General features: G+C 37.5%; 4 protein-coding genes across 4 annotated transcripts; 3 read left to right on the forward strand and 1 right to left on the reverse strand.

The window, feature by feature from the left end:
* Positions 1–3,992: 3,992 nt before the first annotated feature.
* Positions 3,993–10,625, forward strand: LOC117405114 (guanylyl cyclase-activating protein 1-like). The gene is made up of 4 exons (XM_034007915.3): positions 3,993–4,283; positions 6,192–6,341; positions 8,168–8,255; positions 10,146–10,625. The coding sequence occupies exons 1-4, from the start codon at positions 4,089–4,091 to the stop codon at positions 10,274–10,276; spliced, it is 564 nt and encodes a 187-aa protein (XP_033863806.3). The 5' UTR covers positions 3,993–4,088; the 3' UTR covers positions 10,277–10,625.
* A 5,112-nt stretch (positions 10,626–15,737) lies between these two features.
* LOC117406347 (guanylyl cyclase-activating protein 1-like) lies at positions 15,738–21,450 on the forward strand. The gene is made up of 4 exons (XM_034010301.3): positions 15,738–16,031; positions 17,740–17,889; positions 19,287–19,374; positions 20,105–21,450. Exons 1-4 carry the CDS (start codon positions 15,837–15,839, stop codon positions 20,233–20,235), a joined length of 564 nt encoding a protein of 187 aa, XP_033866192.1. The 5' UTR covers positions 15,738–15,836; the 3' UTR covers positions 20,236–21,450.
* Positions 21,451–23,857: 2,407 nt separating this feature from the next.
* On the forward strand, positions 23,858–48,931 carry LOC117406459 (uncharacterized). The gene is made up of 19 exons (XM_059031283.1): positions 23,858–24,243; positions 25,351–25,417; positions 25,549–25,634; positions 26,157–26,184; positions 27,039–27,106; positions 29,257–29,284; positions 29,996–30,054; positions 32,593–32,614; positions 33,610–33,668; positions 33,937–33,964; positions 35,598–35,656; positions 35,996–36,020; positions 36,714–36,772; positions 38,518–38,625; positions 39,558–39,651; positions 40,117–41,918; positions 42,976–43,015; positions 43,753–43,857; positions 46,701–48,931. Exons 1-19 carry the CDS (start codon positions 24,163–24,165, stop codon positions 46,715–46,717), a joined length of 2,835 nt encoding a protein of 944 aa, XP_058887266.1. The 5' UTR covers positions 23,858–24,162; the 3' UTR covers positions 46,718–48,931.
* A 2,637-nt stretch (positions 48,932–51,568) lies between these two features.
* On the reverse strand, positions 51,569–62,476 carry LOC117406460 (T-cell receptor-associated transmembrane adapter 1-like). The gene is made up of 6 exons (XM_034010505.3): positions 62,388–62,476; positions 59,995–60,099; positions 59,562–59,598; positions 57,352–57,416; positions 55,581–55,657; positions 51,569–52,788 (listed from the first exon to the last, which is right to left on the reverse strand). Exons 1-6 carry the CDS (start codon positions 62,392–62,394, stop codon positions 52,540–52,542), a joined length of 540 nt encoding a protein of 179 aa, XP_033866396.3. The 5' UTR covers positions 62,395–62,476; the 3' UTR covers positions 51,569–52,539.
* Positions 62,477–72,089: the final 9,613 nt, after the last annotated feature.

The raw sequence follows: 72,089 nt of genomic DNA on the forward strand, positions 1-72,089 counted from the left end.
CTAATTCATATTATCATCAGTAGCCTATGAGCCAAATGTATACTGTCAGTTTTTATTTAAATTAGCCAGGGTGCAATGCTAAATTGCGCACAATTCCAAACCTCCTGCACATTAATAGAATAGATGTGTTTACTATTCCTATACAGATGCTCAGAATGAGCTGGAGGGGTTAGCAGCACATGTGTGCAGTCTATTGTGCCCAGCACATTGGGGGAAACCAGAAATGTCATGAAAATTTGTTTTCAAGGCTTGTAAGTACACCCTGCTTTTAGAGAAAAATAGGTATTTGGGTGTTAACACAAAAATGCATTGAGCATGACTGGCAACACACAAGAAAAAGCAGACTGGGAAATGCCAGCAACAATTGTGACTGTTAAAAACTTACAAATTGATGCAATTATAAGTGTCACAATTGTCGGCAGCTTTCGTACATCTCATTATAATATTTGAGAGCCCTCATTTCCACCCCACCCCATTTTTGTGAATTTATGCAGGAACGCCCATAATTACATATTCATCTGAGGTTGAACCGCAAAAAATAAACTGCTGCCACAAAGCATTCCCTAAAAAGCCGCAAACAGCATTGCGCTTGTTAAGTACATTTTACCCTGGACTTCCAAATCGTTTACAATGGCTTTGCGACTATTGTGACAGCCGCAACACTTTAGTACACCTACCCCTGAGAATCAAAGCCATGTCTTTTACATTTGCGCTATTTTTGCTAATCAAGTGCAAAGAGAAATAAAACTACTTAATTATAACATATTTTCCTGAAATTACTGTAAATAACTGTATTGTTTTATTCCATTACTTTTGTTTTATTCCGCTCAGATAATGTTTTCTTTGCACTTCAAGGTAGAGAAAGTGGACTTACAATTGCAAATGTGCACATTATACAATGCTCAAAAATCTTATCCGAAAATCTTTTTTTTTTTTATCAAAACATGTTACACATTTTATATGTTATGTAAGACCTGTATTGGGCTCTAGTTATATCACATGCTGACGGACAAACAGGGCTATTCAAGGAAGTGTTCTTTGAGGTTCATAATTTTAAATCTTAGCTTGGCACAGGTTAAGCTTATTTCACACGACTGTTTCTTAAAGGACTGATAACCTAAGACGTTAAATCAAATTTCTTACCTCTTATTAACAACCTTATCACTGACCCTTTTCTGACTTTCAGCAAAGGACGTGATTAGGTAGCATAACTGCTTTGTATTCACACAATAATAATTCTGCATACTGTATCTGCATTAGTACACTAAAGTACTGGGAAAGAGCCAAGAGATCTTTAGCACAACTACATTAGGGAAATACGAAATGGATTTCAAAGCTTTATTAATCACTCATTCAGGTACAATTTGTACCATTGTTGTTATTTGCTATTTTAACACCATGTGTCATAACAACATGATAGATTACATAAGATTTATGTGCAGTTCTGTGTCTTGGAACACTATTTTCATATGTGAAATCACCTCTGTTGACCTTGAGAGGTCAATGACCTCACTCAGGGCTCAAATGTGCTGTCCAATTGGGAAGTTGTAATGAATGCCACACATAAACCATTTTATTATAAATGTGGTGTCTACATGTACATTAGATGTCACACAGATACTTATTAGATGCAGAGAGTTGAGGAACTGGTAGGTCTGAGTAATGATCTGAGTACTAGCTTAGTGCTAACATTCTCCAGAACAAGAGCAGGGGGCAGTACACTTGAGGATGGCCTTGACACATTTGCATTGCCCAGTGCATCCCTTCCTACACCCACAGTGAATGAGTTCATTGCACGACTGTGATGCTTCTGGAAGGGTGGTCCACAGTGGTTGCCACCCTGTGGTGTCCTTCCTCCAGCCCCAGTCTGACGGGCTTGGAGCTCAGGGTCAGGAGTTAGGGCCTGTTTCCAGTAGTTGGCTTGGTAGCTAGCCCGTCTGATGTGCTGCTTGAGTGCTGCCTGTGTTGGTGGTATGTTCTCCAGGCTCCTTGACTTCTGCATGAACAGTTGCTTCCTGGCTCCATTGACCTTCATGGTGACACTTGTGCGGTCAGAGAGCAACACCACAAACCACTCCAGTACTGACATGGTTGAGTCACTGATGTCACTTTGTATGAGTAGGAGGTCTTCGAATGCCTCGGTAGCCTCTGGGAAACCATTCCATGTGTCCCAGTCTTCTTGCCTCTCCCCCAAACGGAGAGACAGTGTCACACCCTGTGAATGCATGGAAGACAGGGAGAGTGGCACAAATCCTGGGATCCATCACAGCAGCCAGTTCATGGACAGCTATATACCGGAAATTTGATCCAGTACCAAGCGCCACCCACAGATCGTCAGGCTTGGTCTGGTTGAACGTGGCGATTGTCAGCACCACACGTCAGTATCTACTGTGTGCACATATGCTTTCCTGCACCCTTTCTGTACAGCATCTGACACATGTAGGAGGAGGCGGGTGTCCGCTTCCTCGTGGGAGCAGGGGGCCAGGTTTGTCACATCGCTTCTCCGTTCAAGTGTAAAAAGAACAAAAAAAATGTAAGGATGTTGGGATAAAAAATATTTAAGAAAAAACAGAAGTAAAGGTTTTTGCAGGATTTAGTAAGTATTTAAAACATTAAAACGACTATAGAGCAGTGTCTTTCTTTACATATAATATAAAACCATACAAGGTAAACAATATGCTGGGTTTTGTGCTTTATTTTTTTTTAGTATCACTTTATACACCAATATCATTTCCACGTAAATGGTCTTGTAGTTTAAAATTTACAATCGGAAATGCTAAGAATAAACTAAAAACAAAAGGAGGGGAGACACTGAAGTGAACATGGCATTAAAGCTAGTTAAGGGTAGGAAAGTGGATTTTAAACTTAGTTACTACCCCTCTAAGCCAGGATCACAATTTAATTAAATGGTTTCCTCGAGTATACTGCAGCTGCTTAAGCACTCGCTTGCTATCTCTCACAGTAGAGACAGAGCTTGGTCTTGTAACTCTTAACTGTAATCTCATTAGGCTCTGATGGATTTACTAAAAAGAGATTGCAGGCTTACAGCCATCAACAGTTCAATACACATAAATTGCTGTTTTAACTGCGTTTGTCTTTGTACGCTGTGTTAAACCGACTAACTGCATGTTAATTATTATTAGAATAGCTTAAAGGTAGAATTGAACAGCTTAACAAAATTTCTCATCCATGTGTCTTTCGGTTATTTGGTTTCCAGTTGTCTTTTTTCTGTTTTTCATGACATCATTTCAAGTTGCCTCAGTCCAACTGCAATCTTCAGACCGGTATTATACTCAATGTCACAATATGAATGTTTGAACTTTGCCTGTTTGGAAAATTGTCACTTACCACTTCTTCACTGGGCACACACTCTGGACTATTTTAAGTTGAGCTGATCCTTTTTGTTACATTGCTTTTTTTTGTAATGCGGTTGATCCTTTTATCCCAACTTGGCAGTAAACGTACATGTAAAATGTTTGGTCAGATACAATTTCACAATAATATACAATTTTTAGTGTGTGTATACTCTATAGTATTACTCTATCTTCATTGTACTCTTATCAGGAAGAAAATCTTCATATTGCTTTCCAATTTGGCTTATAAAAACCGTCTTATATATTTAAAATCTGTTTTAAAACTGTATGGAACACTGACGTGCCAGAAATAGAAATCCCACCAATGGATTAACAAACCAATGACGCTATGAATGCCTTTGACCACGACAGTTGTGTAAGATCAGTGTAAAATCACAGGACATATACTCCAATGTTTCTTCCCATCAAAAGTTGCATATATACTGGAATGTAACTTACCCATATAATATATTTTAAAGTATTAAAAGTGGCCACTTTTAATACTGTGCGTATGTGTTCCGTTAGATGTTATGACCTTTCCTTTTATAATCTCTACAGTTTGTTATCCCATTAAAAAGCTATTTTTATTTAGCCTCTTGCCGTATCTAACCATAAGAGGTTTAACAATCTGTACCAGTTGTTAAGTTATAGTCTAATGGGTCCAGAGCAGCTCTCAGGAGGAAGCGGTCCACATCTGATTCTTCAGTGAGAAGTTTTCAGGACACTAAGTGAGCAATGGGTGCTGATAATTCTACAACTGAAGATATGATGGCCGTGGATATCCACTACTGGTATAATAAGTTTATGCGTGAGTCTCCATCTGGTCTTATAACCTTGTATGAACTTAAAGCAATCCTCGGTCTTCAGGGACTGAATGAAGAAGCAAATGGATATATTGAACAAGTATTTGCAACATTTGACATGAATAAGGTAAGAAAGTTGTAGCACCATTTTTCTTACCAATGATTTCCAATGTTTCTGTAGTATGGGATAATACAAAAGCACAAGGGCAGCTGTAATGGTAAAGCATGAGGCATTGGTAGAATAGTCCCCTAGACTTTTACAGAGCACAGTATATTGACTCAGTAATGGTAAATACAACAATATACATTGGTATTCTGTTGCAATACTATGCCATGGTGTGTGTTGCTGTATGGAGACCACTGTAATATTTGTTCCAATTTCATTCTGTTGCCATTTGTTTAATAGTGTAATGTGTTATTGCTTCTGATTTAATTGTGATAATAGATTATAATTATTATGGTATCCCAGTGGCATTCCTCAAACTTTTCTATCAGGGAATGGTGATAAAAACACTGCTTTAGCACTAGAAATAAACATTTTTAAATGAACATTACTTATGATGTGTGATTGTACAATATGCCATATTCTCCAATGTACAGTACTGTGCACATTTATTACAACACCCCATTGCTTCTGTTGTTTTGATTGGATGTGCATATGAAATCAAACCACTGGAACTGAATCGTGGAAAATTGGCAATAGGCAATTGATGACTTTAATAGGCCACACCTGCAATTCATTTAAAATAGGAAGAGAAGAGGAACACAGGCAGGTAAGATGCATGATTGTAACCAAATACTGTATCAGTACTTCAATCACATAATGCCAACCTATATCACATCCTGTGGCAAAGATGTAAAGGTATGTTACAAAACACTATAACTTTAGAGCATTCATTCATTCAGGAGTCTGTTTACTTCCTCCCACACTATATCAGCCTTAAAGTTATCGCCCTAAAGTACTGTAGGCCATTGCCTTAACTGTATCCACCCTACCTCCCACTGCACTTTTACAATGCTCAACTCTGAGTGGAGCTTACCCATAAAACTAGGCACATTTGAGATTAAAGGCATATTAATAACAATAACAACATAAAAACACAAACACGCTGTTGTTGCTATGGACCCTTAGTAACGTGTTTATCCAAACTGTACAGTGGTGTGTTATCACAGGATAACGTGATTTTGAATGCCATGAAAGCAAATGGTAAAGCACTTGTTATATCATTCTTGATAATATTCCATTGAATGTGTTGATGACATGCAGCACCAGCTCGGCTGTGGACTGTGTACATTGCTGGTAAAAGAGTAGCACATGAGGACATCTGAATTGCGTTGCAGAAGAGTTAGGAAAGAACACTGGCCTTCTTGCCTGTTGTCACTCAAATAGGGGTTAAGTAATCCAATATTCTCAGTTAAGCCAGGACATGTTTATAGTCACAAGTAGCGAACAGAAGGCACTTAAAAAAGGTCTGTGTACAGCAGACTACATCATCCACTGAAAATAAAATAAAATAAAATGGAACTTGTAACTCGCTGCAGTGTATGAGTTTCAAAAATGGTGAAACAGAGAGAGAGAGACCCAGAGACGTGTTAGATTGGACTGCCTGTAAGTATGAAGATATCTGTTCTTTTATAAAAAATAAAAAAAACTATCCAGCTGCAAAAATGCTGCTTTATAATTATGTAAATACTGGCTTGTTGAGCATTTATGTGCAAAATAAAGGTTGAGTTTAGATTCAAAAACCTAATTTTTCTCTGCTACCTGTATGAGAAAGACACCCCTCTAATTTGACTTCAGATTGTAGCGTGCACGGGGCAGGGGTCAGGCCTGGTAGGTGACGCAATCTAAAACATTCTAATGCAAGGGAGCCGGCTCTTTTGTACAGTGGTATCGGCGCAATGCTTAAGAGTGGGAGGTCCCGGGTTTGCGTCCCATCTCTGCCTGTGGGAACCCCCTGTCTGCAGGAAACACAGTTCGCCACAATATCTTGCTCCATTTTTAAAAAAATTATATTTAGTCTTTTTGTTTTAGGATGGGTACATAGACTTTATGGAATACGTTGCTGCACTAAGCTTGATCTTAAAAGGAAAAATCGACCAGAAGTTGAAGTGGTATTTCAAATTATATGATGCTGATGGAAATGGAAAGATTGACAGAGAAGAATTGCTTAGCATATTTAAGGTAAGTTGCTAAATATTTATTTTCAATGACACTATGTCAAACTCTGAGTAAATTTTGAGCAAATCTCAATAATGTCTTCTCCACAGTTTAGAATGCCCAATTATGCCCCTCACTCCAGTAAACCCCACAACAGCTCAGGAGAACTGAACGTCAGTAGGCATCCTCCAAACCCACCACCAAGCCTCTTTACACCCAAGAGCAGATTTCAGCACGCTACTGGCCCCTGGAGGACAATGCTTTGACTTCACCAGATGCCTGGCCAGTAGGGGCCACTGTTGCATGGTGAGGAACCCCCTAACACACAGGAGCACCTGAGCCAACATGACTCTCCCAGTGGGATCCCCAGCGAAGACTGCCTGGCCAGTTTGGGCCACTGTAGCATGGTGAGAACGCGAAGCTGTGCTCCCCTGATGGTAAGAACATAAGAACATAAGAAAGTTTACAAACGAGAGGAGGCCATTCAGCCCATCTTGCTCGTTTGGTTGTTAGTAGCTTATTGATCCCAGAATCTCATCAAGCAGCTTCTTGAAGGATCCCAGGGTGTCAGCTTCAACAACATTACTGGGGAGTTGGTTCCAGACCCTCACAATTCTCTGTGTAAAAAAGTGCCTCCTATTTTCTGTTCTGAATGCCCCTTTATCTAATCTCCATTTATGACCCCTGGTCCTTTTTTCTTTTTTCAAGTCAAAGAAGTCCCCCGGGTTGACATTGTCTATACCTTTTAGGATTTTGAATGTTTGAATCAGATCGCCGCGTAGTCTTCTTTGTTCAAGACTGAATAGATTCAATTCTTTTAGCCTGTCTGCATACGACATGCCTTTTAAACCCGGGATAATTCTGGTTGCTCTCTTTGCACTCTTTCTAGAGCAGCAATATCCTTTTTGTAACGAGGTGACCAGAACTGAACACAATATTCTAGGTGAGGTCTTACTAATGCATTGTAGAGTTTTAACATTACTTCCCTTGATTTAAATTCAACACTTCTCACAATATATCCATGTCTCACCCTGTGCACCACACACCTGTACCTTTACCAGGTTAGACACTCAGGGACACGGGCCTCTAATTTTTAAAATAGTCAAGACTGCAAAACATTGTTTAGATACCATCAAACATGGGGAACAGCACATAAGACAAATTGTGTGTGAGTAATATTCTGCAAATCACCCTAGAATAGCGTCTTTCTGCTCTGCCAATGGAACCCACCTCTTTTGACATAGCATTCAACCCTCAGATACAAGTTAAATATAAAGTAAAGGATGCTGGTGTACCTTTCCAGCAGTTCTTTATGCTCAACAGGGTAATACCCTGACCCCTGGTGGTTACTGTGCTTTCAGAATTGTTGTACACTCTGTTAGCAGTCTTTCTGTATGGTGTATTATAACACTGAAGTACCTTCCCATTTTTTTAAAATGACAATTTTAATGAGAGTAAGTAAATCCAGTAGCATGCTGTTTTTTTCTGCTGGATTAAATAGAAGGAAGCAACATTATTGACTGTACTTTCTTGTTATTTTAACATCATTGTATAACATTGTATAACACAGAGGCAGATTTCAAACTATATCCCTTATTAAAGTATCCCACTGTAAAAGCATAGCAAAGTGTAATAAAGCAATGTGAAAAAATTACAAAGCATAGGTAAGCATTCCAGAGTAGTATGGTAAAGCATACTAAAAAATGCCAAAACATGGTAACTATAGTAAATGCATAGAAACCCATGGTACAACTACAAAATGACTGCAAAAATGTTGTTACATTTGTATATGCTTTTTATAAGGGATGTTACTGTTTGGGTTTCTACCATATCTATGATTTCTGTTTTAGGCAGTACAAGCTATCAATAGGCATACTGACATGTCGCCAGAAGAGATCACAGCCTTGGTATTTGATACGATAGACAAAAATGGAAATGGTAAGAAGCAGCTGTAACATTTATAATGCTATAAACACTGATTCAGTATCATATGCATGAATAGTACTCTCTTTGTATTATTAACATGTTTAGTTATACTTTTGCAATATCACTTCATTCTTTTTTTTTCTTTTCATTTACACATAAGCGCAAATACATTTAACGTGTCTTAACAAGCAGCATCTTCATATTCTGCAAAAGCAACTTGAATATACACTACTGAAGCACCTTGGTATTGTAACAATCTGTGCATTTGTGTTGTACTGTAATTCCTGTACTGTAATTGTGTTCCCTTCCTGCTCTGTATTTCCTGCAGCTTGTTTTGTTTACCTCTGTGTGTGTCTGTGTGACCCTGGCCTGCGTGTGCGCATGTTCTGTGTCTCCCCTGTGATTGGTCCTGTCTCGTTAGCCACTGTGTTTGCATGTGTTCCTTGTGTTCCCATTGGCCCGAAGTGTGCAGCTGAGGACCAATGGAATGTGCAAGCTCCGGTACCCTAAAGGGGCGGAGCTAAAGTTATAAAAACAGGCGCTGCGCTACCATTTTGTGTGTTGTAGTTGTTCGGGTTGCCCTGGTTCCTGTGTTCCTGTGTGTAAAGTTGTATGCTGTGAAGTGGACAGAGTAGTGACTCTGGCTTGGGTGCTGAGAGAGCGTCCAGAAAAGAAAATAAATAGAGTTTTTGGAACCAGGAACAAAGCGTGTTTTCTGCCTCGAGCAGGAGCAGTTAGGAGATAAGAGAGATGGAGCATTGGACACTGACTGGCGGCAGACTGAAGGACCTCATTGGCATTGAGGACCAAGGCTAGTGCCTTGCCAGCGGGGAGTTTGGGCACAAGGTGGTACGCTGCCCCTTCCAGGAGGAAGAGGAGGTACTGACTGCCCCGAAGAACCAGTGGAGCCGCTGGAATCCCTACCCGTCCCGTATCCGGTGGGATGGTGGATGGGAGGACCTCTTCAGGGAGGACCGGGGTTGGTGCCTTGTCTGCGGGTTCGGGCACGAAGTGGGGTGCTGCCCCTTCCAGGAAGAAGAGGAGGTACTTCCTGCCCGGAAATAAAACAGGAGGAGGGGCGGCCATTCCCAAAGGCAAGCAAAGGAGCCGGTCAGAGAGGGAGGTGCTGTCTGTCCGACTGCCAGAGGGAGAGGAGCCACCGCTGCTGCAAGCGCCAGCCCTTTCAAGGGCTCCTGCAAAGGGCATGAGCCCGAAGTATGCGGCTGAGGACCAATGGGATGTGTAAGCTCCAGTAACCTATTAGCATAAAAGGGTGGAGCTAAGGTTATAAAAGGCGCTGCACCACCATTTTATGTGTTTTTGTTCTGGTTGCCATGGTTCCTGTGTTTCTGAGTTTGTGTGTGTGTGAGAAAAAAGGTGTGCTGAATAAAGCACTGAAAAGAAACAAGTGTCTCTCGCGTTTTCTGCCTCCTGCGAAACAATACAGTATTCTTCCTACGGCACAATTCAGAAACGGAGGCTTCAAAACACAAACAAACTCTGAAAACCTTTTCTTCAATGTCGAGGATCTTGGATATTAAAATCTACATTTTATTGTTTACTATAAATCAGACAGCAGTCACTTTAAAGGTCACACTAATAGAAGTTGTAATGTGACCCTGTGACCTTTCAACTCTCAACTACACTTACGTCTGCTATTAAGACAACATGTGAAGTCCTCAATTGTGAGAAATTATTTCTGTTACAGTAACAAACGCCTTACAAACAACATTGACTTATGAACTACTATTAAACATAAAATGTGTTGTTTTTTAACTTTATAATGTTGAATGTTCTATGCATGGGATGTACATCTAAACACATGTACGATTGTTGACAAATCCTTAATTGTGATATGTTGATTTCCCATATGTGATTTATAATATCTGTTCTTTTCCTCAGGTGAATTGACATTAGAAGAGTTCATCAGTGGAGCGCAACAACACCAGATGATCATGGACATAATCAAAAAGACCCTCGACCTTTCAAATGTCCTGAAAGTCATCAAAAGTGGAAGAAGGAACAGTGTTTAATAAACACTCTTTGCAGACTAGCTCCATTACTTTGTTTGGGATTCTGTACTTGTAAAAAAAAAAAAAAAAAAAAAATTCTTAGACACTGTGGCGGAGTTTCCCGCCCCTATTTATTTATTTATTATTATTTGTATTTTTGTTTGTGGCGCGGATAAAAATACAAATAATAATAAATATATATATAGGGGCGGGACACTCCGCCACAGTCACTGTAGGGGAAGAAACCTCTCTAAGCTTGCACTGTTTTCCTGTATTGATTATGAATAAATAAATATGCAGGAAAGCTGTTGAAGAAAGAACTAGAACATGGGAATATTCTGTACTGCAATGATGCCACATGATAAATGGTGTGGTGTCTGGGATAAAAACCAGGTTGCCAGTGGTTTCTAATGCAGGCTAATGACTGGTGGCTTCTGCAAAATTTCAAAAGCTACTTTAATTTACAAATATAAAAGTTAATCTTGGGTCATATTGTTTGTCACAGCAGCTTATAAAAATCAATAATATTTTATGTTTTTAGGAATATTATATTTGAACTAAAGCCCAGCAAAGTGCACTGTTGCAACAAGTTTCTAGGTTTTCTTACTTCCATATTTTGAAAAAAAAACACATCACTTTGACATTTTATCTATATTGAATTCCCTGTCCACAGTTCAAAATGTAGTATTATTCATGAGTGCTGGCTTACACCTGTTTCAGCTTTTAAAAGTGGAAATCCAATGTAATTAGGTATTCATTTTTATGCTTAAAAAAAACATATCAAGACATCTCTTAAACTAGTGGGGAAAATAACAAAAGCACAACATTAAATTAGGCGACTGCGAAAATGAAATGCGAGTTAAAAGTACTGTAGGAAGGGGCTCCCCAGTGGCGCATCCAGTAAAAGCACTCGCTAGAGTGCAGGATGCGCTCTATAGCCTGGACGTCGCCGGTTCGAGTCCAGGCTATTCCACAGCCGACCGTGGACGGGAGCTCTCAGGGGGCGGCGCTCAATTGGCTGAGCGTCGTCCGGGGGGAGGGAGGGTTAGGTTGGCAAGGGTGTCCTCGGCTCACCCCGCACCAGCGACCCCTGTAGTCTGGCCGGGCGCCTGCGGGCTTGCCTGTAAGCTGCCCAGAGCTGCGTTGTCCTCTGAGGCGGCTGCATGGTGAGTCTGCAGAGTGTAAAGAAGCGGGCGGCTGACGGCACACAGCTGAGCCTAAAAATTAGCTGAGCCTAAAAATAATTGGGCATTTCAAATTGGGGAGAAAATAATAAAAACTAATTGGCAACGACTAAATTTAAAAAAAAAAAAAAAGTACTGTAGGATCGGGGATGAACAAGCTCTGTTTGAAATAAAATTAAGGGGACCAGAATTAGGCTCAGGCAAGATAGGAAGGTAAAAACAAAAATGGTTTTGTAATTAACAGTTTTTTCTGAGTTTAATTATTAAATAGAATCAGAAAACATCAAGACCTACTTGTGTGTGTGTGTGTGTGTGTGTGTGTGTGTGTGTTCACATTTACTTTTTCCAAAATACTTTTTAGCAATATGTACCTCTATTAATATGGTGCATAACACATTATTTTAAAATAAAATATAGTGCATGATGGGATACTATCGTATTGAGTCCCACAGTCCATTGTGCTGCTAGGAACTGTAACCAAACTATTTTAGTCTCATTAAGCCCGACTAAACAAGAAACAGTACTTCAGTGTGGACACATTGAGCTGGATTAATTAAAACAGTTTTGAGTATGGTTCTCGAGATCGGTTTTGTAGTGTGGACAGCGCCAAAGAGAACAATAGAAAACTTATTTTTAAGGAACTAGGAAAGAGGAAATCCATGCAAGGGCCCTGGGTTTATTTCAAGCAAGTCTGGATTTTTCATTTTATGTTTGAGTGGCTGCATGAACTAACACAAATAAACAAATCATTTGAAAAATGAGTGACTGAATCTCCAAAGAGTTGCATGGCTTACATGGTCAAGAAGACACAGATGCAGAAGTAGAAAGGTGCAATGCGATGGTGGCAATTCTGTGAAACTCTGCAGCAAAACATTATGATGTCTTGTTGTGTTTCTCCCACTTGCCCTTCAAAACGGAAGCACAGATCCGCCACCACGTACAACAATACAATTACAATTCATTTCAACAGAAGTTGCTTATATATATAAAAAGGCCCTTAACATGCAATAGTCATTGAACTGTACTGGTCACAGTCCAAAGATCAAAGTTTAAAACGTACAGAGTTCTTGTTAGGTGGCAAAACTATTTTCTTATTGCATGCCTAAGCAGCATTAGTCAAGATTACCATCATAGAAGATTTTTCCAGCAACATCCACTAATCTTATTTGCCATTATCTGACTTAAATAGGTAATCTATCAGACCAAGGTAATACCTGTCTTTAGCTGTTGTTACTGTAAGAGTGAAAAATACAATATACTGTACCTGGTGATCTTATTTGATCATATTTTTATAAAAAGAATCTTGCAATAAATATATGTTGTATTGTTAGCTTTTACACCTACAAGCCTATAACATTTCATATATACATACATATATTCTATATTATGCTATAGGAAATATTTACAGTATGTCAAACATATACAAAACTAATTGAAGCAGTCAATGTTTTAGCTAATGTCTTCATTACACTGAAAAATGAAGCTATGGATTAAGTATTTCTATATGCAAATTGTGAATGATAATTGCAATGTATTTAAATGTTATGAATTTTCAATAAAAATGTGTATATATATATAATAGCAATCATTTAATAATTTGACTTAAAGAAGAACTTGGTATGGTGTGGCAAAGTGACTTGCAGTGTGCAGGTGCAGGAGTGATGTGGTGATCAATGAAAGGCAGACAACGATAATCCAGGGGCAATGGTTTTTATTTTATAATCCAAAGTCACTTGACAACTGTAAATAATAATGAATGGTAGTATCCAGAAATGTGTACTACACAGTATAACCCAGGAGTTCTGTCCTGAAATAACAGTATAAACACACACGAAACACAACACGGTCACAAGTCCAAAGTGAGTGCTAACGTGTAAGTGGTGAAATGCAATTGACAATACATGAACAATAGTGCAGTGTTGTCCAGGTTTGTACTGGCCTTTAGCGACAGCTCCTGGTACGTGTTTAGCTGTCTAACAACAACAAACGAGCACAGAATTAAACACGACAAAACAAACAAATGCTCATGGTTTACTTTCACTGTTATTTGGGTACGTCCGTAACCATAACAGAGGAACAGATCACCTCGCTGGGTCCCCTTATGTACCGTCAATCATGCCCCCTTGGTTAACGATTGCAACCGCTCCTCCTTCCGGGTCAATGGTTTGGTGTACCGTAGCTCCGCCCCCTTTCTAGATAGCCAACTTCCACCTAAACCTGGGAATAACTTGTCTGCCATCAAGTCCAGGGCACTCTGTTCCCTTTATACAGCACCCTCACAGGCCGGGAGGGAGATTTATCACCAAGAATCATTCTGTCTCTGTCACATATCCCACCACTCACAGTAGAGCCGAACGAACACTCAGCTGAATCTGCCTTTCCCATTACTCTCCCATCCCGGGAAAATAATCCGCATTTTGGTGTTCTTTCCCTGCACGGTGGATCATATGATATATGAAGGGCTGCAATGCCAGATACCACTGAGTTATTCGGGCTTTGCTGTCCTTCATTGTGCTTAACCACTTGAGTGGGGCGTGGTCAGTGACGAGACCGAATGAATGTCCCAGCAGGTAATATCGTAAAGCTTGAATAGCCCATTTTATGGCCAAAGTAGTTGCACTCCCGGAGGTGCATCTGTTTTCTGAAATACAGGATAGGGTGTTCTACTCTGTCTATCGTTTGGGACAACGCTGCGTCCAAACCAACATCCGACGCAAGCTGGTTTTGGTGGAGACCAGGGAGTCTTCGAAGTCCTCTGCCAGTTTTATCGCCTCTTCCAGAGTGTAGCCATATCCATGCTTGCGTTTCAGCGCCGACCACGTGGCAAAACTGCTCCATGGCTATCACCCCGCCCATTTGTAATCCCGTTTTCTGGGCGGGGGTGAGCCAGTGTACCATGTGGTCGCACAAACGTTGGGCAACCATCCTGGGGCGTATGTCCTGTGGCCTCTGTACTCCCTGAATCTCACCCGGTGTGTTTCCCCCATGATGTTCAGGCGGCGGAGAATGGCTTTCTTTACCAAGTCATATTTGATGACGTCTTTGTCCGTCATGGCCTTATAGGCTGCCTGAGCCTCCCCGAGCAAACAGGATCCTAGCTGGCTTGCCCAGTATTCTGGTGGCCATGATGCCGTGGTTGCTAACTGCTCAAACGTGATGAGGTATGCTTCCAGTTCATCCTCCGCCATCATCTTCTGTGCCCTCGCCTTTGGGGCCGACGTCACGGGTCGCGTTGTTGCGCTTGGCCGCATCACAATCCCCACCCTCTTGATCAGGGTCGTGTATCTCTCCTCTCTCCTTCTCTCCTCAATCTCCCGTCTGCTTTCTAGTGCCTCCAACAGTGCTGCCAGTGTAGCGTGATCCATCCCATGTTCTGACACCACGTGTGGCAAAGTGGCTTGCAGTGTGCAGGTGCAGGAGTGATGTGGTGATCAATGAATGTTTTTTTATTTTTTGCCCTGGTTTTCTCCCCAATTTGGAATGCCCAATTATTATTTGTATCCTGGTTCACCGTTGCAACCCCCTGGTGAACACATGTCCTCCGAAACATGTTCCTGCCAATCCGTCATTTTTCGCACTGCGGATCCACAGTGAGGCCACCAGACTTATAGTGCCGGAGGACAACACAGATCTGATGGCTCCACTGCAGAACCGTAGGCACCCTATCAGCCACAGGGGTCGCTGGTGCGAGGTGAACAGTGTATTCCCCTGCCAACCTAAGCCCTCCCTACCCGGGCGGTGCTCGGCCAATTGTGTGCTGCCTCCTAGGAACCCCTGGTCACGGTTGGCAGTGACATAGCCTGGATTTGAACCTGCAATCTCCAGACTATAGGGCGCATCCTGCACTCCACATGGAGCAGCTTTACTGGATGCGCCACTCGGGTGCCCCCCAAAATAGATATTGTAACTATAGTCAATCAATATTTATTTTATATAGCGCCTTTCACAGTGGACCACCATCACAAACCACTTTACAAGATAGTGAGGATCAATGCATAATACATTGAATACAGTGAAATACAGGGCATAATACATTAAACACAAACAGTAAAAAACAATGCAAATACATTAAATACAGGCATAATACATTAAATGCAAGGCTAGGATGTGAATTCTAAACAAAACATATTACCTTATTTCAACTAGATAAACCTCTAAAAAAAAGTTGCGTAAGTGTTCAGTTAGATGTTAAGACCTTTCCTTTTATAATCTCTACAGTTTGTTATCCCATTAAAAAGCTATTTTTATTTAGCCTCTTGTCGTATCTAACCATAAGAGGTTTAACAATCTGTACCAGTTGTTAAGTTATAGTCTAATGGGTCCAGAGCAGCTCTCAGGAGGAAGCGGTCCACATCTGATTCTTCAGTGAGAAGTTGAGTCAGGAAGCTAAGTGAGCAATGGGTGCTGATAATTCTACAACTGAAGATATGATGGCCGTGGATATCCACTACTGGTATAATAAGTTTATGCGCGACTCTCCATCTGGTCTTATAACCTTGTATGAACTTAAAGCAATCCTCGGTCTTCAGGGACTGAATGAAGAAGCAAATGGATATATTGAACAAGTATTTGCAACGTTTGACATGAATAAGGTAAGAAAGTTGTAGCACCATTTTTCTTACCAATGATTTCCAATGTTTCTGTAGTATGGGATAATACAAAAGCACAAGGGCAGCTGTAATGGTAAAGCATGAGGCATTGGTAGAATAGTCCCCTAGACTTTTACAGAGCACAGTATATTGACTCAGTAATGGTAAATACAACAATATACATTGGTATTCTGTTGCAATACTATGCCATGGTGTGTGTTGCTGTATGGAGACCACTGTAATATTTGTTCCAATTTCATTCTGTTGCCATTTGTTTAATAGTGTAATGTGTTATTGCTTCTGATTTAATTGTGATAATAGATTATAATTATTATGGTATCCCAGTGGCATTCCTCAAACTTTTCTATCAGGGAATGGTGATAAAAACACTGCTTTAGCACTAGAAATAAACATTTTTAAATGAACATTACTTATGATGTGTGATTGTACAATATGCCATATTCTCCAATGTACAGTACTGTGCACATTTATTACAACACCCCATTGCTTCTGTTGTTTTGATTGGATGTGCATATGAAATCAAACCACTGGAACTGAATCGTGGAAAATTGGCAATAGGCAATTGATGACTTTAATAGGCCACACCTGCAATTCATTTAAAATAGGAAGAGAAGAGGAACACAGGCAGGTAAGATGCATGATTGTAACCAAATACTGTATCAGTACTTCAATCACATAATGCCAACCTATATCACATCCTGTGGCAAAGATGTAAAGGTATGTTACAAAACACTATAACTTTAGAGCATTCATTCATTCAGGAGTCTGTTTACTTCCTCCCACACTATATCAGCCTTAAAGTTATCGCCCTAAAGTACTGTAGGCCATTGCCTTAACTGTATCCACCCTACCTCCCACTGCACTTTTACAATGCTCAACTCTGAGTGGAGCTTACCCATAAAACTAGGCACATTTGAGATTAAAGGCATATTAATAACAATAACAACATAAAAACACAAACACGCTGTTGTTGCTATGGACCCTTAGTAACGTGTTTATCCAAACTGTACAGTGGTGTGTTATCACAGGATAACGTGATTTTGAATGCCATGAAAGCAAATGGTAAAGCACTTGTTATATCATTCTTGATAATATTCCATTGAATGTGTTGATGACATGCAGCACCAGCTCGGCTGTGGACTGTGTACATTGCTGGTAAAAGAGTAGCACATGAGGACATCTGAATTGCGTCGCTGAAGTGTTAGGAAAGAACACTGGCCTTCTTGCCTGTTGTCACTCAAATAGGGGTTAAGTAATCCAATATTCTCAGTTAAGCCAGGACATGTTTATAGTCACAAGTAACAAACAGCAGGCAGTTTAGCTAAAATGTTGTCTAAAAAAGGTACAAGTACTGCAGAGTACATCACCCACAAATTAAAAAAAATAAAGATAAAATTGAACTTTTAACTCGTTGCAGTGTATGAGTTTCAAAAATGGTGAACCAGAGATAGACCCAGAGACTGTAATTGTTAGATTTTTGTTATTTTATAAAAACAATCCAGCTACACAAATGCTGCTTTATAATTATGTAAATGCTGGCCTGTTGTGTATTTCTGTGCAAAATAATGGTCGAGTTTAGATTCAAAACCCTATTTTTAATCTGCTATCTGTATGAGAAAGACAACATGCTAATTTGACTTTATATCTAGCTCCATTTAAAAAAAAATAATATTTAGTCTTTTTGTTTTAGGATGGGTACATAGACTTTATGGAATACGTTGCTGCACTAAGCTTGATCTTAAAAGGAAAAATTGACCAGAAGTTGAAGTGGTACTTCAAATTATATGATGCTGATGGAAATGGAAAGATTGACAGAGAAGAATTGCTTAGCATATTTAAGGTAAGTTGCTAAATATTTATTTTCAATGACACTATGCCAAACTCAATTTTGAGCAAATCTCAATAATGTCTACATACTCCTCACTCTTCCACAGAAAATGCGTGACTTTTTAAACGTGGACGTTTTTTTTTTTAAACACGAAAAATTCGTTACTGTGATTGCTTTATTTATTTTTCTTGGGGCTCTATTTTATTGATTTAATTACTTTATTCCCATTTTCTCCACATTTTAGAATGCACAATTATGTCCCGCAATACAGTAAACCCCACAACAGCTCAGGAGAACTGAACGTCAGTAGGCATCCTCCAAACCCACCACCAAGCCTCTTTACACCCAAGAGCAGATTTCAGCGCGCTACCGGCCTCTGGAGGACAAGGCTTTGACTTCACCAGATGCCTGGCCAGTAGGGGCCACTGTTGCATGGTGAGAAACCCCCTAACACACAGGAGCACCTGAGCCAACATGACTCTCCCAGTGGGATCCCCAGCGAAGACTGCCTGGCCAGTTTGGGCCACTGTAGCATGGTGAGAACGCGAAGCTGTGCTCCCCTGACGGTACGTCTCACCCTGAGCACCACACACCTGTACCTTTACCAGGTTAGACACTCAGGGACACGGGGCTCTAATTTTTAAAATATTCAAGACGGCAAAACATTGTTTAGATACCATCAAACATGGGGAACAGCACATAAGACAAATTGTGTGTGAGTAATATTCTGCAATCACCCTAGAATAGTGTCTTTCTGCTCTGCCAATGGAACCCACCTCTTTTGACATAGCATTCAACCCTCAGATACAAGTTAAATATAAAGTAAAGGATGCTGGTGTACCTTTCCAGCAGTTCTTTAGAGTGATGCTCAATATAGTAATACCCTGACCCCTGGTGGTTACTGTGCTTTCAGAATTGTTGTACACTCTGCTGGCAGTCTTTCTGTATGGTGTATTATAACACTGAAGTACCTTCCCATTTTTTGAAAATGACACTTTTAATGAGAGTAAGTAAATCCAGTTGCATGCTGTTTTTTTCTGCTGGATTAAATAGAAGGAAGCAACATTATTGACTGTACTTTCTTGTTATTTTAACATCATTGTATAACATTGTATAACACAGAGGCAGATTTCAAACTATATCCCTTATTAAAGTATCCCACTGTAAAAGCATAGCAAAGTGTAATAAAGCAACGTGAAAGCAAGGCAAAGCATAGGTAAGCATTGCAGAGTAGTATGGTAAAGCATATTAATAAAAATGACAAAACATGGTAAGTATAGTAAATGCATAGAAAAGCATGGAACAACTATAAAATGACTGTGCAAAAATATTTTTACATTTTATATGCTTTTTTATAAGGGATGTTATTTCCTAATGGGGTTCTACCATAACTATGATTTCTGTTTTAGGCAGTACAAGCAATCAATAAGCATACTGACATGTCACCAGAAGAGATCACAGCCTTGGTATTTGATATGATAGACAAAAATGGAGATGGTAAGAAGCAGTTGTAACATTTATAATGTTATAAGCACTGATCCAGTATCCTGTGCTGGAATATTACACTCTTTGTATTATTAACATGTTTAGTTATATTTTTGCAATATCACTTCATTCTTTTTTGTGCTTTTCATTTACACATAAGAACAAATAAATCTCACGTGACTTAACAAGCGGCATCTTCATATTCTGCAAAAGCAACTTGAATATACACTACTGAAGCACCTTGGTATTCTTCCTACAACTCAATTCAGAAGTCAGACTGAAACAGAGGCTTCAAAACACAAACAAACTCTGAAAATCCTTTCTTCAATGTCGAGGATCTTGGATATTAAAATCTACATTTTATTGTTTACTATAAATCAGACAGCAGTCACTTTAAAGGTCACACTAATAGAAGTTGTAATGTGACCCTGTGACCTTTCAACTCTCAACTACACTTACGTCTGCTATTAAGACAACATGTGAAGTCCTCAATTGTGAGAAATTATTTCTGTTACAGTAACAGATGCCTTACACACAACGCACTGACTTCGCCACAAATCATAAAGTTAACGACTGTTCTTATCAACTACTATTAAACATAAAATGTGTTTTTTAACTTTGTAATGCTGTATGTTCTATGCATGGGATGTACATCTAAACACATGTACGATTGTTGACAAATCCTTAATTGTGATATGTTGATTTCCCATATGTGATTTATAATATCTGTTCTTTTCCTCAGGTGAATTGACATTAGAAGAGTTCATCAGTGGAACGCAAGAACACCAGATGATCATGGACATAATCAAAAAGACCCTCGACCTTTCAAATGTCCTGAAAGTCATCAAAAGCGGCAGAAGGAACAGTGTTTAATGAACACTCTTTGCAGACCAGGTTACAGGACCGGGCTGAAGAGCTAGGAAAGCTCCATTACTTTGTTTGGGATTTGGGGATTGTTAAACACTGTAGGGGAAGAAACCTCTCTAAGCTTGCACTGTTTTCCTATATTGATTATGACTAAATAAATATACAGGAAAGCTACTGAAGAAAGAACTAGAACATGGAAATATTCTGTACTCTTCTGATGCCACATGATAAATGGTGTGGTGTCTGGAATAAAAACAAACCAGGTTTCCAGTGGTTTCTAATGCAAGCTAATGACTGGTGGCTTCTGCAAAATTTCAGAAGCTACTTTCATTTACAAATATAAATGTTAATCTTGGGTCATATTGTTTGTCACAGCAGCTTATAAAAATCAATAATCTTTTATGTTTTTAGGAATATTACATTTGCAATTTTCTAGGTATTCTTACTTTGAAGACACACATCACATCGACATTGCATCTATATTTAATTCTCTGTCCACAGTCCAAAATGGACTATTATTCATGAGTGCTGGCTTACACCGGTTTTAGCTTTTAAAAGTGTGCAAATCTAATTAAGTTTATTATTGTAACAGAATTGTACAGCAAATTTTACTAGAGAAAAATAATTTGCTTCACTAACCGACTCCATTAGAAAGTGGTTTCAACTACAGTACACAGTGGCTTATTACTACATTATTATTAGTCAATTGTCAAAACACTGGCTAAAAAATGCCCTTGCCTGCCTGGAACCTCATAATACTGTATCTGTATTATCACTGTGCACTACAACGAGAACAATGGAAAATGTATTTTTAAGGAACTATGCAAGAGCCCTAGGTTTATTTCAAGCAAGTCTGGCTGAGATATTTCATTTTATGTTTGAGTGGCTGCATGAACTAATACAAATAAACAAATCATTTGAAAAATGAGTGAGAAAAAGAGTTGCATGGCTTTCATGGTCAAGAAGACACAGATGCAGAAGTAGAACGGTGCAATGTGATGGTGGCAATTCTGTGAAACTACTGCAGAAAAACATTATTATGTCTTGTTGTGTTCCTCCCACTTGCCCTTCAAAAGGGAAACACAGATCCGCCACCAAGTACAACAATACAATTACAATCCATTTCAATGGAAGTTGTTTGTATAAAAAGGCCCTTAACATGCAATAGTCATTATTGAACTGTGCTGGTCACAGTCCAAATATCAATGTTTAAAATGTAAAGAGTTCTTGTTAGGTGGCAAAACTATTTTCTTATTGCATGCCTAAACAGCATTAGTCAAGATCCCCATCACAGAAAAGATATCCTGCTTTTTCCAACCAAATCTACTAATCTTATTAGCCATTATCTGACTTAAAGGGTACATAAGGACCTTTTTTATTTTACAGTGTTACATGTTCCCATGTGTTGCTACAACTGTTTATGTAAGGTGTGTGTATTGTTTGAATTTTTTTTCAAATATTTTTTACATTTTGACCACTTTTTTAAACTTTTAAATTGCATTCCCTTTCTCAAGATAGCTTCACATGTACCCGCATGGACCTCTCAGAACTACATTTCCCATCAGGGAATGCGATTTTAAAAAGTGGTCAAAATGTAAAAAATGAATAAAATAAAACAATACACACGCCTTACGCAAACAGTTATAGCAACACATGGGAACATGCAACACAGTAAAATAAAAAAGGTCCTTATGTAACCTTTAAACAGGTAGTCTATCAGGCCAAGGTAATACCTGACTTAAGATGTTGTTAGTGTAAGAGGAAAATACAATATACTGTACCTGATTTTATCATATTTTGTTAAAATTATTGTGCAATAAATATATGTACAGGCTGTATAGTTAGCTTTTACCTATGTAACATTTCATATATACATACATATAACTATATTATGCTATAGGAAATATTTACAATATGTCAAACGTATACAAAACTAATTGAAGCAGTCAAATGTTTTAGGTAATGTCTTCATTACACTGATATATGAAGATATGAATTAAGTATTTCTATACTTAAATTGTGAACGATAATTGCAATGCATTTAAATGTTATGAATTTTCAATAATATATATATGAATGCACGGAGCTGGGTTAATTACAGAGAGAAAGCGGGCCTGCAAGAGTGTGTGCGACCGAAGCCTGGGAATGGCTTAGAGCGGGAAACAACATATTCTCACATGATATGAAGCAACTTTGAGAAAAGGCATACTTTCTGTAAACTATGCAGGACTGATTGTAACGGTGGGACATGTGAGCAAGAATGATGTTTGTGGTATGCACGAGAGATCTCAAAAACACTAAAAAGCCAATGACGCTCAGAAAACCAGCGCTTCAATAACATCTTTCGTTGCTAAATTAAAACGGAGCTCAAGTTACATATGCAGAGACCTTTACATGTTGTGCTAATTCTGCGACTACAGATAGACAAGTAGACAAGTACCAAGACTCATAAGCTCATAAGCTGCAAAGTATTCTGCAGGAAAGTCTAAAAGCCACACAAAGAGTGAAAGGTGTTTCTGTGTGGTCCAGCGGTTAAAGAAACAGGCTTGTAACCAGGAGGTCTCCGGTTCAAATCCCACCTCAGCCACTGGCTCATTGTGTGACCCTGAGCAAGTCACTTGACCTTCTTGTGCTCCGTCTTTCGGGCGAGACGTAGTTGTAAGTGACTCTGCAGCTGATGCACAGTTCACACACCCTAGTCTCTGTAAGTCGCCTTGGATAAAGGCGTCTGCTAAATAAACAAATAATAATAATATTACAATTTCAGCATCAACATTGCTTTGGAAATTCAGATTGATTGATAACATGTGTTTATATACAGCAGTAGTGTATTCGTTTAAAAAACAAGTAGAAGCTAGTTGACAATGAAATGTTGCTGAAAGTGGTATTATTGATCCGCCACATATGTGAATTGTTATGTGATGAAAGTAACAACGCCAAATGTGTATGATTAGCTCTCATACAAAGTATTGGATGCTGCCAAATGAGCCACCTATAACTACAGTACAATAAGAACCACGGGGGCCAAGAGACTGACTGTGAAGCATGTCATGGTTGCTTTTCTGTTTTGATATTTTTCCTTTTTAAAAGCTATTAGGGGCACCTTACCCTACCAAGTAATAAAGTGGAACAGTATATGCCTTTGTCTTATGTATGTATTCACTGTAATTCAGGCCACTAAGACTTCAGTTTACAAAAGCTCCCTTATTTTGAAAACTCAACGTTGACAGGGATGCTGATAACCATTGTACAGAACATACAAACCCTGGTTAATTCAAACCGAACACAAAAAGCGAGTGAAGTTTAATTAAACCGTAATTAAGAAAAAAAAAATCTGCTAAACCGCTTACAACAATTTTGCAACGAGTCATTAAGATTTTATAAATCGGGAAACTAAAATCTAACACCACTCGCTTGTGTTCAGTTTTAATTACATTGTTTTACAATGTTATCAACAAAATAGAATCACTAAAAAACTAAAATACTCAGTTTAAAATGGCAATTGTACCTGGGCTTAAAGAATTTACATTCTTTGTTTACTTTCTTCCTCGTTTATTAATTCTAACGTGATCAGACTCTTACGCCCCTTATGTTGAAGCTGCAGGCGAGAGACGACCGAGGGCTCCGATCTGTACACGGGTTTTCAGGAAGTTAGCAGATTATCTGGCAGCCCTGCACGAATCTGCATAAAATTACTTCCTATCTGCTGTACTGCAGCTTGCAGTTACTCCGTTTCAGACCAAACCCGGCCTAAACTAATGAACCATGTGACAGAGGAACTAACGCGCGATCATGCGATGGCCAATCATGCTTCTGCTTTGTTTCGGGATTTATTTTTGAATCAGATGAGTAAAAAACCTGACATTGTTGCAGCAGCGCTGTGGAGTAATATTCCCTGTTTTTGTTTTATTTTCTAACGCTTACAATATAAACATGGATTTAGATTACTTTTTCCGTGGAATTAGAGGAAACGAAGATCGTTATCTTCAGTCACTGGAGCAGATTTGTAGAAAGGTGAGATGGTATAATGACTATCTGTGCATGGTTCACTGTGACTGAACACGGCAGTGTTTACTTTTTTTTTTTTAAATGTATTGTATAGTCCCACGAAAGAACTTCATTACAGACAGTATTGGTTGTCAGTAACTCAGTTTTGCAAAAAAAATTGCATAGGTTTTTTGTTAAACCGTAGTGCAAAAAAGCTTCCACAAAATTGTCTCTAATTTATATTCACTAGTTTGCAGATAAGTCTGAACCACACAGAAAATGAATTAATAAACAGCCTACTACCGTACATTTTTATGAGAATAATCAGACAATTCTAATTACTATTAATAACAACATGGCCAATCAATTCTAAAGCATATACATTTTCTAAAGTAAATGGACAAATATAGTCAGAATTGTAAAATGTGCATACATCTTATTTGTCATACTTTCTTCCGTCTGGAAATTACAACGGTGTCTGGTGTCGACGCATTTTCTAGGCTCAGTCACAGCAGTCGTTTTAAAGATTTGTATTCATGTTGCCTGTTAGTGTAACTTGTATGTTTGAAGACGGTGCCTCCCTGGACTCTCGTTTAATGATTTCTTTTTTTCACATGAATTGATCTCATTAAAGCTACCAAAACAAAAAACTTGCTGCCAACCAACAGCCATGTTGTAAACTAGTGTAGACTCTGAAAGAGCCAATTACGATTTCAGACTAACTGAAAATTAAAAGCTGACTTTATTGCAAAGATGTTGAATGAAATACTTTATTGTTTTTGCAGCGCATGTTACTTTTGGACTTTTAACCTCTTGGCAATTAATTTAATACACTTTCAATATCATCTGCTAGACCTGCTATACATTCTGCATAAGCATTTTGCCCTACAGAGAGACGTATCAATTTGTGATTAAGTTTGGTGACAACAAAGTTATTGAGTATCAGAATTTAGGGAATATACACTGAGGTACTGAGTACACATGTACCTTGCTTACAATTGTATATTTACATATGATACTGTGAATGTAGGTCAAAGTGGTATTGTTTTTTACAAAGATAACTCTGTGTAATTGTAGCATGCGAAATAAAGTATACCCTGCTGTGTGTTGATATATTTGTTTGTGTTTTGGCAGTATTCCGCTGAAAGAGAGGATTCAATCATTGTTGACTTGGAAACTATGACCTGCCAGACACCAGATGGTAAGGCAGCATTTTACTTTTGGTCTTAGTGGGTCATACTGGACCTTTGAGTCTGTTTAAATGGTGTGATGTACAGACCAATGATACCCTTTTAAACTGAAGTAGAATAACCCCTGTTTTTGTATGAATAGGTATACTGCCTTGGGACGGTGAAGTAGTATACAGCAAAGAGTTGAAGAGAAAGAAGAAATTAATTGACAGGCAAAAGAAATGCAAGGTTGGGATATTTAGTTCCGTTTATTGTTTCATGAGAAATAAAACAGACAAAACATTGTTTAGTTAACATGACAAGGGAGCACAGGTTTGCGGGCTTGGCTGTGGGATCGGAGGAAACCCACGAACTTGCTGTTGTGGGGAGCTGTATAAGCGTAGCGCAGCCAATCTAAACAATAATGCCGACTCTTTCTGCTTTAGTAAACACAAGCTGTTAACCAGTATCATAAACACACCAATACGCAGTGCACGTCAATCTTTTTTTGGGTGCTATTTTGTTCCAATACGTATTCCATCTTTTCCAAACCCACACTGTTTTCAGTAGGCACTGTAACATGCTGCTTGGGTTGCAGGAAAACCCTGGATGTGACACTATAGTGAGGGCACTAGTGGAGCAGACACAAATTCAATTTAATAATACCTGTTCCCTCATCCTGTTCATCTTTTATTTTGACATTTCAAAAAGGTATTCCAGAAATCCATATATTTGTTTGCTGTAATTTAAGTATTTTCTTTTTTTGGATAGGATTTTCCTCCTGGGGAGACCAAGGAAGGTAGGATAAAATATTCATGACATTGACATGCAGTGAATACTCAGTATTCAGAATAAGTATTAGTCATGTAAACGGCATATTCAGAATAATAATAATTATAATAAGGTAAGCAGTATTCAGAATAAGATATGGGGAGCTGTCTTGCATGTAAACACTATTTGAAATACTTGCCTTTTTCTTTCCCGCGCATGCATTGCCTCTGTAGTCGGGGATTTAGAAAACTTGTGATGTCACGGCAAGCAGCTTTTGTGTTAATGTTGGCAGGAAGAATGCATTAGGTACATAAATACATACCCAGAAATATGGAGTTTAAAACTTTGGTATAGACTGTAAGTTAATTAACTGAAGCTTGTTTGTAGCAGCCACTGGATACTGTATTTTATCCATGTTTGGTTATAGTGTACAGTTTAAAACAAACATTTGTTGGGCTTAAATTTTGTATACAACGTGTGTAGTCTGGATCTGCCAGGTTGATGCTGCAGTTCAAAACAGATTATTTGGAAGGAATACATTTGCAGCTATAAATCAAATTGCTCCTTTTAAACCAGTCATTGCATATGCGCAGTGTGTGTTCAGTATTCATATTCCTGTCTGCATGTAAATGGGGAATAATAGTGGAATATTAAATTCCACTTGCATGTAAACAGATTACCCAGAATACTCCTACCCAGAATACTGTGTTCTGAATCTGTTCATGTAAACATACTGATTGTTATATATACAGGATTGTCACTAAAGTGGTTAAGCATGAAAGTAAGAACGTTACAATACTTGTATGGTAGTAAAGCTGCTGATTTTGGTTTACTACAGAGATAAAAATAAGCAGACATGTAATTTATTATTTTAATATGCAGGGAGTGTGGATGGTTCCTGTCAGTCTGCGAGTACCTCTGGAAAACATGTCACAGAAAAGCTGAAGAAGGTAACAAATGTGTATATGTAGGTTGTAGTGACCTGTTACATAGAACCATGTCTCCCAGGGTCACGTTCTGATAGGTAAAACCATGAAACTGCACGTCCTGGTGAAACCAAGCTCCCTCTAACAGTATGGCATTATTGTTACTTGATCCATGGAAACATCCACACAGTGAGCAAAATGTAACTGAGAAAGTGTGTATTTACACATACATTGGCTTGGCAGAATTCAATTTTTATTTAAGAATTTCGATGGATAATATCGATGTTTACTTTTAAGCATTCATTTAGATTTTTATCGTTCACATTTTCAAGATTGCGTGAAATTTAGATGGGGGGGGGGGGGGGGGTATTTTTTATGTGAGGTGAAATCGACGTTTACAAATCAAAATCGAATCCTGCCAAGCCTACATACAGTAACAGGTAAACATTTGAAATAGAAACAGTATTTGTTTACAATAACAGTGAGCTGGTTTTCATGTTTATTTTTCAAGGGACCGTACTATTAATACATTTATAAATGCACTGACCTTAATTAATGATCTTGCCTGTTGTATCCGGAATGATCCGGAATGAAATGTACATACAGTAAGATGTATAGTGAAGGCACCCTTTTATGGGAGGAGCTATAATACATCAGATAATACAAACGTACGTGCAGTTCATACAGGGAGGCAGGGTTCTTTGGAACACCTGTTGCAACAGAAATTGTTATTTGTATCAATTGTCAAATCAGTTACCGCAATATTACAGGCTAGTCAATATTAACGCTATATAGTACATGCATATGCTGCACACATTTAATCCTCCTTAAAAGGTAGGCCTTAGTTACATAAAAATAAAAATAAACTACATGCATTAAGTTTAGAATTTTAAAACATGCAAGTCGCCTTGATGTAATTTACCTATGTAGCGAGAAGTTTGATTCCCCCCAGAAAACTCTAGGTTTATTTTACCGTTGTGATGACAGTAAATTAATTTGGGTTTTGGATGGGAGTGTAGGTAACTACTAGAAAGCGGTCCTGTAAGCTTACACCATTCAAAATGATGCATATAAAAAATGAATGAATAAATAAATAAACACAAATGAAGTGCATACGAAGCTGCGTTTAGAGGCCTCAGGTGTTTTAATGTAACAGTACTATATAAAATGGGTGCAGGGCTAGTGCTGTTGTCTAACCCTGCTTTAATGAGTTTTTAAATTATTAAGTGTGTGTGTGTATATATATATATATATATATATATATATATATAACATTTTATGTGAGCGCATAATCCTGGGAAAAAATACCATATAGTTGAGTTGAGTGGGGGACGGAGGGGGGTGATGCTGGGACGCCAGAATCACCGTCGAGCCCTCTTGAGGTGTCGTGGGCTAGTCGACTAAACACTGAGGATGGAAGGTGCCCACTTGAAGACCCCAGAGATGTACCCTACTTAGCTCAATCCAGACGTCATGCTGATGCGCTGGGGAGGCCGCACTATGGTTGATCCCCGGAGCCAGCATCGCAGCCGTTGTGTGTGCTGATGCACCAGGGAGGCAAAATAAGCTGATCCCTGGAGCCAGCATTACACTTCAGCCATTAACACCAGACAGAAGGATATCTACATCATCATATGGAAGGAAACGTAAATGGATGGAGACACAAATGGATCACATTAGTTTACTGTAAAGCTACTTCTTAGTTTGTGCTTATCTTGGCGAGAGCCGAGTTCAAATCAGCATGAAGTTTTAACATCTACTCTCGTGTAATGGAAATCATTTTTTATATATGTATATATATATATATAATATATATATATATATATATATAATCAATGTTTATCATCATTCTGCATTGAGAGAAATATTTAATCTATAAAATAAAATCTGACTAATAAAATAAAGAATGTGTCTTGGCAATATTGTACATGCTTTTTTGATTAAAAAAAAATCAAATTAGAGAAATAAAAGCTAAATTAGAAACAGTAGCGTAGTTTTTTTATTTTGTAAACATAGCACCGCATGGCAGATCCCTTCTATTCTTGCAGTTCTTGCATGCAAAAATGTTTTTGTTCAGATATACTTTACATTAAAAACCAATAACAATGCTGCTACAGCCTTAAATGCAAAACAATCTGAATAATGTGTTTGTTTTCCCTTTCTTTCACATTCAGGATGCTGTTAATGATGAAGAGATGATGGGTAAGATACACATTTATAGAGCTAAGAAATGTTTGGGGGGGTACAAACCTCTCATATTGATTGCACATGGAAGGTTTTAGATCAGGACATTTCTGTAAAAGGGTTTTACAGTTGATGTTTTGGGATTTATATGATGAGGAGACTACAGGTAAGGTACTATATAAGCATTACAGCCCCCACAAGAGAAAATAATCTTGATGTGAGGTTGATTTTAAATTGCTTTTTTTAAAATGTGGGTGTATTGTTTTGTTGCAGACTAGATAAGCAGCAGTTTTGTAGTGGGGGAGGAGGATGAGCTTGAGTGATAATGCATTTGTTTTGAGGTGATCAGTGACTCCAGTTGACAGCGTAGATGGCATAAGGGAAGGGGGGTTGATCAACCTATACCTTGTCAGGGATTACCCACAGCTGGATTTTATTGATGCATTTTACAAGAATGCATTGTAAAGCCACCCATTTTTTGGGGGTAATCTTGGTATAACCCCTAAAAGTAGGTGATTGATGCAATCCAGGTGGGTTCTGCAGTGCTGTAAAATGCTCTAAAGAAATTGACTTCATGATAGGAAACAAAGGTACATAGTCCTGTTAAACATGTTGATTTTTAGTATTGCTACCTAAGAAAGCAAACAACAAAAGAAGCATTGGATGCCTTGCACACCTTTCTCTCTGGTGGTGTTAACTCACCAATGGTGTGTCTTTCTATCATGTTAGGCAATGACAGCAGGTATTCAGAGACTGGACAAGATTCTGCTGATGGACTCTCTATCCAGGTAAATAGAAGTTTGGCGAGAACCTGATTTAAAAATGATATTTAATCTTATTTGGTGGAAACCAATACATAAATGAATGCAACCCAAGGTACAGTAAGATAGACTGTCCGTCTTTAAGCAGATAATCAGTCACAGTACTTGCAAACAAACATGAAGACAGTAAAGGCAAAACAGGAATCGGGTGTGGGATTTTTATTGTATTGTGAAATCAGCCTTATTGGAAACTTAATATTTTCATGCATAGTGGTAAAATTAACGTATTTACTCTAATTTAAGTTACCCCTGAATTCAAGTCGCACGCCCCAAAATACGAAGACCAAAAAAAAAAAAAACATGAATAAAAAGTCGCACTGAATGAAAAAAACCCACAATAATTAAGTTAAATTACTTTAATTTCCAGGTGCCAACATGTAACACTGTATTACCGTACATTCAATTATCAGAGTAAGCCACCTACTATATTGCAAATGCAAGTGTGTGTGTGTGTGTGTGTGTGGGGTGGGGGGGGGATTATGTACAGTAACATAACATTGTAACAGATTACTTAATCTTTATAAAGCAACCAGGTGCAGCAATACAGAAAACATTTAAATTCGGTAAACGCCAGTGACACTTTATTTGCTTCCTACTAGAATAATCACCCAAAATGTAATTAAATACCCTCTATTTATTTAAATTGTTTCACCAGTACTCATTAGATAGATAAATATAACTAAACAAAACATCACTGTGTAATATAGTAGAAGGCTGATTCCCCAAAGTAACCGACCAATTTTAACTATCGTATACAAAAACACACTATAGTAATATGCCATACTGAGAAAGAAGTCAGTGATTTTAAATAATCTCTAACTACTCAAATAGTATTTCAATTGACCCAATGAAATAACTACTTGTATCTTTAAATTGTACTATTAAAACTAGCAGCAGAATTAACATCATTAACGTACAGCATCACACAGCGGTGAAATAAACAAACATAAAAATCAACAATGCAGTTCTGTAAAACATGTTGAAAAATAACGCAAAAAAACCCTCACAAGTTCAAAATTAATATTTAAGTCCCGAGTATCCTCACAAAAAAAAAAATACCTCCTGAAACAACCAAAACTTAATGTCCATTCAACACAAATGTGTAATCCAGCAGCAGATTGGAAAAGAAACAATTACATAGATCTCACCCAGGTCTGTAAACTGGCAGTTATGTGGTTGATCCTTTGATGGAGAAAACTGCTGTAATCCGCCGTTGAAGAAAAGAAAAAACATTCCAAAAATCGTAACAAGGAATACAAAGTATCAAAAGAAAAAAGAACAAACTGATCCAGAACTGGTAAAGAAAGTAGCAAAATAAACAGTAAACTTATTAACCAAAAACAAAGCTTAAGTTAGTGCAAGCTGCGTTGGTGTCTAAAATCAAACCAAATTGAATTAAAGAAAAAGGAAATACGTTTGACTACTAAATTAGACCTGACAACTAACCACAGACTAACGAAAATTAAGCTGTATAAAATAAATGGGTAAACTAAACCATGATTCTAAAAGATAGAACGCAAAGCCCCCATTATCACACGAGTACGAAAGAAAGTCGGATCTCCTTACCGAATCTTCTCTGTCCTTTTAAACTACCCGGCACTAAGCAAAGACCAAATAACTGCAAACTAAGGAAAGCTGGAAAGAACCTGCGCAAAACACGTTTGAAAAAGGATAGAGAAACCTTTGAAATTCAGCAAAACAAAAAACACAGAATGAAGCCAAATGGATTTCTTTTATCTATACATATATGTATATATACAACATTAATACACCAGCAGGGGGAATTATTTTCACAGAGAGTTTTATTTTTTTTTATTATTAGAACAGGTATCGAATATATTAAGAACATACGAATATAGCCTGGCCAGGCATACTACCACTCAATTAAGAGTAGTAGACAGCAAACTTATTATGCTGCATGCTACAACCTCCCATCTAGGCCTGGATTAACCCCCTATACTGCAGCCCTTAACACAGTCTCTGTCCTTCCAACGACGTGTCGACTGAGTCCGGGCTTCTATGTCTTTGATTCTGAATTAATGAGCTGGTGATCCACTGGACGGGTCTACGCAACAGGCTGGCTGTGCAGTGCGGTGTTCACCTAATCAGGGAGCGCTGCTGCTGAACTCTGTGGAAGCTCCGTGGAGTCGATTGAATCATCACCCAGCAATAACACAGTCCTGAAGCACGCTATACTTTAACAGTCTTGGTTCTAATTAGCTTGCTCCTCGCGCACTGCACCCTCCTTGTTCTCACAACCAACCAACCAACCGTTACAACATGCGCAAATGTAAACAGGTACCCTAGCTGAAAAACCTTGAATTCAAGTCGCACCCCCAAAATTTGAACTTCTGTTTTGATTAAAGGGTATCATAAATTTGAGTTAATGCAGTATTTACCCAAAGATCCACCAAAAATCTCGAGATTCACCTTATGGAATACATTTCTATCGGTTCCCTGTTTATTAAATGTGTTTTTTTTTTTGTTTTTTTTTAAATCTCTTAGGATTTACATGATGAGACTACAGGTAAGGTAGTATATTAGCATTGCACAAGAGATTGTTCATATAGATTGGTGGTGATGTATATACAGCACTCCAGATAATGTTTTGGGTCATCGAGTAATTTACTCTACAATTTAGACACTATGTAAAATGCAACATCGCCTTAGTCGTGTACTTTCAGTAAATACTGAATTCCTTCATTGCTAACTTATAGGGCATGCAATTACAACATTACATTTTAACTGTCATTTTACTTTGAAATAACTTGGTCTTACTATAAAAAGAAAAAATAACAATTCTGCTTATTTGCTTTATATCAACGGTGCAGATGGAATATACAGTATTTAACAAAAGGCTTGAATACACATACTATATATTTCTTTTTTTTATTTATTTAGTCGTTGCCAATTATTATTATTATTTTCTCCCAATTCGGAATGGCCAATTTATTTTTAGGCTCAGCTCACCGCTACCACCCCTGTGCTGACTCCGGAGGGCGAAGACGAACACACGCTGTCCTCCGAAGCGTGTGCCATCAGCCGACTGCTTTTTTTCACACTGCGGACTCACCATGCAGCCACCCAAGAGCTACAGCGTCGGAGGACAACGCAGCTCTCGGGCAGCTTACAGGCAAGCCCGCAGGCGCCCGGCCAGGCTGGTGTGTGGTGAGCCGAGGACACCCTGGCCGACCTAAACCCCTCCCCACTCTCTAGCTACATCATGCAGTATATTTACAATTGTTCATTGAGACGCTGTGAACCAACGACTTACAAGAAGCTTGATAACATACAAACTCAAGCTGTGCAGCAAAATTGCTATGCGTATTTATGCATTACATTTAAATGTCATGCGTAAAACACCTAGTACACAGCTTATCTGGAGTGCTGGATATATATTTAAATTGATTTGAAAAACAGTCTACTGCGTTATACTTGCCCAACTCAACAAGTACTATTTTGTGTATTTGCAAAGCCCTCACCAAGTGTATTTATTGATTTATTTATTGATTTATTTTAAAGTTTATGACTGTGACATCAGGATATCAGAGGACACCATGGACAACAGCAACTTTCTTCAGGTAAAAAAACCAAAAAACGCACACACAAAGCAGATAATATAAAGGGCATTTGTTTAGGTTTATTTAGCCAAAATATTTAGTTCAACAGTTGCATATGTCCCTTTCTTTCAAGTTTATTCATTTATTATTTAGTTATTTCCTGATCATTTCACTGCTATATTTGTAATGTCTTTAATGCAAACCAAAGGAATGCAAGAGATACAAGTAACATGAATACACCCTCAATGCATTCTAATCTTGCTTGTTTTAATGTCTTTCATTTTTACAGGATCTGCACAGTGATGAAGAGAAAACTGGTAATGATATATTTGTTAGCTTGTCCTGATCTGCTCTACTAAAATTTCCACATGTGAGAATTTGGACGTTTGGGAAGCTCACATTGGTGCCACTTTTATTATTATTATTATTTGTTTATTTAGCAGACGCCTTTATCCAAGGCGACTTACAGAGAGTAGGGTGTGTGAGCTATGCATCAGCTGCAGAGTCACTTACAATTACGTCTCACCCGAAAGACGGAGCACAAGGAGGTGAAGTGACTTGCTCAGGGTCACATAATGAGTCAGTGGCTGAGGTGGGATTTGAACCGGGGACCTCCTGGTTACAAGCCCTTTTCTTTAACCACTGGACCACACTTGTGTTCTATGCTGAGGACAAATATTCCTTTTACAAGCATCAACAGAGCTCTTAAAAGACGAGGAAGATTTGAAATGCAAATGTTTAGCTCTTTAAATTGTATTTATTAAACTTGGCGTTTTCCTGCAATTTTGACAGGGATACAATCAAGGTACCATTAAAGTTCATTTGTTTTTTTAGAGATGTATGCCTATAGACAGGGGTTCACATAACTGGTGCTCATGCGAACCAATAAAGAAATGCGGACTTCCATATTGTTGTTTAAGATGCAAAGGCGTACCATCAGTACATTTAACAGGAAAGCATTTTTCAGAAAGGCAGCGAGTGTGCTCACGCTTGCAAGGTGAGCCATATCTGCCTAGCCTCTGGTTTGTCAACGATCTCTGGGAGGGTTCCAATTTATCTACAGTCCCTCCAATTCATAAGATCAATAATTCTCTTTAATGGATACTTGAAACAACCAATGATAGCAGGGATCTCTGTTAAGCCGTCCATTCAGAGAAGAGAGATGCAGTTACGGGGAGTGGCGTTAAGAAAGATCACTGATACTTCGCTTCCCAAACTGAGAGGAAGTGTCGATTTGTTTAAAAGCTGTTTACATTTAAATGTGAGTTTAAAAAAATACATTTACTTAACCATTTTACTTAAAATATATTTTTCGCCCTCGGTTATATCCTTATATAAATTGTGCCATCAAGCTGACGTGTTCAGCATCACTAATAAAGTGATGAAGTGTTTGGGTTTTTGCTTTTGAATCCCCAGAGTGACAATGTGATAGTATGGAGAATGCGTGATTTGTTAAAAATCTGAATAACCAGCAATCCAGGCTCCTACTTCAACATTCAGAAACTATTGTTGTGGTCTCTGACACTGCCGTCCCAATTGTTTGAACTGTCTGAGGAGGAGGAGGTGGAGCTAGACAGCAACTTGGATGATGACCCCTAATTTTGGTGCTTACCAAACCATTTCTGCTGGTAATCACGTGAGAACCTAATGTTAAGTTATGTGAACACCTGCCTGTAGAGCCTCTTGATCAATCGTGGGGTTACTTGAAAAAGACAAAGTTAAGATATAGGAAATGTAAATACATAAATGTAAAAACCACATCTCTCTCTAGGGCTGTCTTGTTTGTTTCGTACTTGCAGTCTTGTTTTCTCTTTCCTTACTGTTGTTGTTACAATATTAGTTTAGTTTAAAAAAAAGACACCAGACTACTGTTTGAAAGTATCTAGGCTGGTTGGGATGTATGTTTTGCTATTGCAAAAGTGTTTTACGTTTTGTTTTTTTCTTTTAAAGTTAATGAAGATGACAGCATGTCTTCTGAAACTGCACACGACTGTGTTGCTAGTAACCAGGTACTGTACTTCAGATACTGAATTTGCAAACCACAGCAATGTGCACCTCAAATGATTATGCATATAGATTTCTTCATAGTCATTGATCTCTCTATCAATTTCAGATCAACCCAACAAGGTATTTATAAGCTATTAAGGGTGACAAGCTTTCAGAAGAACTTCAAAACAAGGACACGTATTAAATCATGTGCGCTGCAGGTCCCTCGCATAATTAAGAGCCTAAAATTAAAGGATAGGTCTTAGTAATGACCTTATATAGAGCTATGATGATGTAATTCTTTTAGAATTGAGTGCACTATCCATACTGAAGGTTTCTTTAATTTTATTTTTTCTTCCTAGGAACCATGCAGTGTTGAGACATCAGGTAAGATATATATATATTTTTTATCTAATTCTGTATGCTTATATTTATTCTACTCCCTAGTCTCTCTACAGCACAATAAATGATTGAAGAGAAGACATTGACGACTATACTACTTCAAGGGTCGCTGGCTTGAGGCATGCTTGTGTCCTGTTGCAATGTGGGGTTAGCTGACACATCCACTGCTTGTACTACCCATGCTTTGGATAAATGGGCAGAACTTCCATTCTGCCCAAGGCTGTGCCTTTCATGAACGACACATATTCAGAAAATTAAATAATTTGTCAGGATGATCTGTGAACTTTCTATCCTTTTTTTTTTTTTTTTTTTTTTTTTTTTTAACTTTAAAAACTTCAAAACATTTATCGAAATTTGATGTAAAAGTGGTAATTGAATATTGATCAGAGTTTATTTAAGTCAAGAAACTGGAGTCTGTTGTGGTGGTTTGTGTTTTTGCTGCTTTTCACTGTTTTAATTTAAGGTATTATTCTCAATGGAACACTTCCTCTTAGTATCAGTATTAAGACTAGCTCAATTTTTTGTTGGATTACTCCCCAGTGTGTGAAAAACCCTTTACAAATTCTTAATTTGAGTGAACGGAGCAACCTGATTGTCAAGGGAACCATTCTAATGCTGCCAGAAGTTATTGTGAGTTTGCAAGCGTAGAAATGTGAAGGTTTCTTCTGTTTCTTTTAGGTGATGACTACTTAATGTTGGAAGCTAGTCAAAACCAAGCTGAGGATGAAACTCTTGAGGTAAAAAAAAAAAAAAAAATATATATATATATATATATATATATATATATATATATATATATATATATATATATATATATATATATATAAAAATAATAATATTACAGTGCCTATAGAAAGTCTACACCCCCTTTCAAAATTGTCACCTTTTGTTGCCTTATATCCTGGAATTAAAATGCATTAAAATAGTGGTTTTTTTTTTCATTTATCTACACATCCTACCCCACAACTTCCAAGTGAAAAAAATATTCTAGAAATTTGTAGAAAATTAATTAAAAATAAAAACTGAAATAGCTTGGTTGGATAAGTGTCCACCCCCCTTGTAATAGCAATCCTAAATTAGCTCAGGTGTAACCAATTGCCTTCAAAATCATACACCAAGTTAAGTGGCCTCCACCCGTGTTAAATTGTAGTGATTCACATGATTTCAGGATAAATTCAGCATTCCTGTAGGTTCTCTCTGCTGGGTAGTGCATTTCAAAGCAAAGACTCAACCATGAGCACCAAGGTGCTTTCAAAAGTACTCTGGGACAAAGTTGTTGAAAGGCACAGATCGAGATGGGTATAAAAAAATATCAAAGGCCTTGAATATCCCTTGGAGCACGGTCAAGACGATTATTAAGAAGTGGAAGGTGTATGGCACCACCAAGACCCTGTCTAGATCAGGCCGTCCCTCCAAACTGGATGACCAAGCAAGAAGACCGATCAGAGAGGCTACCAAGAGGCCAATGGCAGCTTTGCAAGAGCTACAGGCTTTTATGGCCAAGACTGGTCAAAGTGTGCATGTGACAACAATATCCCAAGCACTCCACAAATCTGGCCTGTATAGTAGGGTGGCAAGAAGGAAGCCATTACTCAAGAAAGCCCACCTTGAATCCCGTTTGAAGTATGCAAAAAAAACAGATTCTGTAGCCATGTGGCAAAGTTTTTGTGGTCTGACGAAACTAAAATGGAACTTTTTGGTCTAAATGCAAAGCATTATGTTTGGCGCAAACCCAACAATGACCCAAAGCACACAGCCAAAGCTACACTGGAGTGGCTAAGGAACAAAAAGGTAAATGTTCTTGAGTGGCCCAGTCAGAGCCCCGACCTAAATCCAATTGAAAATTTGTGGCATGACTTGAAGATTGGTGTCCATCAACGCTCCCCAATGAAATTGACAGAGCTTGAACAGTTTTGTAAAGAAGAATGGTCAAATATTGCCAAATCTAGGCGTGCAAAGTTGGTAGAGACCTATCCCAACAGACTTGCAGCTGTAATTGCTGCCAAAAGTGCTTCCACCAAGTATTAACTCAGGGGGGTGGAGACTTATCCAATTATGATCTTTCAGTTTTGTATTTAATATATAATTTTTTTCTCCATAAAAACTTTTTTCCCCTTAACAGCGTGGAGTATGGTGTGTAGATAAGTGGGAAAAAAATCCTCATTTAAATGCATGAAACTGAGGCACTGACACAACAAAATGTGAAAAAAGTTCAAGGGGGTGTAGACTTTCTATAGGCACTGTATATATTAAAAATAAAAAAGTATATAATTTTAACCCCAAAGAGTATGTTCTTACTTCGTTGAAGAATAAGCTGTAGAACAACCGAAATACTGTGTGAAAATATTGTAGTCGCTCTAGATTTCAGTTGGGAAGATTGCACTTTTGCCATGTATGCTGTCATAGAAAAGCTGCATCAAGTATTTTGGAGCACATAACAAGCACCCTTGTGTTTTTTTTCCCCAATTTGTGATTCTGAAAGGGTCCAAGTGAAATTGGTGGTGTCCTTTCAATGGATGTCGGGAAGCAATACCGAGTCGATGTTGACATTTTGATGCAAGATGAGGAGGACCTGCCCGGCTATGTTTTGGTAAAATGAAATTACATTTTTAAATCTCACAAATCAAATAAGGTAGTTCAAAAGGCCAAAAACCATATGCGGCTATATACCGTAGTTTAGTTTCATTGTCACATTATTTTAACTTTTGGCCATATCCATGATTAATGGTCTTCAAATTTGGTGCTCAGCTGAACATTGTCAATACAAAAATAAGCAATAAATCAGGCAAAATGTGTATGGGATTATAGGAAACCTTCATTTTTATCTCTGCTATACTAGTCTATACAACTGGCTTTGAGAAATGGACTTCAGATTTGGTCATCCGTTGTTCCATGATTTTGTCAATCACCTAGATGCCTTGTGCAGCATAGTTCAGGGCAACAGTATGGATGATGGCCTAAAAAACTGATCTGTTTACCATCTGTAAAATAACACTATTCGCTCTACCTAGTTTGTGCGATACAAGTTTTCATAAATTTACATTTGCTGCATATGTCTGAAATATGCATTAAACAAAAAATCACACATACATGCATTTACATTTTAAAATATGATATATGGTACTACTTCAGTTTAAAGGCAACTCTAGGTTAAAGGTTTCTATGCCGTTTTTCTAAAGGTTATCTGTTTGCACTTGTGCTTCCTAGGTCACCTTCGCACTGTCTTCTGGGTCAACGCATGTCACTGGCTGAAAGCATGTTAGTCAGTTGGGAAAGCAGCTGATTGGTTATTGACATAAAAGAAACCAGTACAGGGGTGAAATGAGCCAGGGAGACATGGTTTCTTTTACCTAGTATAGTACCAGATATCATGTTTTGAAATTTAAAATAAAGGTTTGGTATAATAAACTGTTAGACCTATAAAATGAAGTGCTTAGGGAGAAATTGCATTGAGCTATTTTGTTAGATTCTTTCTTTAACCTCTAATGTGAATATTTTGTTTACTGTTCTCTTGCATGTTAGGTTGACTGGGTGCAGAAATCTCAACAAAGTCCAAACAATTTTGAAAATTCAATGGGATACCATGGGGAAAGAAACAAAGAACATGCCTCTTTCGGTAAGCATTATAAACATTTTAAAGTTATAACATGTTGCCTACTGATATAAGTATAATATTTATGACTTGGATAAGGAATCTGAACTATTGTAATGCTAAATGTTAAAATGATGCTATTAAATGCAGCTGTTTACTTTGTGTCCCTACCTCCCTCACTATCCACATGAGAAGTGCCTCACTATCCACATGAGAAGTGCTTACCAACTGTCATTTAGATTAATGCTGTGGTTTAAAAACTTAAAGCTTCAGTATATGAACAGTCTAGAATAACCAATCTTTGATTCAGTAGATTTGACTGTACCTTGAAAATACTATGAATGTTTTGAAACAGAATATGTCAGCAATTATTCAAAATGCAAGATATTTGTATGGCCACTGACAGTTGCTTGAAGTTATTTAATTACTATAACTTTATTCTTTACATATTTGGTTTGTGTTTTTAATATAACATTCTCTGTTTTTCAGTTGTCACACCTGTTAAAGCACCCAATCGATTGAAACCTTTGGAGGAAACATTTGATGTAACTAATGTGTCTGGATTGGAGAGCAGTAACAGTTCCTCTGATTCTTTCCTGGCTGACCTGTATCCAGGAATGGTGGCTAAAATGCAGAACGTAATAAAGAGAGAGTTAACAGCACATGCTGCAACTAACGTGTTAAAACATTATCGTAAAAACTCCTGGTATAGCAATTCAAAGTCTTCCTTTTCCAAGGGTCTAATTCGGAGAAAGAAGTCTAAAAGTAAGCACAGCGAGACTGTAATTCTACAAAAAGCTGATCATGCGTCGTCCTCTGAAGGCATTGATATAGTTCAGTCCCCAAACCAGCTGGATAAAGGGTCACCCGATAGAACCATGATTGTATCTTCAAATGGCACTGTAAGTTCTCTTGGGGGACATTTCTGTCCTAGGGATTCCTGTCTAACCAGTTCTTCAGCAGTTTTTGAAACCAGTCCCCATGTAGACTTCACAGGTTCTCTTGGACATAAATCCCTGAGTGAAACTAAGATTGCATCCACTCATCATACACCTTTAAGAGAATCCATTAAAGCCTGTCCAACTTCTCTGGGACATGAACCCCTCAATGAAACCTTGAATGTTTCCTCTTTCCAAACATTACCCAGAGGGAGTCCATATGTAACCAATCCATTTTCTTGTAAGTCGCCAAGTTCTTTGTCCAGTAAACCATCAAGAGGGGACTCCTCTGAGGCTACAGCAAGTCCATTTAGACATGAAATGGCCAGGAGATCTCTTCTGTCAGCCATGTCTAGTTCAGTCGCAGTTACACCAACAAGAGGCAAATCCTATGAAGCTTTTAGAGTTGAATCACCAAGAAGGGAGCTGCTTTCTGCCATGGAAAGTTCTATGACTATTACACCAATAAGGAGGAGATTATGTGAACCCATTCATAGCTCTCTTGGGCCAGGGTCACTCAATGAAACCATGATTCTTTCCCCAAAAAAGAAAATGTGCAATGCCAGTGAAAGTTCTGTTCAACTTGAATCACCAAGAAGGTGTGTTTCTGCTATGCCAAGTTCTTTGATGGTTACACCAACAAGAGCAAGATCTTTTGAAACCACATCAAGATGGGCACTTCTTTCTGCTAAACCAAGTTCTCCTGCAATTTCACCAAGCCGAGGAAGAGCCTTTGTAGCGATGCAGTATTCTGTTGGTAATGAATCGCTAGGAAGTGAACCTTTGTCTGTTGCAGCTAATCCAGCAAGAGAGAGATCTTGTGTGGCTTCACAAACAACAAACTCTGCTGCTCTGGAAAATGTGGTGCTAAGACCAAAAGGCGCTTGCCGTTTACTTAGAAGGAGTCATTCATATTCGGGATTAAGCCAGAAAACCAGTGGAGTGAACGAAGAATTTGAAAGCCTTTATGAAAGGCTGTGTTCCCCAAAAGAAGGCAGTGGTTTGCTAAAGGCAGCTGGTAGAAATGAGCGAACATTCTCTCCCAGTTTTAGAGCTGTGAAAAGACCAAGTTCCTGTTCTCCATGTGAAGCCTTCACTCGAGTGAAAAGAGTCTGTGGTGAATTTGAAGCAGTCAGTTCTATGAAGATTTTGCCTCAAAATGGCAATTATCGCATGCAGCAAAAAAACTCGCCAAAGTCATCCCCCATTAGGAGCAATGTAGGGACTCTTCTGAGACATCGCGTGGCAAGTGCTTGGGATGCAATGAAATACACATCCTCATTAAGAAAAACCCACTCCTTTTCAAGCTTACAGCATGCTGAACTCCAAACAAACCCATTGGAGATTGCTCAGGTAAGAACTTGCATTGGTGTTAAGTTTTGCATCACCTAGAATTTTAGGATTTAGACATTAATTTGAAAAATAAAAAATAAACTTAACAATTTAGACATCTCCTCTTTTGACTTCTACCATATTTACACTGATGATGCTCAGATCAATTCAAGACCCTTGTTCTTGCCTACCGCTCTTCACCTCTGTGTCCCTTCCTACCTCCAGTCATGTCTCCCTACACTCACATCACCTTCCCTCTGCTCTCCATCCTCCCATGCCTGCTCCTTCTCTTCCCTAGCCCCTCTGTGGTGGTACCTGCTACTGGAGAACTACAGGACTGCTCTACCTTTCAGCGCCTCCTCAAAACCCACCTGTTTAGACTGCACTTATAGATCTCTTGATCTGCCCCTCCTACTAGCCTGACCTACGCACCACGTTACTGGAGGATCCACAGCTGATACGCTAATGATCCTTGCACTATTGCACTACTAATATGTCATTAGTAGTTAATTCTAACTTGTTGCATTCTGTTTCATATTGTATTTTACTAGCATTATTTGCACTTGCTGTAAACCGTACTGATTTTAAATCTCAGTCTTGCATTGTAACCCTGTACTGACCTGTAACACCTGTAAGTCACCTTGGATAAAGACGTCTGCCAAATGAATAATAATAATCATGTAATCAAAGAACCTACACCATTATATCGCAGAAGTCTACCGGAAGCCATAGTAGCAATGTAGTATTTAACATTTTTCAGTTTGTCAGTTTGTCACTCAGTATATTGAAAACTACAAAGTGGTATGTAATTCAGTATGTTAACGTAACATTATTCAGCAGGTTTCATTTTAGCTTTATGAAACAAAATGTGTTAATTCTATATGATGCAAAACTTTTGACCATAGCTGTATATGCAAATATAAGTACAGTACAGTTTTTCTTAATTTCTAAAAGCCATATCAACTTATCTAATGGTCAATGAATGAAATATTCATTTCCAATCAAATTTCAAATGACAAGTTAAACTTAGTTGTAGGTCTTTCTTGGAAGTTACTTTTATTTTGTATTTTGTTTTCAGATACCTAAGAATTATACTTGTCTAGTTGGCGGTGGACATAGTAAGTATACAACTGATTTATCTTCCTTTTCTTGACAAACTTGTTTCTAATTTAATCTTTTCTGCTGTGTTTCTGTTTACATTGGATAAATATGCTTACAACTGGGCCTGTCTTTCCAATCTGTACAACTGATGGAGGCATTAGTCTAAATGTGTGCCTGCTTGACTTCTTACTGCTGGTTTTAAGTTGTTGGTCATTACACAAAACCACTCCGATGATTTGACTTCCTTTCATGAATTGGAAAAACCTAATGTATGCTGCTGGATTGTATGTATATTCTCTTTTTTTTAAACTCTGGTCATATTGGTTTGTGTAATACAGTAGACTCTCGCTAAACCTGTTGGGACTAGACCCTGTTCAGATTAGTGGTTTATTCCGAGTACTGATCGTAATCTGTACCATACTAAACATTCTTTGTCTAGGCTTTGCTTAATGACTTTGGTAGTTCAGTTTCATCAAAAATAAGTAATAGCCCTTAAAATAAAAATAAAACGCAGAACGCTGTACAAATGTCCCGTATGTCATAGAATTGAGGGTTTCTGCTGTTGCTGCTGATATGCATTGTGATGGTTATAAATCATTTTGGAATACCAGGGTTCAGATCGGCAAGAGGCTGTTGTATACGGACACCAAGCAGAATCTTCTGGCTTCCTGCTGTATTTAGTAGTTCAAGCCATTTCAGGATTTAATAAGTCTGCTGATTTGTTGTTTTAATGTATTGTTCTCATTTGTAACAGAGCAGTCTCCTTTGAAAGTGATACAAGGTAAAGATGGTATAATCTTTGTAAAGATGCAGAACCCTGTATCACCAACGGTTCCCTCTTCTAAACTCTTCTCAAGAGGTACGTTATATCTGTATGCAATGCAAAGGTCAGCAGAAAAGGTATAGCAACTTGTCATGATAAAGGTGTAAAATCATGCATTACATTTAATTTAATTGCCTTTTGGACTTGAATTTATAGCCTATCTAGAGAACCATTCATGTCTTGAAACTTCATCAATGTCAGAATAATGGATGGAGAAAATCTACTCCAATACAAGACCAAACATTTTGGTAAATATAAAGTTTTGTTACAGTTATTCCAATGTTGGAATACAAATATTCTGAACAGATATATCCATTTAGATTACATGTATTTTCATGATTTAAAGCCAAAGATAACCTACAGTTACTGATATTTTAAAATCCTAGTATATACATAAAGAAACCAGCAAACTGTCAATAATAGTAAATGCACCAAATATTTGTATGAATAAATAAAAATCATCAATGTGACCTTCTCTGCCTTTTTTGAAAATTGCCCTGAAAAAAATATTCTCCTCAACTGATAACTAATCAGTGTTATGGATCTGGTGCTGCATGCTTGTGATATTTGCATAGGTTATAGTGATTTTACAGCATGTCCGTATCCCATGAAGTCTGTTACATCATGGGATTTCTTTAATCACAAAATTCTTACATAAAAGACTAATTTGGGGGTTATTTTTGTGAATAAGCAAAACATACAAAGATGTATGTAATGCTGTTCTACATGGTTCTAGGATTGCAATTGTGTTTTCACTTGTGTAACCTTATTCACTGGTAGAAACTGCATACAGACTCCAGGTATTTAGAAATGCTAGAATACAGTTGAAGACACTCAAAAAAAAATATATATATATATATATATATATTTTTTTTTTTCAAAACATGCTATTGAATTTATTATGTTTTAGTTTAGTATTTCTAAATGTAACGCTACTTAGGTATTTAAAAGTTGTGGTTGAGGCACAGGGTAGCACATTTCATAAGGAACTTGCAGTGCTCAAGAGCAGTGTTCCTCATTGTATGTCCCCACGGGCCAAGTGTCCCTCAGAGACCCAGCTGCCACCTGTACATCTTTATTATTTATATTGCTTGTGTCTTTATATATAATATATATAATAAAAAAATATATATATAAATGTATTCCCTTTTAACCAGCTCCACTGTCACGTTAATTTGTTAACCCGCCTACTTTAGTTATTCAGCCTATCAAAAAATCTAAATCATGAGCCTACTTTTCTTACTGGTTGTTGCTGAACAGTTCCCGCATTACAGCACAGTGGTGATAGTTGGATCTACTGTAGTTTTGAAATGAGGATGCTATTGCCGTATAAAATTTAGCTTTTTTTAATTTATAAAAAACGAGCCATAGATGAAACCGAGGCGGATGCTCTGCTTTCGACTGAAGCCACCAAGACTACTCCCAGTCAATGTACAACAAGCGAGTCCCCAGTGCTTTCTGAAGGTTTGTGCGAGGACACAAGTCCTCTTCAGATTCAACCAACACAAGTAAGCGAGCGTGTGATGACTAAAACAGATGCTCTTAAAGACTACAGAAAATGTAACTCTCTGGGAAGATAAGTTTTTTTTCTTACGGAGTTAACAAATAAAGCCATCTGTCTGTTTTTTTCAGTCATGAAACTGAGCAATCTGGACATTTTACTAACGTGCACAACGATTATTCAGTCCGTTTTCCGATGTGATCTATAATTAGAAAAGAACAAGTAAAGAAACTGAAAGCTTCCCTGAATCACCAGGAGCAGTTGTTAACTCAAGCAACTGAGCAGGAATCTGTAGTTACTTAAGCGTCTTTTCAAATTTATATGGATTTTTACTTAAACATAAAAATGAGTGACGTGGGAATTTGGCACTCCTGAGCAGCGATACAACACCCATTTCGTATCCAATCATTGAAGGTGCTCCATCTGTACAAACTGAAACAAGCTTCTCGCACTGTACATTATGACGATCAGAAAAAGCTGTCAGCTTCTCACAAGTGTGACCTTGAAGAGGTATAAACGGAGCATCTCCTCTCAACACAGTTTTTTGGAAAACGCACCCATACAAGTAGCTGTGCAAGACCTGAGCTGAAGGATCACTACAGACCTGATATATCTGTGACCTACATGACTCAACTGAGGGAGAGGTTTGAGGCCCAATTTAGTTACTTTTGCAGTAGGAAGGTGTTCCATTTTTTGAAAATTCCTTTTGTCATAGCTGTCAGAGCCACCTCTACTGAACTCCCACAAATGGGGGCGGAAGCTGCCAAGTTAGACTGAACTTTTGGAACTTCAAGTTGACATTGACATGCAAGCAATACATTAGACATGCTCTGTGTCTGAATTCTGGTTTAAAGTACCCGAAGAAAAATATCCCACGTTGATATCCTGTGCTATTTAAGGGACTGTCTGTGTTTGGTAGCATATGTGTGTGTGAAGCCAGCTTTTTGGCAATGAACTCAATAAAGAACAAGCAGAGTAAAATACTGTGACACGACCGCCTGCAGCATTGCCTGCATGCCGCAACCACATCCTATGAGCCACGTTATCAGAACATTACAAGCAAGTTCACTTGTTTCTGAAGTCCCAACGAATAGTCCCAAAAATGTATTCCATATTATTTACATGTGGCCCGCCAACGATCACAGAGCTACTTATGTGGCCCTCCACAATATTTAAGTCGAGAACACTGCTCTAGAGTCTAAATCATCATGTGCTATTATCAATAAAAAAATGTCTGCTTCAGCCTTAAGGAAACTCAAAATACAAGTCAATTGAAAGGCTTTTTTTTTTTTTTTTTTTTTTTTTTTTACACAAATGTTTGTCAGATGTGTTACAGAAATACTTTTTGCACTAACAGGACATTCTGAAACTCTTTCAGGGCATCCAGACTGCTGACCTATCTCTTGTCCTGTGTGGAAATGTGGAATATGCCCTCCCAACTGATGTGGAAAGTTTGTTTTAAATCTGTGTTTTAAATGTTTGTACAGTACCAACATAAATTCTGGAAACAGCAAACGATTAATAGCAAGTTTAGCTGTATTGCCAATTTTTCCTAACTCAGCTCAGACCGCTTGTTCCTAAATGCTTTGGATCTCTGAATAAATAATCATCTTCTCTTTAAAAAAATATGGAGAAGATTTTAATGAGCCTTCTCAAGTATAATAGTACCCCAAAATGTTCTCCTTTTTGGGGAGTTTGTTGTCGGATAACTTCACAGACTATTTGCTCACTAAATATCTTGGTATCCCTGAAAAGAAAATTGTCTAGTTTTAGATCCCACAAGTGTTGTGGTACCCTGAGACTGATTGCGTGTTTTTAGTGGAGACAAGGAACTATTTAGGGATACCAATATATTAAGTGAGGAAGTAGCCTGAGTGAGGGAGGTTATCTGGTAACAACTCCCCATTCTCATTGGGATTCCATTCTACTTGAGATGCTTTGAGCATTCAAATATTTTGCATATTTTTAAAGGAGATGGTTATCTATTCAGGGTGACCAATATGTTTTAGTAAGTGTGAGTTAGGGGGGAAATGAGCAATAAAGTCATCACTCCCCGCTGTTCTAGATGTTAATTTTGTTGTTTCCATAATTTTGTGCCAGTACAAAGTCATAGTTGTCCAGGTCAACTGGAAACACTTTGTCATTCACTGACCTGTTTGTTTAGTTAGGTTTGGTAATGACTAGTTTGTTTCTATATGTTTAAACGGATTATTGAAAAAAAAAAAAGTTGAACCATTTATATGTGAGTGGTAACCACAGTGTTAAAGGTAGAATGGAAAGGGTTTTTATTATTGTTAATGTATTTCTCACTGAGACTTGCTTTTAAAAAGTGTAGGCTCATTATCTGTGTGTTTCAAATACAGTGGTATATATTCCTGGTACCAAACTGCTTCCGGTAAATCTGGTCTAAAACACAGGAAGTCATCAGGAACTTAATATAGTGTGTTTAAAAAAATAAATAAAAATACAACTGTATTAAAGAGACAAACAATCTGAGAGATTCACCTGAAAATAGGAAATCTATTGGATAGAGTTAAGTGTTCACGTATGATCTCCACTACACCCCATCACTGTGGATAATAAAGATGTGGATTTTAATTAATTGGTTATTAGTTGCAAACCTTGTAAATTAGTAGTTTTTATTTTAATTTCACACCAAAAGATTAAAAGAATATAACGGTTTTCAAAATGTTGTATTTCAAAAGTTGCCTTTTTATATTATATAAAAAAAAAAAAAAAAAACTTCTTGTTTTTAATGTTTTTGTAGCATGTTATTATGTGGAAATAAAATTGTTTCCCTAAAGCTGTTAAATCTGTTGGGTTCATCAAGGTCTGAGAAGATGCCAAGTTTTATTATAAGTCTTATTTTTATTAAATACATTTTAATAAGACTGGCACGTGTGTATCAATTGCTTTAATACCTGTACAAATTCTAGTATTATACAAATTTAGTTCTCATCTGCAAAAAAAACAAAACATATTATAGCCGTCCTGGTGGTACAACCTCTGTAATGCAAGCAGTTGAAGTAGTGGGATGGGTTTTGGAACATGTGCTGCATCTGCACAAAGGGAAATAGGTCTTTCGCCCCTGTGGTTTAAGTTTGTTGCCTTCATAAATGTTCCCTGTTGTGAGATGTTTTGGATTAGTTTGTTAGTTTACAGGACTGTAAAATTGCTTGTACTGTATATTGTGTGCCAGGTATATGCATATTTTCTCATTATTATTATTATTATTATTTTATTTTATTTTTTGGGAGGGTGGTAATTGTGATCATTCAAAATAAAAAATAAAATAATAAAAATAAAAAATAAACTACAAACTGCAGAAATCATGAATTAATTGAATACATTAGGGTGTGCCAGAAGATAATCTGCAACATTACTTACCCAGGCAAGTCCAATCATAATTAGTTTCATGGGCAGCAGTGTGGAGTAGTGGTTAGGGCTCTGGACTCTTGACCGGAGGGTCGTGGGTTCAATCCCCGGTCGGGGACACTGCTGTTGTACCCTTGAGCAAGGTACTTTACCTAGATTACTCCAGTAAAAACCAAACTGTATAAATGGGTAATTGTATGTAAAAATAATGTGATATCTTGTAACAATTGTAAGTCGCCCTGTATAAGAGCGTCTGCTAAAAAATAAATAATAATAATAATGCCAGCAGACTCCAATTCTGTTTAATGAAATATGAAGCAATACCGCTGGTAGAATATTTGGACCCAGCTAGCATTAATAAGTCAGATACCATGACCCTTTTTAAGTTTTTTACCGTTCTGTTTTTATTTTACCAGGAAAATGTAATTGAAACATAACTTCTCAGTTACAAGGGTATCCTGGGTGCATCACAGTATGCAACAACAGCAAACAGTTATTATACAATCATTTTATACAATCGGACATGATGGAAATAAATGAAAATAGCAGTTCAATAAAAAAAAAAAGTTTCAACCTATCATTAGATGATGCTTGCATCAAGTCACTAATCTTGACTCCAAACAAGTGCTAAATTAGCCTATGTGGGCTTGTGGAAGAAAACTGGTAGGGTATAGTTGATCTCCATTGTGTTTTGGTGACCCCTACTGGTCAGACTAGTCCCTGTTTCTTAAGTAGGTGAAATTAGACCATTGGCTTGATTGGGGTGGCTGTGGTGAGGCAACATTTTCAATTGTTCAGTAATAATTGTGGTTGACCAATACTCCAGGTGACTTGAGTGATACCTTTAAAAAAATGTTTTTAACTACATTATATTTTTAGGGCTATTTCTTGCTCCAAATTTAGGCTGAGCAAACCGTATTGAAATAATAGTAGAAATAGGTTTGTAATGTTTCAAGTGAAAAGAACACACAGTACACTGACATTGGAATGAGAACTTCCAAGTTAGCAGCTCCATGAGCCTTAGATGGGAACCAATTGAGGCCTTTTCCCAAAGGTGTCATAAATGTCATCAATGTAACAAAAAAAACATTTAATGTCCTTGTTTGACTGGTTCAGCAGAAGCCTCCCCGTCTAGTTCACAAGAATTTTAAAATTGACTGCACAGAAAGAAGTTTGTGTGCCTTCAGCTGAAAATGCTTTTAACAAACAAACTAGAAAGCCAGCTAGCTCTGGTTTCTTAGAAGTACAGTACACAAAACAGTGAACAGGAAGAATGTACTGGTTATGTTAATGATGTCATGCCAACAATGGGTAAAGATAATTGTCAAATCAACCATTAAAAATGTAGACTAGCTAGGCACCAAACTCAACTAGAACCAAATAACTCATGCTGTGCAGAAAATGGGCATCCAGTGTAGTGCACAGTTCCCTTGTATTGCATCAAAATTAGGGGAGGAATCAACACTGCAATAAAACTTCAAAGCATTTACATGTTTAAATGCCATTTTGCAGTGATACAATATTATTACGGTTGCAATCTAGATAAAATATAAAAACAATGTAAAAAAAAAAAATTGCCATAACCAATAATGTTACAATCTAGTAAGCAGAAAAGTACTAGCAGAGTATCTTAATGTTTGGTCATGGATCACCTCAGCCTCACAATGGTCGTTCCTCGTTAATAAATGCCCTTTCAATGCTAATCGAACCAAGCTGAAACTCACACTGTAACCGAACCTTTCGTACAGCAATTGTTTGTCAACCAGTACAAAATAAAAACCTAAAATCATACTTTTTTATGCATATTGTCATTGCTATCTGAAAAAGACACTGCTTGATAAACAATGTGTGTCTTTTGTTAATTACCCTTGCGTTTGGTGAATTATTTGTTAATTATTTAGCAAGTAAAGCCAGTACTGTTAGATATTAATACATACCTAATTTGATCACCTTTCCCTATTGTAGGAGTCGTCAAGACTCATTTTGCAAAGCACCTGCTATGAATACAGCCAACCAAACTAGAATGCGATCACACTAAATGGGAAGCAACCACAGTAAGTGCACAATAGAAGTTATATTTCACAAAGCTATATATATATATATATGTGTGTGTGTGTGTATATATGTATATATATATAATATATACTTACATATACAGTATATATAATGTGTGTGTATATATACATACTATGATACATAAAGCTCTTATTTTTCCATCTTTACTTTTCCGAGGCATTACCCTCTGACATGTTTTCAGGGTTAAAACATGTTAAATAACATGCCTCAAATTTTTCTTCACATTGTAACATCGTGACAATTTTTTGCTTATAACTTTAAAGTCTGTTTCAAAGCTCTTTTTAAAAAGTCCACTCTAGTGCACTGATAGTGTAAGGATTATTGACCACACTGTCAAACGGGTAACACAGCAATAACGATCCAGGATGTGGTATGGAACAGAAACGCCAGAACACGTATGTTTTTATTTTTTAGTGTTCTTTAAAATCGCTCTTCCTGCAGTCATTCAGAGCAGTGTGGGAGGGGGAGCGTGACTATAACTAAAGGGGCAGTTCTGCAAAAAATAAAAAAAATTCAAGTAGTCTAGCTAAGTACTAGAGTCCAAGTTCTTACCTTTCAAATGCGCTGTTGACGATCCTCTATGACTCGTAGAACCGGAGAAATCTTTGAAGTGGCTAGAGTCAGTAAAACTGCAGTGAACAGAGCAGAAATGGCGGCTTCCACATATGGGGAGCCAAGTGTGTGTGTGTGTGTGTATATATATATATATATATATATATATATATATATATATATATAATATAAGGCAGTAATATTTTTTGACCGATTTATTTGTTAGAAATGTTAGCTAAATGTTGACTCGCCAAGTGTAAAAAAAAAAAAAAAAATTCACGGATTTGTTTGTCAGAAACTATGATTTATAGACCGATTTTAAATGTTGAATTTGCCATACACGTTTTCAATATTTATAAATTATATCTGAAAGTACACATTTCAAAACTTGTGTTTAATTAACATTTATGTATTTAGCTAAATCTGGACTTTGTAGTTAAATCTAGGAAAACTACGCAATTTAGATTAAATCCGGAAAACACAAACAAACAAAAAAAAAAAAAAACACCTGTTAAAATATAGTTAAGTAACGTTTTAATGTGTGCCAGCGGGGGAAGGGGGCTGTGCAACAAAACGTATGCTAAGAAAAGGGGACGGCATGCCAAACGTTTGCACACCGCTGATCGAAGACAGATCTCAAACCTCAGTGCACTACAGTGGCCTTTTAAAAAAACAGCTTTGAAATAAAGTTAGAAGTGTAAAAGGTTGTGAGGATGTTAACAATGAAAAGAAAATGACAGGTACACTATTTAAACAGTTGCAGCAACATGTGGGGACGTGTAACGCTATATTTTTTGGAACCTCGCTACTTACTCTTTAATTTTGGTATAGCTAACATATTAATTTAAAAAAAACCTTTTAAATTAATTAAAAAAAACTTCCATTCGCTAGGTCACACGTGTAGCAAGCACGTATTTTTTTTTTTTAAAAGAAGATAAGCACAATACAAGTTAAAGAAAGCTCTGTGTGCATTTCACCGGGAGAGTGACCTTGTCCTCACCCATTTAACATTGTATTATCTTTTTACCAACCAGCTGATTCACTCAAAACTAAACAGTTGTAGCAGCACGTGGGGATGTGTAACACTATGTTTTTTGGAACCCTGCTACTGTTTAAGTGCAATATAATTCTAAAATTGTAGCGAAAGTACAGTACATCTTAAATTTGATAAAAGTATGAAAGCTGTGAGGAGTTAGAAAGCAGTCTTCTGTTGCCTAGTACCTATTTGTATTAATCATACTCAAAAGCAAAGAGGGATCCTCGTGAATGGCTTCATCCCCATTTCCAGCTGCCAGCTGCTGGCTGTTCAGGTACATGCTGTTTGTTCTAGAAGGCATTTTCCCCTCCTCCATGTCTGTATCCAAAAACTCCACTGAGTTGTTCTTCTTTTTTCTGTGCTTTCTGTGCTGCTTCTGTGCTGATAACTCAAGAGATGCATAGCACATACTGTGTTCATCTGCTGCCTGCAGACACAAGCAATTGATATCATTAGTACTGGAGGGCTACAATGACCAGCTAAAAACTTCATGTAATGCCAATCCACTAAAACAAACTTCCTGTGTCCAGACTAATACCAAAATTAGATTGGTTCTGTCAAGAGCAATCTCACATTTATTGAGTTTATGCACTTTTTATTTAATCTAAGGAGTTTGTGGCAAAAACAATATTATTATTATTATTATTATTATTATTATTATTATTAATAAGCATTATCAACTTTTTTTTATATATTTAACATTAGTATATTTCTTTTATAGGGTTATCACAGGATATACGGGTGATAGACCATTATAGAATCAATTTGTCTGTCCAGACTTCGCTCGCTCTCACTCACTCACACACTGTGCTGAAGAGTTTGATCATCGTGTTTACACGACGGCTGTCAAATCTATTTTTAAAACCATCTGGCACTCCACTGCGCATATATACACATTTAGACCTTTGTGGTTTGTGGTTACAAGTCCAGGCCTGTCAGATCAAGCATTTCAAAAACTAGCTTTAGTGACCATGATTATGAGGTGCTAATACCTTTGTAACATGTTTGTGTTTGGTAGTCTTATCAAGATTGTGACGTAGCACACACACATTCCTCATGATATAGGAAGTGAGGGGCCAAAACATAATACGACTAAAAAGGATGGGTAAATCGCTTTCTTATGCTTAAAAGCTGCAGAAATGTAATAAAAACCAAGTTGTTTTTGCATGGCAATAAGGCTGAAAGCTGTACCATATGTTCATGAGACTTCAGCAGTAAAGATAATGTGTGTGACGTAGCCTTGCACAACTTTCCTACTATAACTAAAGAACGTATCGAACAATTCTTTATTATCAATTAAGACTTGCTGAAAGTAGCCCTGGCAAGATTTTTTGACCAAATTGAAATAATAATAATAATACAGTAATCCGTCGTGTATCCGACTTACTCTTTTTTTGCATATGCAAAGAGTCAGATAAATGAATCCTGTTTTAAATACCATTATACACTTTGAGATCTACAATCTCTGAACTGAAATTGTCTGTTCATTAATAAACTAACGTTGCTGAAGAGCTTGATCATGGTGGATAAACGGTTAGCGGAAAGGTGATGTGTGGATGCACGACAGATTGCTGTAATACAAAGGGTTTAGAGATCTCTTCATTCAGTAGATTTGTTTTTTATGTGATTTATTCACGTTTCAATTATTGCAATTTGCAGGTGACTTTAAATGACAGTGCTTTATAATTGAGCTGTTTTATAAAAATACTGAAGCTACTACAAAGTAATAAAAAAAACTTAACCCTTTGAAAAATAATAAGAATGAAGCCTTTTGCAAAGCACATTTGGTGATCGGATAGCTGATTGCTTTAAGCTTAGACTTTTCATTCCCTTAGCAGTAAGGTAAGATGCAATGAATGTTATACATATTAGTCTTAAGTAGCATCTGTCATGGGTATGTACGAAGAACAAAACAAAAGGCAAGTTTGTACCCCAAAATGGGAATTTGTGCCAGTGGTCTTCTACATTATAGCTGCGGGCTACTGATCTCAACAGCAGACTTTAGCGACCGTGTACAAGAGCTGAAGTAAGATCACTTCAACAAGAATGAAAACTGAAAAAAGCCCTGTTGGTTCCACAAATTTATTCAAAAAGAAAAATATGGGGCTTATGTAGTGAGAAATGTGGGTGAGTAGGGTAGCCTACTGCAGATTTACTACCAGTGTTTTGAAAGTGTATGTACTGTACTAAAATATATAAAATTTTTAGCTGTTCGTAGACCACCATAAGGATCAGAATTGCTAAAGCTACCCTTTTGTAGGTAACCGTATGTATGTATGTATGTATGTATGTATGTGCAGTCAAATGTTTAGCAAATAATGCATGGCTAGTAAGCGCTCTCTTATGGAACATTGGTATTGTTGTATGCTTTTTTTTTTTTTTTTTTGGTCACCTAATGAGGCAGGCTGCACTTGCGGTTCTTCACCACAAGCTAAACACTTCTCATAAACCCTGTTTAAGAAAGCTGCACGGTATCAGGAGTCGCACAAGGCCAAATTGGATTGCTGATGGGCACATTTTAAATATACCCTCCCGTATTTTATTATTAATGGGTAATTTGCATTTGGAAGGAGAATTTCTTTCCTTAAAAGAAAACTACAGTAAACCCAAATTGCTGGAAAGGTACTACCAAACTAGCGCGCCAAGGATGTGACTCATTTTTATTGCATGTAAACCACGTCAAAGAGGCAAAGGATTGGACAGACAGAGACACCCTTATATGGTGGTCTTCTAAGCAGGTAATGTTAAGGCATCTTTGGTGAGGCCTGTGCTGTTCTTTTTATCCTCTGAACTATTGTCTCCAGCGCCATCAATCTAGCATGTTTCACTGCACTAAACACATTTTAAATGAGCCTTGTAATGGCCAAGTATTTTTGTATGAAGAAAACCTACCACACCCGTTCATTGTACCAAACACAAAGTTCAAGATCTGGTCAGCAACACTTTGTGTTGTATGTACAATCATTTATGCATTAAATTAGGATAAAGACAATGATATGGTGTGCAATGGCCTTTAGGAAAGGAAATCCCCACCAATTTGTAAATAGAATGATAAAAGATAAATAAACTTAATTTGCTTGTGTAGTGTGGGCCCCTGGACATTCATGACAATTCTATGCAGCACTTGCAGTTATATATTTGTTTAGTGTCCCCTTTATAATTGTTGTGGTACTAATTGAAGATTATTCATTTTAAATTTTATATACAAATAAAAGGTACCTTTCGTTCTCTTTGAACTCGCACTGGAGCCTTTATGTTCATTTGTTCGTAACAAACTTCGGGAACTTCTTCAACTTCTTAAATGAGAAATGCAAACACACATTACCATTTTCAAAAACTTGAATTCAAAATGCATAATGTGTCTAAGAAATGAAGACATATAGCAAACCTGTTGTGGTTGTTCATGAGCCAGGGGCTCGTTTCTATATACCGTACCAATTCAATGTCAAGTATGACGTTGGGAGCAAGTAGAGTTTCTACATAAAGTGGATCACGCTGCTTGCTCATATTACTTCTCGTATTACCTGTCCTATAAATACCACAGGTAGATCACTCTGCTCTAAATCATTCTATGTGTTTAGATATATGCAGAGGCTGTTACTGTGGCTGATACAGTGTTGTCCTTATTAATTTCTGCTTCTTCTAGCAGTATCTGAAAGATGATGTAATGCTTTTTTTGCTGTTTGGGTAGATTCCATTGCTATTTTCATGTCCACTTTGTATCCTAACACAATCCACGATTTCTGTTTATAATTAAGTCTCATTATACATTGCTTTTAAATATCTCATATGTTCTAAATATTAAATTAGCCTTGCTCAACAAATTGAACACAATACTGTTTACGGTGCAGTTAGTTCCAAACATGTGAATTACATGGGAAGTTGTAATTACACATACAGTAGCCTACATGGTAGTTAGAAACTGGGATGTCTCTTGCACGATTACACGGAAGTGATTTCCAAGACCATTCTAAGTACACATTTTCCTTGTGTTGCGTGGTTAATGCTTTTTCAGATATATGGCATGTACAATGGGATTGCTTTAGCTAGCCTACCTGACACAAATTACGATTTGACTGAAATCTAGGAGCAGGCGATAATTGATTCATAATCCCTGGTGGTAGAAAGAGCTATCGTATTTGCACTTCTGATCTCACTATATGGAATAGAGCACCAGAGCTGTCCAAAAAATTGGCAGAAGAGCCATACCATTAACCTGCCAGTTCTAAACAAAATGTCAGTAACGGGGGGAAAAAACAGTCATCTAAAATACGTTTAGTTTACTTAAATGAAAAATCTGAATACAGTTAATAGTAGCAATACATTTGAATACAAAGATGTTTGCATTCATTAAACCTGTCTATTTGTGCTGTTTTCTGTCTGTTTTTACTTCTACCAAAAAAGACAAATTGTCCTTGAACTTTGTTAAAACCTATTACCAGCCTTGATGTGTCACTTCTAAATCAAGACCCATGGTGTGGAACCAATTGAACAGTAAAACCTGTCCAATCTGGCATCATTTGGGACTGTGCTGGATTACTGTAAAAAAAATACAGTACCTAAAAAATAAACTGACAAAACTATTTCAATGTTTATTACTGCTCATACACAGTATAATAAACACATTAATACCTGTTATTAGCACAAGCCTGTGTTTATACCATTCCCATAGAAAGATGTTCTAGTTTGTACTGTGCATGCATGCAGGATTCAGGCACTTTCCACTGGCATTCAGGTTTTCCCCTGTTGCTATAAGGAGGCCTATTCAATTTTCAGAATGTCTGAAATGGTTTGCCTTGCGATTTTTTTTGAATTTTTCACTTACAGTATTTTTTGTTTGTATTTTGGTAAACTCAGCTTTAAACAGTCCTGCACTATGTTATCAAAAGTAACTAATATTTAAGCGTTAAAATGATATATATATATATATATATATATATATATATATATATATATATATATATATATACATATATATTAGTACTCTTACCTACAACTTCAGGATTAATATTCCCATAAATGGGATTTTCATCAATATACTCTGGCTCCGAAAAGCTGCAAAAAATATTGACATTTGTTAGATTGAGACATCATTTTTTTTACCAAATCAAATATTGTTGTTCATAAAACAGCAATTTTCATTACACAATATAGTTTCACCCCCTCTGAAACCCACTTTCTGCTTTGTCACTTTGAGTACATGCTCTGCTGAACTTGCGGCAGTGATGTACTGTATTCAAGCCCTGTTAGAACTCACAAAGCAAAACAGAATAGCTTATGTCTATACTTCTATCACAAAGAAACACCAACAGAGCATATCAACAATGCCTTATAAGGTAACAGACTTCTTTGTAGTATTTTAAAAACATGTATGTAAAACTGTATGAGACACAACTACACACAAATGCATTTAGAACCTTCACTAACTAGTCGAATAGCCTCCAAAATGTAACCATTTTTAAAACATTTTGTAACCCTTTTGCATTTAAGGTGGACCATTATTTGATTGTACATTAAATTTGAATATTTCATCTTTGTCCTTTATGGATAATCAAGGGAATGACATAAAAATAATAAAAGAAAGTCAGTTCTTAATATCTAGCCTCATACAACATTAAGAGTTTTAGCATTTAATATGCATTCAACCCTACAGAGTGATTTTTTGTTCATTTTGGAAATTATCTAACTTTTCCAAAGTAGGCCGCATTTCTAAGCAGATGCAGAGCTTGCTCTAGAAATGTAATTTCAAATGCCAAAGTGTTATATTAAACAAAGAATGTTTGAATACATAATACTCCTGTTGTATAAACAATACTCTCATAGGGGCGTCTCAGTTACCTGTCCTTCCTCATTCGTGGAGTAATCTCAGGACTTCATGAACGTGCTTGGAGTATCCATTATTTATTCTTATGCATTCTTAAAGCATATATTTTGTGACTAAAAAGCAAAGTGTAACATTTCACAAAGCGTGAAAATAAAACAAGGTACCTCGTCCATTTCTTAAAGACCATCATTGAGGCAATACATGCCCTTTGTTTTCATGTTGTCAATACTGAATTTGATTCAATCAATTGTAATTCAACACCATTTGTTTAAATAAATAAATGATTTGCAATGAAAATCACAGGCAAGCTTCTCAGTTAGTCTTCCCTGGATCCAGCTCACGTTAAAGATGGTTTTGTGTGTCAGCTTGATACTTGTGCGCCCTGGTTAAGGTGTTCGCTATGGGAACAAGGTTACTTGTTCTCTCCAAACCTCTGCGTGAGCATTGGCACACCCTGCCTATGCTCAACTGAAGAAAGCATTTCACAGCATATGCAGGGCAGAGCCACTCTAATAGGGCAGAGCCAAATGTGGTTTTCAAGTTATTCTTGTAAATATAAAAAAGCTCTGTCAGCCAACTTAAATACACTAAATTATTATTATTTATTTATTTATTTATTTCTTAGCAGACACCTTTATCCAGGGCGACTTACAGTCGTAAACAAAAATACATTTCAAGAATCACAGTACAAGTATTAATACAATTAAGAGCAAGATAAAATACAAAATGGAAACTACTGTAAGATTAACCCATTAAATAAAAGGTTACATATTGTAGTGGCTATTCCTGAATATGACAATAGAACACAGCTTTAAATGACTGGCAACAGGTTTTCTTTTATAGAGTTAGCATGGAATGCTGCAAACCTTATCTTGTTCCTATTCTATCAGAGGGCTGACTGTACAAAAAGAGCAGAAAAAGCAATGGCCTTTCTGAATGACCTAGTAGTGATAACTAATAATAATACTAATAATAATAATGATGATTTTAGGGTTAAACCTTGATTTCTACGACTTGAATGGAATTTTTAATATAGGGCTAAATTGGATTTTAAAAAAATTATTGAGAAATATAAAAGGTATTTGGGAGGAGACGTAAAACCAAGGTCCTATTGTAAGTGACTCTGCAGCAACAGTTGTGATGCATAGTGCACCCCCTCGTCTCTGTAAGACGCTTTGGATAAAAGAGTCTGCTAAATGATTAATAATAATAATAATAATAATAATAATAATAATAATAATAATAATAATAATAATGAAGTATTTTCAAATGTGAAGCATGTGATTTTTGTATTATAAATTCCCACACGTGAATGTGCAGAATTAAATAAAATAATGATGAACTCATTTATGTTGAAAGTATATAACATGCCATACCTTGGTTCACAATCTCTGTATGTTATTGGCTGTTTTTCTGCAATGTTAAGAAAAAAGGATAAGTTACTGTAAAAAAAAATGGCACAGTAGGGTTGTATGACGTAAACCAATATTATTGAAAATTATGATTTTAACAGTGTTTTTTGTCACTTGTTGACATAGGTACCAAAATAAAATAAATACATTTTAATAGTACACTACACTTGTCATATATCCGGTAACAGTAATAACATTTCTGAAAATTGTACTAAATGTCATGTTCGCTTTTTTATTTTGCGATTTAACAAATGGATACTTTCTTATTTTAAGATTTCCTTTTTATTTAGTTTCATGAGGTAAAAAATACATTATAGTGACATCTCATCACTACATTTATTTTTATACTGTACATTAATAAAATGCTGTATTTTTCAGCTATACAAAAAGTCCTCACCTTTTTTCCGTCTTGCATTGTAGGTAAGGAGATGAATACATATGGATATGATCAAAGCTATAACCGTGAGAGACACAATTACCCAAGGAATGTTACAGCTGCTAGCTTAAAAAAAAAAAGTTAAAATTAATATATTTAATGAAATTATTCTAGTAGCTTTTAAGTTCTCAAACTGGACCCCTGGGTGTCTCCTGAAGGGTGCAAAATAAATTCTAGAAACTTCTCTTTCATAAAACAACAACATATACAGCAGATATTGTGGACTTTGGGATCTAGAGCAATTGCAGACAAAACCGCTACAATGCAGTACAGATTTTCTTTCTTTCTTTCTTGTTTGCGAATGTACTTTTCCTGTTTTCAGTTGAGGGTCACTATAAAAAAAAAAAAATAAAATAAAAAAAATCTTTGAGAGCCTCGGTTTTAAGTTTGCAATAATTTAACCAACTGAACAGCATCAGCAAATTGCTTTGTCTGTAGTGCTTGTTGTGACTCCCCAGGTTCAGGATCACACCTAGCCTTTAGAATTCCCTACCACCTTAAAAATCACACTTAAATTATTATTATTTTTTATGCATTGTTTATATATTGCCCAAAGGCAGGGTATTAGGCTTTTATCTAGCTGGTTAACAATTTGTATTGTTTTTAGAAATGTAATGCTAATATTTATATAAAACATTTCTGTTAAGCGTTTTGATAGGACCGCTGCACGTCTACTGAAATGCGCTACATAAGGGCAACGCTGATGTTGTTGTAGATGTAAGATTGGCTTGTAGAAGTAAAATATGAGCATGCGTTGCATAACAATGTAACTACATATTAACTAGTTATTCATTAGTACATTGGAATTAGTATAAACATCATTACATGATATATCACACTACCACAAAGCTAACATGAATTCATAATGAACAGACCAGGGTGGTTGAAAGCAACAGGGCTCCATTTTTGAATGTCATTAACTGATGTTGATTTCTAATGGATCAATGGTACATAACTGGGGATGAAATGTCATTAAGAAGTGGCATTTTGGAGAGTATGACCAAGTTTGGTATATCTAAAAATAACTTGGCCGTATTCTTCAGAGCACTTTGACAATTAAATAAAAGTGAAAATAAAATGTTACATGGGTATTGTGACCTGCCACAGCAGTGAAAGGTTCAATGCAAAAGTTACCAACATTTGCAAACAAACAGCATCCATTACTAGTTTTAATAATCTTTAAGAAATCAAAGAAATATGTATCTTGTCAGCTACTTAAAGAATTATGTTCAAAGCTAAAATATACATTGAAATGAAGATATGGTACACAGTTCATGCTATGCAAAATTCATGTGGTAACCCCCATCCCAGAGAAATACAAAATAAATCCAGGCCTTTTTAGTCAAGTTTAACTTAAAATAAACCCATGTTTTTTTCAAACGATCTAAACAAAATGTATGTTTAAGTCTTTCTGTATTTCGGTTGAAAAAATCATGGCTTACAACAAATGTGCAATTCACTTTTGCTTTTTAAAGGTTAAAGGCCTTATCAAGATTGAGATTGTTGAAACGCACATTTTCCATTTCATGGACTAGGGTTTGCACTGTACAAAATCTGCCTACTTTATGAAAAAGTGTTACGCTTATATTTATATCATCCTACAATAATTCATATAATGTGTTTCATTAAATTACATTTTTTGACAGCGATATTACATGCAGTGATAGTAAAGAAAATTTGAATTTGGGAAAATTGGCCAGCCTTAATGTCCAGTGTGCATTGTGGCATATACATGGAAAGAAAATGGAATTGGGTCACCCCCAAAGAAGCACTTTTGTATTTGGGTGCTGTTGGAAACCTTCCCCCAAAAAGGCCATGTACAGCTGTAATGTGAGTCCTATTCATTAAATGTTATTGGTAAAGTCCCAGTAGGCCTATTCTTAATTGCAGAAACTCTTTAAAATACATTTGAGGAGCCCTTTTAAAACAATCACTATTTTATTAAAAGTGCAAGTCAAAGTTGTTGGGCTGTATAACAATACACTAGAGTACCCATTTCTTCATAAATAACAAATCCCTACCTTAAGTAAAAATATGTTATTTCTGTACTCCTGCTAGTTTGACGTACTGTATTTTAAACATAAGCTGCCAACATAATTACATTAGCTTTATTTCTATTATTTACAAATGTACACCTATAAACTTAATGTATAGAAGATAAAGAGCATTATTGGAACCCAATTACAAACGACAACCAAAATAAAGTAATACAAACTTGATGAACAATCAAAGGTTTACATCGGCTGAACGGCAGAACATCTGAATCGTAAATTTCTGTTACCCCAAAAGTAAAAACAGTTGAAATTATACATTTTATAACAAAAAACTGCAACATACAAATGAATTATATTTACCTGTCATTGTAGATAGCAAAAAGAAAATGCCTTTTTATCAGAACTAAAAATGTGTGTTCTCCATCAATACCTGTTCTGTTCTATTTGTATTCCTTCACTGCCTTTTTTTTTCTGTTACAAACAGGAAATGTGGTGAGATGTCAGGGTCTGTCTCTCTTTGCAGTCTTCTGTGCAGTATGTATTGAACTGTGTTGCACATCTGAAAAAAGCTAAACAACCAACTATTTTAGTTTTTATCAAACACAAAGCTGAAGAAGCTTGTTTGTGTTGTTTATAGCGCAGCGAATGTATAAATATGTATACTAATCTACTGCAATTCAGTACATTGGTGTACAGCTACTGACAAAAGTGTTGCACCGCCCTATAGCATTAATTCATTTTGCTTCATAAAGTCGAATGAAACTTGCAGAATAATGTTACTTTAACATATTGAATTACCCGCTTTGTAGTTTTCCATATACTTAACGGAAAACTGATAAATGAAAAATGTAACATTTCGAAATCTAACACGAAATACTGCATTACTATTGCGGCTTCCGGTAGACTTTTGCAATATCATTTTGTAGTTTCTTTGATTACGTTATATCAAATAAAAGATCTAAATTATGTTCAATCCTAAAATTCTAGGTTATACAAAGCTTTTGGCCACAGCTGTAAATTAATACAATTTACCAAGGTTATAAAAACCCCTATAACCACACCCTTAACAATACCTGTTTTAAGTGTATTTGTTTGTTTGTAAAGGTGCATACAATTACAACCCCATTTAAATGATTTACAAAGCAGCATTTACATCCACCTCCGTTTTAGATCGATGAAATAGGACCCAGTTGTTCTTTGTTCACAAATTAAGATTATGCAACATAAAAAAGAACATGGCCCTTCTCTTTAAGGTGTCAGTTATCTTTAATTCGAGAACGTATTTCCTCAAACTACAATTGAAAGAATAAAATAGACTGCTTACAGAAATATAAACGAAGGGTTATGTGCAAGTTAATGCCAAAAAATAACATAAGCTCTGTATCTTCTGCATGGATTTGTATATCCAGTTTAAGTAATTGTTTATTTTCTCATTAACTGTGTCACGGTTACTTTTAATAGTTAAGGATTGTGGCTAAAAAGAAGATATTGCAGCAGTTACATACAGGTAGGTTTTTTAAAACATGTCTATTATGTTGCCAGGTAATGAAACTGATTTCTTCCCCCGGTTTTCTAAACAGTTACACAGTTAATTGAGCTTTAAAGCAATTCAAGCTGGGCAATGATTAAACAAAGTAACTTTCCTTGTATTGCTATAAGAAATATTGATCATATTTCTTGAGTAAAATGTTTGTACCTTATATATAATAGTGTGGAGAGATTAGAGAACGAGAGAGGAGAAAACGAGAGAAAGCGTGAATTGAAAAGAAACTGTGTTTTGGTTGGGGTAAACAAGCTTAGTCTGTCTCCATTTAGACATGGACTGTATTCTGTTTAGTTTAGGACTTTGGTAAGAGTTTTTTTTTTTTTTGTTTGTATTGTTTTGTGTTCATGACAAATAAACACACGCAACAGCGTTTTCATTTATCCATGGTGTACTGTATTTATTATTTACCAGAGAAGTGTTTGTGAGGGCTGCCACCTTGATAATAAAGAATAAGGAACGGCTTCATCACTAACATATATATATATATATATTAGTGTAACACAGCAGGGAGGGGGTTAATCCTCCCTGCCTGAAAAAAAAAAAAACATGTGCGAATGCACATGTGGTTTAGTTTAATTGTTTTATTGTTTAATTATCCCCTGCACCTGGGTAGTATTGTTAAATTAGAACCAGGTGCAGGGTTTTTAAAGAGGGCAGTCAATTTGCTCAAGGCTGCTGAATAGAAGGAGGCAGAAGAGGTGCTCTGCTTCCGAGCAGTCGGAAGGAAAGTGTGTGAAGTGTAAACCTGTGTGGTTGTGTTAAAGCTTTTTGTTTTGTTACAGGTAAACGGCTTAGCCGTCCTGTTATAGGTTAGGTTTCTGTGTGTCTAGTTAGTGCTCGTATAGAGCTAGGTGTTTATTTTTGTTTTTGTGTGATTTCTGTGTCTTGGGTCGGTGTTTTAAAGGGGCAACGAACCCGAGTGAGTTGCAGCTCGGTTACAATATATATATATATATATATACAATTATACTTATGCACAAAAGAAACGCAACACTCAAGTCTAATGGATTTATTCAAATATTTTAAACATACAGTAGATAGCAAACAAAATCACAGAAAATGGGGAAAATGAAATGCAGGTCAAAGAAGTTTTTAGTATGAAGTTTTTAGTATGAAATGTGAAACACTGTCAAAAAGAAAACATTACAAAGTTAGTATCTGGCATGCTGTCCCTGAGCATTACCACAATCCTGGCAGCGTTGATGCATAGACCTGATCAGCCTTTGGATAGACTGTTGTGGGATATTCCACCATTCTTCCTGTGTAGCTGCAGCCCGCTGGCTGGTCGTGGTTGTCTCATGTGGATGGCACTGGCGATTTGGTCCCAGAGATGTTCTATTGGACTCGGATCAGGAGAAAAAGCTGGCCATGGCAAGACCTTGACATTGTTATCTTGAAGTCGTACAATTGTAATCCTAGCACTGTGTGGTCTTGCATTGTCCTGCTGGAAAATCGACACTTCCAGATTGGCTTGCAGGAACGGAAAAACTGTTGCCTCAAGGACTTTGTCAATGTATCGCTGAGCAGTAAGGTTTCCCTCAATCTGCACCAAAGGCGTTCTTGTGTTATAGGAGATTCCTCCCCACATCATCACACTTACATCGACCCACCGGTTGGTTTGAACAAAGCAACAGTCAGCATAATGGTTCTGGGCCGATGTGATGTCCCTCTGCCTTCCAGGACGTGGCCTGTCCTTTACAGAACCGGTTTCCTGGTTTGTCTGGACTAGTCTGCTAATTGTTGAAGCAGAACATCTCATTCTCCGGGCAACTTCTCTCTCAGACAGGCTGCCTTCAATCATGTCGATATCAACCAGGCGCTCTTCATTACTCAAGCGGGGTGTGGTCGTATCTTTCACTGTTCTTGCGTTAATTAAAATCATGTCTTTTCGAATGCCTATTTATACAGATTCTTAATCAACTCATTTTGGCAATTTTATCTCCACTCAAATACCAAACACTGAGCACCTGTCGTTTTTATGAGCTCTGTCTTTTGTTATCCCAAGAAACAATACTACTCAACAATCAACAAACCTATCTGCTCACTATTTAAAATGTAAATAACATTATATATGTGCCCAATGATCTATTGCTGTAAAACTTATATTGTTGCGTTTTCATTGTGCATCAGTATATGTATGTATCTATCTATCTATCGGATGAATTGAACCAAAAAAATGACCGAACACAAAACAGAAGAATTTTTTTTTATTACTCAAATATTATTTAATTGTAACCTTGCATGTGATTCAGAGGACAGGAGCTGGGGCTCCTCCCCCGTTCTGTCCCGCCAGTTATATCTGTCAATCTCTATTTAAACCCTAAGTCATGCCTTTATTCTGTGTCTTGCTTTTTTCATTTGCTTATCTCTGTTCATGTATCGCTACACAGCTGACAAATCTACCCTCGACACCACTGGACCCACAGCCCTGCAGACTCCAACTCAATCTAAGATTATCAATTTTAGATTTTAAAAAATTTGCTACTCACTCGCCGCACTTTCTTTCTCTTCAGAATCCGAATTCTCAAATGCGCTTACTAAAGCTTAGACAACAAATACTTAGTTATACATATTTTCATTACATCTTTGGCCTTCGGTCTACCCTTTGAGGTACATCTGCCTATAATTTAGGCACAGTTTGCTGTTAGTGGAGAGGCTGACTGTAGGGAAGCCATGGGCAGGGTAGCTGCCCTCCCCTTAAATGAAGCAGAAAGTGATGAGATTAGTTTTTAATTTCCCCATCAAAATATATGAATTACATATGATATTTAAATTTAAAGAGTTTGCATGTTATCAAGCTTCCTGTATTTCGTTGGTTCCCGGCGTCTCAATGGTCACTTGTGAATAATAACAACCGATCACCCGAACAGAGCTGAGTGGGTTGTTCACGTCCATCCTCATGAGTGAAATAAACACAGCACTTCTTCTTTTTTTTTTTTTTATTTATATAAATTTAGTCGTTGCCAATTATTTTTTATTATTTTCTCCCAATTTGGAATGGCCAATTATTTTATTACGCTCAGTTCACCGCTACCACCCCTGCGCTGACTCAGGAGGGCAAAGATGAACACACGCTGTCCACTGAAGCGTGTGCCGTCAGCCGACCGCTTTTTTTCACACTGCGGACTCACCATGCAGCCACCCAAGAGCTACAGCGTCGGAGGACAACGCAGCTCTCGGACAGCTTACAAGCAAATCCGCAGGCGCCCGGCCAGACTACAGGGGTCGCTGGTGCACGGTGAGCCGAGGACACCCTGGCCGACCTAACCCTCCCACCCCCCGGGCGGTGCTCGGCCAATTGAGCGCCGTCCCCTGGGAGCTCCCGTCCTCGGTCAGCAAAGGAATAGCCTGGACTCGAACTCGCAATGTCCAGACTATAGGGCGCATCCTGCACTCCACGCAAGCGCTTTTACTGGATGCGCCACTCGGGAGCCCCTACACAGCACTTCTTTAACATTCATAGAATATTCTGTTTATATAACAAATGCAATGCATAGAAAAGAGCGTATGTTTAAACCTAAATTTAAAAGCTGAAACGGCCTAATTTGGCCATGCAATTCGCCCCGGTCATTCTGCCGTTGGATTTGAATTAATGGAAAGAATGTTTTAATACTGGATGGACTCCTCAGAATTTCAGGTTCCATAGCGCAGTCATACCTCCAGTTCTGTGAAGTCAGGGGATAATGAGAATTGAGACACACACGGTCAGGTATACTTCAACAATTGGGGGTTCCCAAAAGAACTCCATGAACTAACCCAAGGAACTCCGTACACATTTATTACCTGTAACGTGCCACAATTACGTTACCATCCCCATTCATTTACCTAGTTAAGTAGTAGCATGGTCAGTCAGCTAAATGATTTATTCATTATCTGAAATTACAGCTTGAAAATACTTTCAAAGGAGGAAACTTTTTTTTTAAATGAAGCAAGACTTTTGCTACAGCTAGACCAGAAACCTATTTTAACCTATGGTTGAAATGGAAAACAGGCATGCTACAGCTACAGCTGTCCTTCTTTCACTTCTAAATCAGAAGAACCATATTGTGGAGCTCAGTGTGCTACAATATAGCCCAAGATACATCATTAAACAGTCCTGTTTATTATGAGAGCCTCTTGAATTCTTACAGTATTTATACACATGCAAATTGTATCACTTCCATACATGTCTTACTTTAACAAGAGGGACCAAATCTGATACAAATATTATTTTTTGTAGGCACAGTAGTTAAAATAATGAAACATGCAAATGTAAAGCACTCCAGCTTTCACATTTAAGTAGTCTTGGTGGCTGTTTTCGTTGTTGTCAGTTACTGTCGCTTCACAGTGACATGCGTACTTAGATAGCCGTAATAGTTTCCATTGATGTGCGGTTAATTATATCCTCTGATATGTATCACCATCGCTCACATCTATCACTGGTAAGCTTTAATAAAGAATACAGGCCTGTATTTTGAGCCACACAAATGAAAATTAAACAGGTTTATGATTTGTTTTTATTGTAATTTTATTTAAACTGCCTAAAAGGAATTGTCTATGGTGGCAATTAAGTACAGTCGTAAATCTATACTGTAGTATGGGCCATGTCATGTTTATGCAGTAGGGAGCTTTACATGAAATGTAGGCCACAACGTGAACATTTCTGAATTACACTTTTAAAAGTATACCACAAAAAATGTGCTCAGTAATTCTGCAGTTTCACAATGCATTTACCATAGTTTAACATAGTTTGCCATGTTTTTTTAATATGCTTTACCATACCTCTCTGCGCCCAACCTACTTTACTATACTTTTAATATAGTAAATTTGAATAAGGATAGTAATGCCATAATTAGATAACTACCATCATAACACTTAACTCTTTTACTAAATGGAAAAAAGCCTTATCTCCACTTATTTTTATTGGAAAATGATCTTTATTTTAAAAAGGAAAACCAAAGAAAATATCTTTCCATTTTTGCTATGTTTCTTCTCTGGACCAGAAAAGCAGTCCAGGTTAGAACTTTAATAAATTAATTTCCTAAAATGATCATATCTGTAAAACATAATAGTTTTGCTTTATCTTTCAAACTAATTAACAATATGGCTCGGGGTATCTTTGTAACCATTAGGGGGTCTACAAAACTACCCAGTAAGTACAGTTCAGAGGGGTGTGACGGGGAGTGCCCTGTCGCTGGTTTGTGAGTGCATGTGTCCCTTTGTGGAAGCAGCTGGGACGTGCAATATGAGACGCGTTGCTAAGCGACCAATTGAGCAGATCGGGAGATCCGGATAGGCTGGGGGGCTCAAAAAGCATCTTCACTACTGCTTGAGACGACTTCACTGCCATGCAACACAGATGAGCGCTGTTTGGAGCTGAAGCTACCAAGCCAGCACTACGACCTGGAGCACCTGCACTGCCAGCACAACCACCTGTTCCAGGACTGAGCGCGTCCGCTCCGCAGGAACTACTACTACGGAAACAGTATGCCTCCATGAGCACCAAGATGGTGCTCATGGAGGCATGACCCAGCCAAGGCAGTCCGGAAGAGGCCAGGACTTCACTAGGTCAGTTTAGGGGATATTGATCCCAAAAAATACAGAGAGGTTTCATAGGGCAGTAGGTTCCTGGAGCGGGACATTCCTTTTAGTGGGACTAGCGCTCGCATTGTGAGGCACCCTTTTATTTGTAGCTTTGTTTTGTTTTCTTTATTAAATCCGGCGCTGGGATTACCATTGTTGGTACCCTAGTGTCAGGCCTGTGTTGTATTAAATCTGCATTCCTGTGCGGCGTGTCGACACCCACTGCTCTGTGTCTGATTCAGTGTTATTCAGTGACGACCCACAAGTGTAACACATCACCCTGTTACACTTGGTGTCAAGCGTGGGATGTCAGTGGTCCTGCTGAGTCAAGGCAGGATCGGCACAGAGGAGTTGGCTGCCAGGATGTGCAGTCAGAAGGACCAGCCTGCGCTCCGGTTGCCCTGTCCACGCCGTTTCTCTGGTCCTTTGAGATGTCGCCAGAGACGACCGCGGACCCCACCCCCAGACAGCAGAGGAACCAGGCGGTGGTATCGAACGGACCGGTGGTGCTGTTCTGAGGGGCAGGATATGTGACCAGGAGTGCCCTGTCGCTGGTTCGTGAGTGCATGTGCGCCTTTACGGGAGCAGCTCGGACGTGCAACAGGAGATGCGTTGCTTAGCGACCAATTGAGAAGAGGTGCTGATCGGGAGGTCCGAATTGGCTAGGGGGCGTACCTGGGGAAGCTGCGTGGAGCTCAAAAAGCAGCTGCGCTACAGCTCAGATAAAGCATGCAGTGGTCACTGTGATAAAGGGAACCATCACCATTGACTTTGGAAGCTTCAGCCAGTATGCTTATGTTTGCTTGGACAATCAGGTTGTTACCTATTTTCTACATCACTCACTGATCTGACTTTCTAAGTATGTAACCCCAAGTCTTATCCAGGCAATTGTTCTTTATTCAACTGCCTCGTGCATTCTGCATTGAAAAGTAATTAGCTTCCAATTAATTGAAATTGCTTTTCTACATTCCCATTGCCATTTTATGGTGTTTGCAACAATTCACATGGTTTTGGGTTATTTTTCTCCAGTACTGATGTATCATTATTCTATAACCCTGCCTGCCCTTATGTGACTTGGGGCTTGCTTTGAGTATGTCATGTCAGTGGGACACTTCCACTCTGCCAGCCCCACCTACTCTTTGAGGGGCTCTTGTCCTGGGGTTTAAGCAATTTGTTCACTGATCTGTGTATCACTAAATGCATAATACTGAGCGTGTTTGATTCCATTAGATCATCCAACAGCCCTGGGAAAGTGGAAGTAAATCAGTTGACAAATTCTGGGGTTGTTTTAGGATTGGAAGGGTCAAACAACTAAAATGTTGAATATATTTAAGATAAAATAAAATGAAATGAACTGTGATTTCTACTTATCATTGGTTTAAGCATAATGTTTAATTCTTATTTTGGTTGTTTTTTCTTATACTGTGCATTTCTTTATTTGACTGCAATAACTGCACGAAGTGAATACAAGCATCAACACTTTAAACAATCTGATTCCCCACTTCCTGCAACAAAGAAAACTCCCTTTGTTAAATTTCATAATAGTGAAAGTAACCAAGAGGGGTAAACTTTTAATACACAAGATTTAAAGACAAGGACACACACGTTAAAAACCTCAACAGTATAACAGAATCCAGGTGTATCCGCCGAGCACACATTGATCTAAAGGCCTTTTGTGTTTCTAGCATGCCACAAATTGTAAGAACGTTCTCATGTCTTCAAACAAACTCATACAGCAAACCCATTGACCTGTGAGCAATACATGTCATTTTTAATGTAAATTATGGTGCTATTTCATAGTGAATAATACACGCTTTCCTAACAAAAGCAAAGAACTTCTGTGCAAAATATTCTCCTATTGAAAAAAGTACATAAATACAGTGTAAATGATCACTTAGCTTGCCTTCATGCATTGGTATAAATGACTAACAGAATGTGAGTTAATGTTAAAACTGAGCCAGTGGATAACATAAATAATGATAACTGTTGACTCACCTTCAAAAAGCACTGCTTCTTGGAGTGCAGGGTCTTATGCAAGAGTGGTTTGAATTCTGCTCCCACCAAGTTGCCAATCTTTGCTGTGGACCCACTGGGAGCTCTACATTGGTCTTTGCGCTCCAGCGTGGTTAAGGAAAACCGCCTGCGGAAAGTTTACCTCATAGCGTTTCACGAACCCCTATTAGTCAGGAGGCCAACAAGTCCAGCCTGAGATTACCCAGTTTTTAATGGATGGGTAACATCCATTGCTTAGGTATGGAGGGTGAAATGAGTCGAATGGTATGGAAGTGTGAATGATTGTATGTTGATCCTAAGTCTTTCTGAATGGTAAGTGATTTAGAGCAGTGAGGCATTATTTGAATGGCCATGTGAATTTGAGTAATACATTATGGGTAAAACTGATGATTTAAAAGTGTGAGGAAGTGTTTAGTATTCTGTAATAACTTCACAAAGAAAGCAGTCTTAACAGAAAGTAGTCTTACCAGAATGCAAGTGGTCATTGTGGTAAAGGGAATCATCACCATAATCTTTGAAATCTGCAGCCAGTGATCTCATAGCGTCTGCATTCAGGTGCCTTATTTTCATGGCTTCACTTCTTTTGCCTCTTGACCTTCTGCCTTGGCAGTTGCACAATAAGACTGTTAGCTATTTTCTCCCTCACTCATCTTACTTTTAACAGTACGAATCCTAAATGTGCATTCTGCATTAAAGAGGAAGATGCTTGACATATCTTTTAAATAGCTTCTTTACATTTAAAACTTGCAATTGTGTTTTAGCTTTGCTGTAATAGCATCTAAGTGGATTTCCAGAAGTTTCAGTGACATGAACATGTGCTAAAACCTTCAGAAAACTGATAAATAGACAAAAAACTTGCTGGAGCTTTAAGGCCGATCATGAGGCAGGAGTTTGGGCGCTACTAAAATAACTGCCTCTGAGTGCAGTGTGATTTGAATACT

This window comes from Acipenser ruthenus, chromosome 9 (assembly GCF_902713425.1).
Source record: "Acipenser ruthenus chromosome 9, fAciRut3.2 maternal haplotype, whole genome shotgun sequence".
Lineage (NCBI taxonomy): Eukaryota > Metazoa > Chordata > Actinopteri > Acipenseriformes > Acipenseridae > Acipenser > Acipenser ruthenus.

What these genes read in the sequence shown, in the direction of transcription:
- LOC117405114 (XM_034007915.3), top strand. Translation starts at nt 4,089, where the DNA reads ATGGGTGCTGATAATTCTACAACTGAAGATATGATGGCCGTGGATATC. An exon ending in CAACATTTGACATGAATAAG is followed by an intron (nt 4,284 to 6,191) that starts GTAAGAAAGTTG and finishes TTTTTGTTTTAG; the next exon opens with GATGGGTACATAGACTTTAT. An exon ending in GATAGACAAAAATGGAAATG is followed by an intron (nt 8,256 to 10,145) that starts GTAAGAAGCAGC and finishes TCTTTTCCTCAG; the next exon opens with GTGAATTGACATTAGAAGAG.
- LOC117406347 (XM_034010301.3), top strand. Translation starts at nt 15,837, where the DNA reads ATGGGTGCTGATAATTCTACAACTGAAGATATGATGGCCGTGGATATC. An exon ending in CAACGTTTGACATGAATAAG is followed by an intron (nt 16,032 to 17,739) that starts GTAAGAAAGTTG and finishes TTTTTGTTTTAG; the next exon opens with GATGGGTACATAGACTTTAT. An exon ending in GATAGACAAAAATGGAGATG is followed by an intron (nt 19,375 to 20,104) that starts GTAAGAAGCAGT and finishes TCTTTTCCTCAG; the next exon opens with GTGAATTGACATTAGAAGAG.
- LOC117406459 (XM_059031283.1), top strand. Translation starts at nt 24,163, where the DNA reads ATGGATTTAGATTACTTTTTCCGTGGAATTAGAGGAAACGAAGATCGT. An exon ending in TAATGATGAAGAGATGATGG is followed by an intron (nt 29,285 to 29,995) that starts GTAAGATACACA and finishes CTATCATGTTAG; the next exon opens with GCAATGACAGCAGGTATTCA. An exon ending in CTGAGGATGAAACTCTTGAG is followed by an intron (nt 36,773 to 38,517) that starts GTAAAAAAAAAA and finishes TGATTCTGAAAG; the next exon opens with GGTCCAAGTGAAATTGGTGG.
- LOC117406460 (XM_034010505.3), bottom strand. An exon ending in TACAGAGATTGTGAACCAAG is followed by an intron (nt 57,417 to 59,561) that starts GTATGGCATGTT and finishes TATTTTTTGCAG; the next exon opens with CTTTTCGGAGCCAGAGTATA. An exon ending in GAGTTCAAAGAGAACGAAAG is followed by an intron (nt 52,789 to 55,580) that starts GTACCTTTTATT and finishes TTGTGTCTGCAG; the next exon opens with GCAGCAGATGAACACAGTAT.